Source organism: Adiantum capillus-veneris, chromosome 23, assembly GCF_014529385.1.
Source record: "Adiantum capillus-veneris isolate H3 chromosome 23, ASM1452938v2, whole genome shotgun sequence".
NCBI lineage: Eukaryota > Viridiplantae > Streptophyta > Polypodiopsida > Polypodiales > Pteridaceae > Adiantum > Adiantum capillus-veneris.
The window spans coordinates 15,955,946-16,028,034 of NC_140953.1; the positions used below are offsets into that span (position 1 = coordinate 15,955,946).

The following is a 72,089-nucleotide window of genomic DNA, read 5'->3' on the forward strand; positions in this document are numbered from 1 at the left end:
CATGTATCACATCTCCTTAAACCCTTTCAAATGCCAATTTTGGGTTAAACATGGAGTCATTTTAGGGCATATAGTGTCCAAAAATGGGACTTCCATAGATGAGAGAAAAATTAAAACCATTTCTAATTTTCCAGCACCTGCAAACTATAAAGGAGTTCAAAGATTTATGGGACATGTTGGTTATTACCGACGATTTGTTTTAAACTTTGCCAAGATAGCTTATTCTTTGTACAAGCTTCTTATTGAGTTCCACTAGACCGCAGAGTGTGACCATGCTTATGAGTCATTAAAAGACCTTAACCAGTGCTCCCATTCTACGAGTGCCCGATTGGAATGTAATTTTCTATGTGCATATTGATGCATTGAACTTTGCTTTGGGTGTGTTCTAGCTCAACTAGGAGAACATAAATTGGACTACCCCATTAGCTTTGCAAGTCATCAAATTAAATGATGCTAAGAGAAACTACACCACCATAGAGAGGGAAGGATTAGCTATGATTTATGCAGTGAAGAAATTTTGCTACTACCTTCTTGCTGACAAGTTTGTTTCCTATGTTGATCATAAAGCATTGTTGTATCTAGTAAATAAACCTTGTTCCACGGGAAGAATTACACGATGGCTGTTAATTCTTCTTGAGTTTGATTTTACCGTTGTGGTGAGACCCGGTAAAAGACATGTCATGGTAGATCATTTGTCTCGCATACCCAATGTGAAGCCCCTATTGGAATTGATGATGAGTTGACCGATACTTTCCTATTCCTAGTCGAGGCCATGCGTGAATGGAGTGAGAAGATTGTGAACTTTCTAGTCAATGGTTTGCCACCCAAAGAGCTTCATAAGGATATAGCTCAAAAACTATTAAAAGAATGTGAACCTTATTCTCTAATTGAAGGAACTCTCTACAAGCTAGGGAAGGACGATATTCTTAGACGTTGTGCCCGTGAGGATGAGTATTTATACATACTGCAAGAAGCCCACATGGGTATAGCCGGAGGACATTTCTCAAGGGAGTAACTACTAGAAAGGTGTTGCAATCAAGCTATTGGTAGCCTACCTTATTCAAAGATGCATCACTTTTTTTAAAAGGGTGTTATGAATGCCAACGTTACAAGATCACACAACGAAAGGATAAGATGTCCTTACATCCTGTTAAAGTGACTCAACCATTTGCAAAATGGGGTTTAGACTTTGTAGGCCCAATTAGTCCGGCAGCTCGTAACACTCAATCTCGATATATTATCGTTATCGCTGACTATGTGACAAAATGGGTGGAAGCCAGGGCAACACACAAGAATGATGCAAGGTCAACTGCCAAGTTTCTCTTTGAGAATGTTCTTACAAGATTTGGTTGTCCCTTTGAAATTGTGAGCGACAATGGTACTCATTTTATAAATGAAGTGATAAAGGAACTCACAAAAAACTTCATCATAGCTCACCATAAGTCTACACCGTACTACCCACAAGCAAATGGCCAAGCTGAGAGCACTAACAAGACCTTAATTTCTATCTTGACCAAAACAGTGAAAGCTCATTGCACAGATTGGGATTTGAAGCTAACATCAGTTCTATGGACTTATCGTACTTCTTACAAAGTGGTTGTTAATTTGTAGACCATTCCAAATGGTATATGGACAAGAAGTAGTTATCCCATGGGAGTTTGTATTTCCTAGTCTGCATGTAGCTTTGTAAGAATGTTGGGATGATAACCCTTTAGTTGAGCGTTTATATATCCTTACACGAAGAAAGGCAATTGGCTATGCAAATTGAACTTGTGGAGAAAGATAGGAGGAAGAAATGGTTTGACCGTCATCTAAAGAACAAAGATTCAATGCTCGTGATAAAGTCCTTATGTATGGAGTGCGTAATGAGAAGAAAAAGTTGAAATATGCCGGAAAAGGACCATAAAGAGTATGCAAAATCACCCGACAAGGTACCACTCGTGTAGAAACTGTTAATGGGGTTGAAAACATTGGATTATTCCTCAATGGGAGTAAATTTAAAAGATATTATGATCCTTTAAGCCAAGAGGATCTATGTGTAATCCATAAAAAAAGGAAGCCAAGGAATAAGCAAAATTAAAGAAGATACAAGCTCAAGCTGAGGCTAAGAAGCGATAACAACGTATAAGATGCCAACGAGAGGTTAACCTTGGAGTTACACATGCATTCACGTTGAATAGAGGATGATTGGTTGGACTCTGACACACCTCTACGATACCCTATTGAGCTAAATAGCACCTATGGAAGAGTTCTATATAACGCCTTATTGGACACAGGTGCTAAATATAATCTGTTGTCATATGGGGTGTGTGTTAGGAAATCCATCTCTATCTGAGAGTACTATCCAAGTCAAGGATGTCAACAAGAAAATTACCACAGTGTTTGGTATCTGACACACTTCTGTCAATTATGACAACAGGGTTGTAGCTCAAGACTTTTTGGTCATGCGTGTTGGAACTATGGAGCGTAATATAAACCTAGGACACAGGTGGATGATAGCCACCAAATGCACTATTGATTGGGGAACTGAGAGTGTCATAACGCAAAAACAAACTCTTAGGCCTGCCACTCAAGCGATAGTCCTTGAGATATTGTATCCTGAGGAAATAAAACCCAAAACATTGCATGTCCAAGAGTTGAATCATATGTCCCTATAGCCCAACTCTCTAGAGCTTCAACTTTTATAGTTGAAACAAAGCTTGAGACGCACAAGACCCATCGTAATATAATGAAGAAAACATACTAGTGGGTCCCTAAAGCTTCTTTAGCGACCATTGCTGATGCTAAAAAACATGAGCCTTGTAAGAAAGGCCCCACTCGCTCCCCAAAATGTAAGAAAAAATTACGTTTGTTTGGCGGCTAAGTCAACAATGGCCAAACGGACCGGTAAAAGATGCTAGTTACTATTTTTAGTAAATGCTAACGAGGCCAGATGATGCGGATGCGAAGTAAAGATGAAGATGAAGAAAATACAAGCAACAGATGCAAAGAAGAGTTGGAATTGATGACTATCTATGGAGTTACGGTCACCATTGACGGTCACTTAAGTTTTAGGATTTTCCATCAAATGACCGCAAATGCGGGTTGTAATTATATTTTGGGCTCATCAAGAGTTCCAAGTTGCAAACATTGGGCTATATTTAGATCCTAGGCAGTGCAGATAGCAGATTAAGTGAGTTTGGCCATTTGGGTGCCCGACCACTTCTAAAAAGCCTAGAGAGTATATAACTCAAAACACACAATGTGAAAGGGGATTCTTACTCACTTGAGATAAGCTTTGTGAAGAAGGAGATGGCTATGGAGTTCTTGAGCTTCCTACGCGCGTGCATGGACGATTCGGCCTCATGCCAATAGCTAAACTCTAACCTCTTCTCTCATTTGCTCATGGTGTAATCAATGCTTGATTAATCAAAGATTAGTGGCTGATTTGTTGATTAATATCTCTCTTTTTTTCATATTTCCCTTTTGTTTAAGCATGCTCCTAAGTGTGTGTAGGCTTGTGTAGAGTGTTGGTGCCCGGTGTGGTCATTCTATGCTATTCTATGCTCGTTGTGTGCTTGATTAGAGTTGGATTAGTGATTGATTAGAGATTAGTGCATGATTAAGCTTGTGTATGAGAGATTAGGCCGAATGGTAGAGTAAGTAGTGTGCTCACTCCTCGTAGCAACATCATACCCTCTCCGTAGCTTTCTTTGTGTGTAGGTTTCACCTTCTAATCCTCCATTTGGCACGCACAAGCCACTTGTGTGTTTCCATGCCGTAGCCGGATCCTACTCCTCGGATTGACATTATGTTGATGTCCTCCCTATGCTAGGACGACGTTCTAACATTGGCGCCGTTGCCGGGGAGGGATTGCCTAAGCTAGAGGTGCCATTGGTGTGATTAGGAGACACTAATTTCCCTAATTTTTTTGTTAATTTTGTTAGTTTTTAGATTAGGTGTTTTGATTAATTGAGTGGCTTTTAGTGTGATTAGTGCTTGAGTTAGCATTGATTATGCTTAGAACATCACAAAACAACCCACACACATCATTAGTTCTTGATTTTGATCACTAATTTTGACCATCAAATTCACTAATTTTCCCTAACTTTGATGCTAATTTCCCATTGATTGATAAGTGTTTTTTGTGCTACACACAAGTAGAAAGTGAGTTGGGTGTATGGACAACATGCCTATGTGATCCACACACTCATATCCTACTCCATTTGTGCGCAAATCGTAACCGAAATCACATATTATTCACTAATTTTTCACTAATTATTTGGGCATTTTGCAAAGTGCTGATTTGGATTGATTATTTGATGCATGTCCATGATGATTAGGTGTTTACATTCATGCTAAACGATGCTACACATTGATATTTTTGTTGGTTGTGTGTAGGTGATTTTACGGGATCGACACACACACACACACACACACACACACACACTAGTGTGTTGGGCACTAATCAAGTGCTTAATCGCTGAGTTTGGGGCCAATTAAGGTGCTGAAATTAATGTTGATTCTCTGATTTTAGGTGCAGGTTTGATTCATAAACCAAGTACATTCGTAAAATGCAAAACTAGGTGCGGTTTATGCCCGCTTGAGTGTAGGCGTAAGTGCCTAACTTGGGGTAATTTGGGGCTGTTTTGGAGTCAAATTTGCTTATGAGAAGCATGTGATTGCTTATGGTCGTCAATGAGCTATGGTAATGTTTTTCTAATTCCGTTGTGATGCCGAAATGCTGTCAAAATTCGGTCAAATTTGGTTATGTATGCTTATGTGCATGATTTGATGCAAAAAGCGTGTTAATGATTGATTAAATTTGAGATTTGGATGCCGAATTGATGTTTAATTGATGCAAAATGCTGTTTTGAGTGCGATTAGTCATCGTGCAAGAGTGGGTGATTTTTGTGTTCATTTACGCGCAATTTCGAGATGATTTGTGTGCTTAAGGAATGATGTTTTGTGCGATTTTGATTAAGTAAGTGATCAATTTCAGTGTTTTGATTGCTTGATTGCGAATGTTTAGGTCGGTGGGCTGATCTAGAATTTTTGAGAATTTTTGGCAATTTTTGCTAATTTTTACTCAAATGTGCTAATTATGCTCAGAAAATTGATAAATCGCCTAATTCGAGTGAATTGTGGAGTGCTGGGGCAATTTTTGTTTTGTTTTTGAGTGTTTTTGCGTGCTAGTTTAAATTTTTAAACATTTTTTAGGTTTTTTGTTTGTTAAGATTTGATTCTTTTTTAAATTTATATTTGTGTATTTATTTATTTTTCTGTGTTTCTATTTTTGTTTGTATTTTGTGATTGTTTTGTGTGTTTTTTTTAAAAGAATTATTTTTGTGTGTTTTTTATATTTTTTGTGTTTTTTTGTAATTTTGTGCATGTTTTGATTTTTTGAGTGTTTTTTAGATTTTTAAAGTGTTTTTTGATTATTTGTGTATTTTATAAATTTATTATTGTAAGTGTTTTTGAATTTTGGTGATTCTTTGAATTACTGTATGATTCTTGGAAATTTTTTAATGTGTTTTGTATTTTTGTGTGTTTTTGTATTTATGTTAAGATTTATGTGTGTTTTTTTTAATTTACTTGTGTGATTTTTATTATTTTTGGTTTTTTTTAATAAAAAAAACTCACTTGGACCTGGCCCGCCCGACTGCATTCTCGCCTTGAACTGCGCCGGCCCTTATCTACCATCCTACGCGTTCACTGCGCCCTGAGCTCCCGAGACCTCCTACGCTTTTGCTGCATTGACATCCTACGCGCGCATGCTCCTGGCCTAGTCATCCTACGCATGCTTGGCTTGACCTACGCTACGCGATAGCTGCCCGAGTCGGCCCCATAGCTCGTGACCCCACATGTTGGCGTGCATATATAGCTGGCGCCCCACCTGCCCACTGGCCCCTCTTGCATACTCATGCCATTTTTGCTTCGCTGAGTCCGCAACCTAGTTGCAAAATCTTGCTGGCTCCTGGCCGACCCTCTCTCGCTTGCTCTGCCAATGAATCCCTGCGCGGATTCTTTCCCACTTTTCTCGGATCCCCTAATCCCTCTCCCTCATTAGTAACCCTGGCACCCGCATGCTCGCCCACGCCGCCCTGGCCTGGCCTGAGCTGGCTTCACTTCATATGCACACACACACACACACTTTCTTGGCTCGCTCACCACCACGGCACCTACACACACATTCTGCTCATACGCCAGTAGACGCAACACATACACACAGAGTATCTTTAATTTAAAATATAAAAAAATAAAAATAAAAACAAAAAAATTAAGAGCACATTCACACACCCACACACTTCTCTTCTGCCTCGTTGGCCTGCAACCCTCAAACACACACACACACAGACATTGCTGACCCTACCTCGCATTGTTGATGCTAACATTCCCCTCCCGACTCTCGCCCTGGCTGATTGCTATGATCATAAGTGAGCACGTGGCCACAATTGAGACGAGGTGAAGCGTAGAGAGCATCACACTGAGAGTAATTGTGAGACCATATCTTGCAATTCTGTGACCTTCTACACTGAGCATACCCTCATTGCACATAGAGCAAGTGAGATAGCTTGATGAGTGGGATTGCCGATTATCCTAGAGATCTCATTGACACGTCCGAGATCATTTTGACTCACCATTTTGCGACATTGGATTTGATCCATTAGTTAGTGAGTGCCATTTGAGACATTGTTACCTAAGAAATTGAGTGCCTACAAGAAGGGCTAGCGAGTTATTTATTGACGAAATCATTAGCCGTATCTAGTTCTAGACTTGGTCTCGACTTCTAGATCCCTCATTCTAGATCTAAGTGGCATTCATAAGTGAACACACTTCAAAGTACACGATAGAAATTTGGCAGTTAGGCCACCGCTTAGACTCAACCCAGGCACTGAATTTGACCGCTTAAGTTGACCTAGAGATGGCACGAGTGCATGTGAGCTATTCATCATCGAAAATCTGAAAATTGGAATCGGATTCGGTCTTTAGGCCTTCTAATTGATCATTAAGGGCTGCTAATACTAGCAGATTGAAATTATAGATTGGGAAAACCACTGGTCACCCGTGGGAGAGGCTAGAAAAAGGGAATACAAGTGCTCAGCAGGTCAGTAATAGGGTTGAAAGATAAAATGGAGCAGCACATACAACAGCCACAGTCAATGGAAACATCAGCAAATCAAAGCAGTTATGATGCAAATTCAAGCTTATTAATAACAGTCAAAACAGTTGGCGTTAGGTTGGAGTTAATAGGTCATTTCAAAGACTTTCCATGCTACATGGATGATGCAGACAATCGCTATCTAAAGTCCAAGCAAAATGCTCTGAAAAGCCCGACAATACAGGTAGTGGAAGTAGAAGAAGCTACCAACATGGCTAATTCACAAAAGAACCTAATGGAAGATTGTTTAGGATCGGTGTACATGAAGCTCAAACCAGGTAGTAAGTTGGACATAATAAAATTGCGCAGGCAAGATCTTCCAGAGGTTAGCAGTTGCCGAGTCACTGTGCACTTGATAAAGTCAAATTACAAGGACAAAAACTGTAGCAGTCTCTATAGAGATATGGAGGGTAGATGGTACAAAGCAAAAACACCTCAACAAGCAACGGAAGAGCCAGATCAATGCTTCATAGCACATGAAGATGGTTCAAAGTTGGGTTACAAATACATGTCGACAAGTGGTAATATTTACCGCTTGATAATGAGCTTACCTTTAGCTTCCAATGCAGATACAGTGGTAGCTCAGAACAGAGAAATCACTCAAGAGACAAGGCCTACTATAATCAATCTGCCAAAAAATGAAGACACAGTCAGTAGGAAGGAATTCCTTGAAGCCATGTGTAAATGAAGGTTGCCTTCAACCACTTCAAAAGTCAACAAGCAATCTAAACCAATAGCCCTTCACTGGATCAACGAAACAAGATGGAAAGATCCAATTTATGTAGATTCTGATGGACAAAGATGGGTTCAAGTCACGGGGGTAAGGACATTTTGCGAGTCAGTTCCTAGGACACTATGGGCAACGCGCATTGGGGACAGGAGCTATGATATAGATGGAAGATGCTATGAATTAGATCTTATTGCAGATAAATTCTCGGAAAGAGCTGCAGCTTTCATCTTGTCACCTTCAACTCCACAAGACCAAATTGAGCAACGAACACATGATGAAATGATATCTAACCAGGTAAATATTGGTCACACTGCCACTATTGCACAAAGTCAATCACTAGAAGATAGGGAAGTGCACTTTAAAAGCTCTAGGCTTCCACTGAAACATGATCAGACTTTGAATTTGTATGAGCACAATTCAACTTATTTCATTACACATATGAGTGCCACAACACAACAGTCACGGGTACAGAACACTACACATACACCACAAAATGTACCAACACAAAAACACGTACAATCAATGGAAGAATCAGCTATTGAGATAGCACGACGTCACAAAGACCTAGCTCAATCAGTTGAGCTAGATGACAAAGCTAAAATATCCACATCTGGCATAAGGAAGATGCCTCTTACAGATAGGGAACACTCTCGGATGGGGGGAGTCCAATCTCCACCTCACTTACTGCAATCAGGAAAACCCTATCAACTGCAAACAGTAAAAGAGAGTCACAATACTCTCTTACAAATCAGCGGACAACAAAAGCCAAATACAGGATCGAAGCGTCAACAGAGTCCTAAGACTATACAGAAGCCACAGATAAAGGATCACATGTTCATAGCAGACATAGAATTAAAGTTGGTCACAGAAGCAGGGGCTGAAACGACCATCTACCAGGGTTACAATGGAAGCTATTACAAGCTTCTTGAGAATGCCACAGTCGGAAAAGATAAGGGCAGTCAGTCAAAGCCAGCGTCAGTGTTGGTTTTCAAGTATCTACATGTCATGCTGACGACATATTTGATCAAAGATACTATGGGCAACGAATACCAACAATATTATGAACAGATACCTCGACTGGGTATAGAACAAATAGGAATAGATGTGCATTGCTACGGATGTGGCATTAATCATCTAGTACCCAATTGCCCAGTAAAGATGCACTTAGATATGATGAAGAAGTAAAACCAAGACAGTATCAGACTGCAAGCAGCAGAATCATTAAAGCAGACGTCTCCAAGTCGAAAGTCAACAGAAAGAAAGCATATCTTGTCAAAGGATACCAGAGACAAACTGATGACTAAAATATTGGAGGTCAAAGGCGTCAATGATATTTTAATTGAAAATCAAGCTGCCAAAAAAGATCAGCTACAACAGATGGTCAGCTTGGAATTTTTCAAGCCTGAAGTCGAAAGATCCGACAAGGATGCAGCGAACTCAATGTCAGAGGAAGTGGATGAAGAAATTATCTGTGACCGAGAACCAGAGAAGGGATGGGCAATCAAGGACTTGCCACTGAAGATTTCAAGAAGCAGAAATGTGGAATCAAAGATTCTACATAATAATGCTAATAGCACAGATAGTTCATCGCTAAGGTATGTACCCAAGATTTCAACAGAGGCAGAGATCAAATATCAAAACCAAGAAAAAGACATCTCCATGTGTTCACATGATGGCAAGAATCAAAAAACAGAGCCAGTCATAAAGTCAGATCCTAATATTGTCTCGCCAGTGGAAAATGCCAAAGAGCCAAAGGTGACACAAATCATAATTAACTTGAACAATCAGAAGCAAATGGTGTATCAAGCACATGAAGCCTATCAAAAGATCTACAAAGAGATCAATAATGAGCAATGTGAACCAAAGGCTACGGTAAGCATTGCATCTGAAGAAAAGACTCAACTTACTTCTGTCCAGCTGGCAGAGGAAATTAAAGACTCAAACAGTTGTTCAAAAATAGAGGCACAGTTCAAGTCAGTTTAAAAGCAGAAATCGCCAAAGCATGTCATCAACAAGAAAAGGTACAAACATCCCAAGTAATTACATCTCGACGTTTATCATCAGAAGACAAGGGAAAAGCAAAAGTCCAAGGAGGCTTAACCTCTTCCTCTGAAGAACAAAAGTCCAACAAGGAGGTCACAAATGCAGTTAAACAATCAAAGCAAACAGCAGTGGCTTCAGCACCCCAGGGAAACCAAGACCAACAACCTCGACAAGAGTATAAAAAGGTCTTTCAGCCAAAATACCCAACTCAGTGTAAACAAAGACACAAGCAGCACATCAAAACCTATGTTGCAGCCAATGACATCAATGTCAAAGATCCAGTTTGGGTAAATGATCCTACTCTCAGCAATTCATGTAAACAAATGGGATGGATTGCCTCCCAGTACAGCTTAGAAGAGCAAGGCTACTACAGTGGTCAACCAAATGTTTGGTTACCCAAACCAAAGATATCAGGCTATACAGTAGCAAATAACTTCAAACCAAAACAACAAACAGGTAAATCAAGATTAAATTCAACTCAAAATAGGAGATCAAACAACAGGGCTAGAAACAGGTTCAAAAACGATTCTCAATCTAGAAGGCCTACATATCTTCAAGGAAATTTACCAACCGTGATTCCCAAAAATGGCACGGAATAGATACAGTTGAATACAAAATTACATACAAAAATATTTGTGCCATCAAATATACTTCAAGCAAAGGGATATTACAGAGGACAAAAACAAATCTGGCTACCCAAGGCACCAAGACCAGATTTTACACAACTTGAAGATAATTTCAGCTACAAACATCGACAGATAAAGGTTACAGGTCCAAAAAGTCAATATGTCATCTGCAAAAATAATCCAACAACAAATAGCAGATACGTATGGGTGCCAAAGCAGACAAACGAGTAGAAGAAGATTAAAGTCATCTCCCATTTCCAACAAAATGAAACTAGCCAATCTTCTCAGATAATAGACCAAAAGTTACAACAAGCAATTTTGACAACCAAGGTCACACAAGTATGGCAAAAAAAACCTACTTTGCCAATATGGCCCTTTAATAACCCTCTTTTTGAGGATCTGAGCTCTAAATGTCTAGATATATACTTTGTTGAGAGCTCAAGACAGTAGTCAAGTCAAGTCAAGTCACCAAAAAAAAAATCAAGAGTCAGGCAGTTGAGCCGATAAATGAGCAAAGCGTTAGACCTAAGCTTCGAGTCCTAATATTTTTCTGTGGTCTATGAGTCTAGCTAATTAGGCTACAGCTCTAGGCTACAGCTCAAGCTGGAAGAGTTTAGCATAATTATATCAAGTCGCTCATTCTGAATAGGTGAGCATAGTCAATGTATTATTTTAATCATGGTGGAGAGGCGAAGTGTTCAAAACAAAACACACACGAACTTGCGCACATTAGGAGAGTGGTAACCATTGCATCAAACGACCTTCTCGAGAGTAATGGAAGCTAGTAAAGTGAATTTAATTTACTTTTTTAGCTACATTAAACTCTGAAGAGCACCCATCAATACACTTCTCTCGCACAACATAATCTTACCCATGCATAAATCTGTGCAAGCATATCGATTGTCCCATAATTGGACATTTGCATTACGCACACTTTATTGTTCCACCCATGCACACACCTTGCAGGTACAGGCAACAGCAAAACAACTCCAGACTCAAGGCAGATCATCGACCCTTTTCAAGGGACAAAAGGCTTGAACAATTCACTTTCACATTATTTATATAAGCCCAATCAATTCAGTCCCTAAACACCCACCATTGTATATTCCCATAATAAGATCACATACCTTTGGACACTTTTTCCCATGAGGTTTTTCCCCATTGGTTATCCAGGGTTTCCAGAACCTAACGCACTATACATATCCTTTTATTTTTCTTTATTCCCATAATAAATCAAGCCAATTGCTTTTACGTGAACCCAAATCACTAATCTCATATTCACCAACAAGTCAACCCAACAGCTTAGAGCTCTTCAGAACAACATTACCACCAATTTTAAATCTCTCCAGTGCAAGCCAACCAGGCAGCGCACGAGGACGTGCACTGAAATCGGATGGGGGGAGTGTTTGGCGGCTAAGTCAACAATGGCCAAACGGACCGGTAAAAGATGCTAGTTACTATTTTTAGTAAATGCTAACGAGGCCATATGATGCGGATGCGAAGTAAAGATGAAGATGAAGCAAATACAAGCAACAGATGCAAAGAAGAGTTGGAATTGATGACTATCTATGGAGTTACGGTCACCATTGACGGTCACTTAAGTTTTAGGATTTTCCGTCAAATGACCGCAAATGCGGGTTGTAATTATGTTTTGGGCTCATCAAGAGTTCCAAGTTGCAAACATTGAGCTATATTTAGATCCTAGGCAGTGCAGATAGCAGATTAAGTGAGTTTGGCCATTTGGGTGCCCGACCACTTCTAAAAAGCCTAGAGAGTATATAACTCAAAACACACAATGTGAAAGGGGATTCTTACTCACTTGAGATAAGCTTTGTGAAGAAGGAGATGGCTATGGAGTTCTTGAGCTTCCTACGCGCGTGCATGGACGATTCGGCCTCATGCCAATAGCTAAACTCTAACCTCTTCTCTCATTTGCTCATGGTGTAATCAATGCTTGATTAATCAAAGATTAGTGGCTGATTTGTTGATTAATATCTCTCTTTTTTTCATATTTCCCTTTTGTTTAAGCATGCTCCTAAGTGTGTGTAGGCTTGTGTAGAGTGTTGGTGCCCGGTGTGGTCATTCTATGCTATTCTATGCTCGTTGTGTGCTTGATTAGATTTGGATTAGTGATTGATTAGAGAGTAGTGCATGATTAAGCTTGTGTATGAGAGATTAGGCCGAATGGTAGAGTAAGTAGTGTGCTCACTCCTCGTAGCAACATCATACCCTCTCCGTAGCTTTCTTTGTGTGTAGGTTTCACCTTCTAATCCTCCATTTGGCACGGACAAGCCACTTGTGTGTTTCCATGCCGTACCCGGATCCTACTCCTCGGATTGACATTATGTTGATGTTCTCCCTATGTTAGGATGACGTTCTAACAACGTTGGGTTCCTAAACAACTATTGGAGGCCCAAGGTTACTATGAAGGGAATGATCAAATGTGGGTGCCAAAATGTACATTGTGTTCTTACTTGTCACCTGACCCATGTGAGTCAAATCCGATGACGATAAAGCCGATTGAAGATCATGGGAAAGAAATGATGACAGAACACTATACACCTGATCCGGAGCTAGTTTGGGTACCCAAGCGGGAAAGGCTTGTTTTGCTCAGCTCAACCATAGAAAAAGCAAATGAAGCTTCTTTCTCTCCATGTAGTTTATATACGGAAATATAAGCTTTGATATAACCTCCACCCACCCTTGTATATATCCATATATACAAGAAAGAGTTTGCACCTCCCGTTGTAAGTTCACCACCTACAACAACGTTGCAAATAAAATCATGGAAGAGTAACTTATCACCCTTTCAACTAGATGAAATGCCTAGGGTAGTCAAAAACTATTGGTGAAATTCTTCACCCATAACAACTTGGAACAATTGGTTTCAAAAGGTGACAACATCATTCCAAAAGGTATGATCTACCCAAGGAAGGGAGGAGTGTTTGCTGACATCCATCATTCACTTGCTCCCCTCTTAACCTTCCTTCCTGACCTCTCAATCTCCCAATCTTAGGGAATGTATATATATAAAGTTTTATACTCACAAAAACAAAAATAAAAAAGTAAAAGAGCAAGAGCCACCAAACAGAAATTTGAAAACCTACAAGCTCTATATATGACGCAAAATCATAAAAACACATTATACACAAGGACACAATCTTTTGACACGACCCTTATAATATTTGCACTCTAACCATCATCTATCTGTGTGTACAGATATGGATAGTACTCCTACCTTGGACGAGAGGTACTTTTCACAAGTGTTTCACAAAGTCTACCCGATTCTTGCATGTGAATGGGATTTGGTAGATATGCTAGCGCGTGAGAGGAACTTTGAGGAATTAGAATGGTTGATACGTCTCTTGACAAAAACTGATCCATACTTAGTAGAGGACGTCTCTCCAACTGCACAAGCTTACCCTCTTGACCAAGATGACTATAGATGCGTAGTGAGACATTCTTAGTGAATATTTGTGCCTCTAATGAGATGAACAAGAGTTACATGATTACACGGATGGCACGTATGGTTTCACAGATGATGACTTTCTTTTTCTCGACGATGATAAGGATAGGGGTTTAGCCTTAGGGTTACCTCCCCATCTGTACAATTTTCTGTTCCCTTGACTCTCTAGGAGGGGGGTGCAAATAATTAGGTTAAGGTTCCTTATGTTGTTTGATTGTGTTCAATAAAGGTTGGTGCCTCTTCCCATTGATGTGCCTCCTAGAGGTATTCCTTGTGTTTTCTAGTGTGTACAGGAATGTGTTGCCGTTGTTAGGATTTTGGACTTCATGGAATCTTTCTCTCGTTCACTCTTCAAATCGAGCGCGATCATCAACACGAACAGGTGTTTCTTGTCCATTAGCATTGCCCCTTGTCTTTGTTTTTGCATCCATGTTTGTTTGCTTTAAATGTGATTGGTAGGACAATATTCAACACATTTGCTTACATTAAACATTAGATCCTATATAATTTTCCGTCATAATTCCTTGTCTAGGTTAAAGAATCAAGCAGTCTAACTAAGCTAGTTTGACCAAGTTAGGCGTTAGAAATCTTCTCTTAATACCATGGGAAATGCCTTCCAAATAATCAATGGTTACTTTAGGCTCTTGATCGGATTTAGGTAGCATTGTGTGCAATGTACTAGGGCTTTCTAGTGGGCTTAGTCCCTATTGACCTTTAGCTTAAGTATTATAAAAGGAGTTTACTAGTGTGATGAGACTGAGGAGAGTAACAGTGTTATATGACCCCCCAAAGTTACAAAATCAAAATGCTGAAAAAAAAAAAAGTGCCACAATGTAAAATCTTAAGCTGGAAGAGAAATCCAGCTTGATTTGATTATTCACTCACATGTATCACCTATGGTACTAGAGCCCTAGAGGTTTCCAGTGTAAGCGCTTTTTCTTGAAAAACAAAAAACCCAAGGCATACAAAATAATCACACACATCAAATTTGAATCAATGTGAAAAGATTTTGGGGGGTCAAAGAAAAGGGAATAAGTTAGGCGATGATTTCATGAGCGATTCCTTTTATCGTAGCTTAACTATAAGGTCTTCTAGGTATAGCCTTTAGTCAGCCCTCGGACATGAAATACTTGGCTCTTGCGATTAAAAAGCTTAATTGACCAGAGAAAATTGAGAAGCTTGCTTATGGTATTAATAGTTGACCTCTAGTGCCTTTCGATCGTTAAATTAGCGACCCCAAACTTGTTTAGTTTTTTACCTTTAAAATTTCTTATTCGTTTGATTATATTATAGTTTAATGTTTATTGCTGACAAATGGTTTAATATTCTGTTACCAATCAATTTGTGTGCCTACAACTGCATATGCTTTTTAATTGTATATGAGAATGCAATTACTGTGCCAATTTTGGTTGATTTTGCAGTGATTGAAGAAGTCTAAGGACATTCAATCTCGGATGCTCTTCCACCTCGACGAACGGGCTTCATCTCAATAGCTTTCGAGGACAGAATCTACATCAAGAAGGGGGGCATGTTAACCCTCACGGACACCCTATCACCTTTGACGGACGCATATTATTTATTTGATTGAGTCATGGACCAGGCTTGTCGATCCAATAGGTGTGTAGGTTATCGCGGATTAGAGACGCACCACTTATCTTATTTTTACAGTAGTTTTGCAACGACCAGCCACTGTGGACCGACCACTGTGGACGCCCATGTGTGAATGGGTGAAACTCTTATAAAAAGTCTATTTGACCTAAAAATCCTCATTCTTTGAGGTGTAAGCTAAGAAATGCGCTTGCTCCATCTCTGTCTCCTTCTCCTTTGTGTGCTCATACGTGTATGTGTGTGTGTATGCTTGAGAGAGAGAGAGAGAGAGAGAGAGAGAGAGAGAGAGAGAGAGAGAGAGAGAGAGAGAGAGAGAGAGAGAGAGAGAGAGAGAGCATTGCGGCGGCATCGGCGGTTGAGCGTGGCATCGGCGAAGACTCCTTCTTCTTTGCAACATAGGATTCTTCACGACGGAAGCATTGAGCAGTGAGACTGACACACCATTGTTTCTTTGAGCTTGCTAGGATTGTCTAGTTGTGTGCTTGCAGTCTTTTGAGGCTCGCACACAAGGCACATGCAAGTTTGCAGCCTTCGACACGTGCGGCAAAGCGAACAAGGTGCATTACCACTATGCTAGGAAGAGGCTCTCAACAGGAGAGATCAACTTGGCTTATGTACCAACATAGACACCCTTGTAGATCTTTTCACAAAGGCATTGTTTCATGAGAAGTTTGAAGCTTCCCGCAAAGCTCTGGGCTTGCTCCCCTTTGTGGATTGATCATGTCCTTAGGGCAGCATGGCACTTCCCTTTACTCTATGTGCCAGCTCTCGTTCACTGCATCACTCCAGGGGGGATTTATTACCATATACATGTGGTAGTGATGTGTGTGAGCACAATCAGGACCGGCGAGGCATTTTTTCCCTCACTTGGAGGTATTTTTTTCCCATGCATTGTATATATGTCCATCACTCTAGGGCTATCTATCTTTCCATTGCACGCGAAGTAATATACTCTTTGTTGTGTGCCTTGAGCTTCTTTCGTCTTCTCCAAGGTGTGTGTGTTTTCTTGCAACCCTAGTTCCAACACACATTGGGCTATTCACTTGAGATGATTTAGACTTTAACACCCTATCTGTAGCTCGTAATGAACATAAATGGTGAGACCAAGTCGATGCAGAAGCTACCATAAATACCCCAACAACTATCATGCTGTATACACCCTGAGAATAATGTCATCTTAAACACCAGATGCCTTTTAGAAAGTTGAACTATAGACCACACTACATCCAAGAATCCCCATTCATGGAGTGTGAACACATCTTGTCCAAATACTTCAAGATGATGAACTTTGAAACAAATCTTGTTCATTGTCCAACCAACAAGAATGGACTAGTGCACTCATATATAGTGTTTTTGTAAGATCCCCAATTTTTGGGTCTTTTTAAAAAATAAAAAAATTAGCTTTCAATATCCATTTTTGTTAAATTTTGATGGAAGATGCTTGATTGACATCATTGTAAGGTTCTAAAGTAAAAAGCAAGTTATTTCCATATTCCAGCAGGTCAGACGAATGTTTGGTTCAGTTTTGAAAAAATATGCTATTTTTAGCTTTTTCATGCTTTTTATGCCTTTAAGTGCTTTTTTGCAAAAAGCTGGGTCGGATCCTTAATCTTATAAAAATCAGCTTTTCTAGTGCTTTTTACACTATTTTTAGCTTTTCATGATTTTTGCTGCTTTTTAGTGAAAAGTGGGTCCGCTTTCTCATTCCAGTGGACAAGGGGAACTCTTGGTTTAATTATAGAAATTTTTGCTTTTTTGTGCTTTTTACGCTATTTTTAGCTTTTTGTGCTTTTCGACGTTTTTGAAAAGAAATATACCTTTTAGGATGACCTAAGTTAATTTTAGTCTCCGTCGGATTTAAAAATGATCATCCGGAGGAAAAATGAGACAAAACTTAATTTTTACTCGAATTATTTTTATAAAAAGCAATACCGTAAATATGCAGAACGGGCAGTACGTGAAAGTCATAATTATGTCAGGACATAGTCTAGTCAAGGTTCCATTAGTTGGTCGGATACTGTTCAATTGATCAATTTTACTGTAAAAATTGGATGATAATTAGGAGAGTTGACCACCAGAAGCAAAGGCATGTTTTTAGCAAAGTTCACAAAAAACTGCAGCTATTCTTGGGCCAAAAACTAGCGCTAGATTTTTCGTTGGGAGTCACTCTGATCTTGCACAGTGCCTATAAATTTACTTGTAGTGCTCAATTGTCACTGTTGTCTGTTGCGTCTACTACCGCAAAGCTCTTCTCTCTCATATACGAGAAGAAGAAGAAGAAGAAGAAGAAGAAGAAGAAGAAGGATATTCTCTCTCTACTTGCTTACTATCTCCTCTCGCGTGTACGCGCTCTCCAAAAGCTCTCACGGTAAATACCTCTATGTAGCTCTCATCACCGCTCTGTTGCGGCAAAGCAAGAAGCCTTTCAACAGTCCCTAATCAATTCCAAAGCACGGTGAGAAGCTCTAAACTCCATAGCCATCATTATCTCTCTCTCTCTCTCTCTCTCTCTCTCTCTCTCTCTCTCTCTCTCTCTCTCTCTCTCTCTATGTCGTTTTTCTCAGTAGTCACCCTGTCGGTGATTTTTTTTCATATACCAGTGCATGTATGGATTTGCCGAGTACATACAAAGTTGCCCCATGATTATTTCATCATGTTTAACACGCTGATTTATGCATACGATGTGTTTATGATCACATGTGTATAAAAAACGCTTTTCATTTCACGTCATATAAGCGGTAGGAACACTGTTTTGGTCATAACTCACAAACCGTTATGAATTAGCCCGAACCCTTTAAATTAGAGATGGAACACATTATTTAAAACATTGTCTCTCTTTGGTGTCATGTGAAAATCACGCACGAGCTATGGTAAAAAAATAGTTTGCTGTCCACTACACTTAGTCAAATTGTTTTTGACCCCAGGCTCCTTGGAGAATCACCATATAGTTCCACCGGATGGGAAAACCCACTTAGCCAATTGGAAGTCTTGACTTAACCTGAAGATAAATGTATTTAGGCCTCCGTTATTACCTTGGGTATGCGAGTTATTAATCATTCCATAACCGATTTTACCTACGCGAGTAAGGGTGCTACCAAGAGGGAGTACCATATGACGTCGTGAGTTAACCGAGCCGCTTATGTATGATTTATGGGTTGTTTTGATGAGTTGATTCAGTGATTAAATGCTCATAAACTTAAGTGAGGGTATATGGTTAGTCAACCCAAACCGCATAGGCAGATATGATTAAAGCGGCTTTCTTTTTGTGTTACTGTTTGTTATGTGAGTATCATATGGGCAAAGTGATGTGATGGAGTGTTAGTCTATATTGTGGAGCTGATCTTGATACATTGGTTTGAGGTCAAACACTTTCATTTGCATGTTATGAATGCTCCCAAAAATGGCAAAAAGTTGTTTTTTGCATATGTGTGAAGTTATAATTTATGGTTGACCTACGGTCGGAGATATTTTACATCATGTTTATGGTGATGGAATGTTACCATATGATGTATGGAGCCTTATGGGTTGACGTGGATGCCTCATGTGCATGGGTATGATTGCTTTCCACCTTTTTATGTCAAAACTAGCCCTATTGGTAGAGGGGTGAAGTGCAGATGAAAGGACAGTGGTAATGCGTGTGCTAGTCTCCACCCAACCGTGCTATCTTATAGCCTCCCCCTAGCGTACACACTGTCCGGCCGTGTAGGTGGCCTTCACCCGTGGTGCCCTGGTTTTGATCTACGTGCTCAAAATCAAACGTATGTGTAAGTGGGATATCCTCACTGGCCATGGTAAACACACACTAATGCAAAGAGAGAAAAAGAAACGACAACTTGTACCTTGAGAAATTGAAGTCTTTGTGTTTTGTATGCTCTGTGATTTGCGTTGCATGCGAACCTCGCCTTGCGAAAAGTTGAGCGCTCAACTTGTCGTTCCTTGTAAGAACACCGTTGATGATTCTTCACAAAAACTCATCATTTTTGTGAAGGCTTTTCTTCACTTTGAAGCTACCTCCTTGAGGAAAAAAGAATTTTTGGAGGAAAACTTGCCTTCCTCCAAGAAGTGAAAAGGAAGTGTAAAGCTACTTCCTTGAAGTTTGAAGCTTTCCCTTTCCTTCTAGTTTTCCTTTCAACACAAGTATACTATCTTTCCTTGTTATACACAACCAGGGCCAATAGCTTGATGGTAAAGTGTTGGCCTCTTACACTCATGGGGTGGGTTCAGCCCTCCTTCATGCAAGGGTTAAGCGGACCTTCTTACGCGTGCAGCCAACGGTGCCAACGGAAGCCTCGGAGCCTCGGTGCCGTCGCGTTGCCGGTCGAGTTTGCCCGCCTTGGTCGCCCGCTGTGGAGGGCATAGATGGGGTGGCCGCGATGGGCTGTCGCTGTCTGTCCACGCGTTGCTCGCACAGTAGACTATGTCTATCTTCTTTTTGCTGCACAGCAGAGACGTCGCTATCTGCGGAACGTGTGGGAGAAGCAGGGCATCGCACGCATATGCAAACCGCTTTAGCCTCCTCCCAAAAATAGCTCGGATACCAGTGAAAGGGCAGTGATAATGCGTGTGCTAGTCTCCACCCAACTGTGCTATCTTATAGCCTCTCCCTAGCGTACACACTGTCCGGCCGTGCCGGTGGCCTTGCCCATAGGACCCATGTCCTTACAGCAGATATGATGCATCAACTTTGCATGGTTAGATGTTGTCAAAATTGGATTTTAATATCATGTTTAGTTGTTGATCGGACTTATTTTATGCATGAAAAGCTCGTCTTAAGAGTCATATGTGTGTAGACTCCGATTGACTCTAGGGGGATATGTCAAACTATAAGTGTGGGAGTTGGTTCATTGTGAATATAATTTGTGGTTAAGGGTTGAGATCCCTCATGGATTATGGTTGTGATTTTATGGTGGAAGCCGATGTGGCTCTTGATTTTTTTTTTTTTTGGATATGGTTATGCTGCCAAATTTTTACAGCCATGTTATGTTCTAAAGTGGTTATGCAGGATTGGTTGTGCCTCACCCGAGTTGGGTGGAGTGCTCACCGTGTGAAGTGGTTGGATTATGGTTTATGCCAGTTTTGCAATTAGATCATGAAGTGGTTTGGATGGTTTATGGTAGACGTGTAAGGGTAGAGACCCTGTACAATTTAACTGCTTGGAAAAGATTGTTTGTGCATATGAAAGGTGCTATTGTCACTGGACTCATGTGTTATGTTTCTCATGGCAGCGTCGCTACAAGGCTAGGATCACCTACATTGCTTAGCCTTAGATTAAAGAGTCGTTGACCTGGGGGTGTTGCCTAGGTCTTCTTATTTTTGTTAGACTCATCTACACGGTTAGTGCGTCGGGGGTTGAACGACCTATACGGCTAACGCGTCAGGGATTTTATCTTGGCTTTGCATAAACACCCGATGCTGGACATCGAAGAGGTGTGATGCCTAAACTGGTATGGTTGGTGTTGATACCCTACCACCTACTGGTATTTGGGATCCTTTCAGAGCTTGGGTTCATGGAGGGAGGCGAAGCGGCCTCAGCTTATGTCTGGCTCAAGTAGGTTGGAGGTGTTCTGGCTTGCTCCCGACGGAGTGAAATTCTCTCAATCCATAGTAGAGGGGTGAAAGTATGTTAACCTGTCGCGCTTTTTGTGCTAGTTAGCAGTTTCAAGTTAGTACATCTTCGAAAAGTTGGGCGTCCGGTAAATTTTTTACAAATAATATCAAAATTTGTCGGAGGTTGTACATTTGGATTCCTTGTTTCAAGTGCTTTCTATTGATATATCATATGTCATAGATCTTGGAGATGTAGCTCAAGTTATTGTACTAGTTAGCATATGTCAAAATTGTGCTAGTTAGCATTGTCCAGGACATGAAAAATCATGACAGGTTAACATGCTTTCACCCAGAGGGGAAGTGGATGGGTTGACCGGTCGATCCTTACACAGGGCCCGGTGCTCTGCTAGTTATTTTGTCATAAACTTTTTGATGTTATGGTATACCAAAATTTTATCATTCCATTCATATATGGTTGCATGTTTCATTTAGATGGGGCATTTAAAGATTCTATGTTGTCATTCTCTCATGTCTCTGTGCACTCTATTTCATCCTCCACTACTCTCTCTCTCTCTCTCTCTCTCTCTCTCTCTCTCAGAGATGCGGTGTACACATATGTTCACCCTCCACAATGTTATATTATTCTTGAGTACGCTTTCATTCATAACACCCATTCATGGGTAACACTAGCTATGCGCCTCTGGATGCAGTCCGGCTCATGGCCTAAACTCCATGCTTGGTCGGGCGCTAAGAACTCCTCCCTTATGCAAACGCTTCCACAACTCTGATGTATATTGAAAATTGTATAAATGTGTAAATTGTATATTTTGTGCATAGACCCCTGGGGAGGGGTATCTTTCACTTTTAGATACGTGTAATTGGTTCCCTACCAATACACGTGCCTTGAATTATGACCAATGTGTTCAAACATCGATAACTTGAACTCCAACACAAGGGTTCAAACTGTTTATAGGATCACTGCTTGCTCTTCTCTACCACTCACACGCCTCTCTTTGGATGAAGCTAGTAGTGGAAATGGTATCCAATTGACTAAAAGGGGGGAGCCCTTTCCAGTATAGTGACCACACCAATAATCTCTTTGTTATGCTTCCCCGATTCACTATCACCGTTTTCCTCATTATGCTTGCATTTGCCTTTGTTTTTTGTAGAGCTTCTGGCTTTGCCTTTGGATATGCAATTTTAAGACAAATGACCACATCTCATTGACAGTCTTCAATATTTGTATGGTTGGAGAAATCTTCTCTTTGAGAGATTCCGTAATAGCCGGCATTGCCTTCGCATTACTCGCATCCCAACCGAAAAACTATTTTTGATACTCATCATCTTGAAGGTGGGTGTACCTATTGCAAGCTTGGAAATCAATTGATATGAAAATACAATGGGGGCTATGTGTGATTATATAGACACCTCATTAAATTGCCCTGCCAAGGCTTTGAAAAATAAGTAAAAATAAATACCTAAAGCAAAATAAATAATGGGATCACATTGGGCTATTCACTTGAGATGCTCCAAACTTTAACAATGAGAAGTTGCCTCCAGAGAAAGCGGTGTCAAACTATTGAATGAAAGAAAGAGCTCAATGATCATCCTTGAAGCTCAAAAAAATATGAAACTTTATAGACCGGGGCCCCCATTCTTGGACTCATTAGTATTCTTCTTCTTTGTTTCTAGGTTGTCGTTCCGAGTGGTTCACCATCTTGATTCTAAATGGAGTTGGTTTCACCTCTTGAATCCCCATCCTTGCACTCCTTAATCTTTTTCTTCTTTGTTTTTAGTTGTCATACTGAGCTTCCCATCTTGATTCTAAATGGAGTTGGTTTCATCTCTTGACATGCTCCCCAAGGATGTTCATGTTCTAGCCCTGTCATCGAGTATCACTCTCGACAGTGGCTCCCACTATTTTCTAAGTTTGTAATCGATCTGGCTGACTGGCACTTCATTATCCTTGATTTCAAATGAATTCATAACCATTGCATTTGATTCCTTTTTCTTTTGCTTTCTAACAAACTTAGGAGCCTTTGGTGAGGTCCATCTGATATCATCCAATTCAGAGTAAGCTTCTAAAGTTTTTCACCTACCTTTACATAGATTTGATCTTGTTCATTCCCAGAGATGTATGAACTAGAGGATCTCCCCTTTGGATAATTTTCCTCGCACTGCCATGCCTTCGTTGGCCTCCTATGTCTCATGGGGCTGATGGACCCCTTTGTGAGGAATCGGTTTTTTTTCTTGAACATATTCCATCCCTAAATCCCTTTTATTAGCCTCAGCCAAGTATTTTCGACTATCCTGCCAAACATCTTCTCCTAGGCACTCCTCCGAGGACTTCATTATTTTGTCAGTTTCTTTCTCAACTTGTACCTTACTAGATTCACTCTTAGGGAGTCCCCTCACCAGAATATCTGGAAGCTTTAGTGAAAGCCTTTGGATAATCCTGGTCTTTGGGCATTTAGGTTGCTTTGCCATAGTCTTTACTAGTTTCTTTGTGATCTGGGCTACCAAATTTCTCAGGTGCTACTACCATTTATCTACCTCCTTGGCCTTCCAGATGGCCCTTTGCTTCTCCCATCTCTAAGCCTCTTTGGTTTTTGTCCTTTCTTTAATAGGCTCATTTGGTAGTTGTTCAATGACAACCCCAATGCTCCTCATGATCATGCGCATAAGAACTGGGTCTACTTTTTTCCTTGAGGTACTTCAACTTTAACAATTTTCAGGACATTGAGTTGCAAAGTGTCAAGACTTTCCACATGTGTAGAAACTAAAATTATGCCTTGTAAATTCACCTCTACCTTGCCCCCTCCCAACCGAATTCTAACATCTATTCCTTCTCGGTATATTTCTAGCATAGGTTTCATTCTCCATAGACCTAATTGATATCCCTTCTTGTTTTGATGGTTTTGGATTTTTTAGTGCTATCACAAATATATACTTGCCTTCCTTAATATTACAGTTATTCCATAGATAACTGAATGCTTTGTAGTAAGTGCAGTAGCCGTGTTCTTTTGACTTACACTTTGTACACTAGGTCTCGACCTTCCCCACTCTAGTTTGGTCTTTGATATCTCAAATTTGCTTCGACATCGCTTCTATCTTCTTTGTCTAGGAGCCCTTCTTCTTAGTCTTTGCTTGATCTTTTGACTCTCTTAGACGTGACTCAATCTTAGACGAACTTGAGTTGATAGCACTCACATTCCTTCTTCCTTGATCAACTTTTTTTTTTTTTAGCCTACTGCTTGAATTTTAGAGCGATTTGTACCGGATCATTAAACTTCTTGGTCGATGCTGGTACGCTTTCGTGCATTGAAGAGTTTGCATTCTAAGGCAGACGATGCAACAAGAAAATCATATTTCCATGAACTACATTGAAGCACTGGTGCTTGCATGATCCCTCGATGCTCATGTATGCCTTATCTATGAAGGATGATGAGCTTTCCAAGTTTTTTCCAGCCTTACATCCCAAATACAATGAACCGTCGGATCAACACATGTACATCAAGATAGTATATCAAATACGAGAATGGTATGAGCAGAGCAAGGCTCTATGGGTAGCTTGGAAGAACGTGTTGAATGAAACATAACAGAAAACGGTTGTCTCAAAACTAAAAGATGAGATCATCAATTTCAAAGGAATGATAACACATTGGTAGAGCTGGATTAGCATGCTAATAAAGTATACTAATGAGTTGCTCCAAATTTTAGTAGAAGCCTCTAAGATTCCTGAGAAAGATTTGGTCGACAAAGCCAGTTTAGAGAGATGGTTGAGATAATCTTTGAAGATAAAGGCCAACCAACCAGATCTAGTTGGTTGGATTCACACTACATGTATATGTCACAAGCTAGCCAGAGCTAGGCTTACCAGAGGAAAAAAGACACTTTATGATCTTGATACAAAGGCCAAGAACACATTGACACCCTATGAAGTGGAGATGATCACTGAGCGCAAGGCGCAACTCGATCAAGAGGCCTCCGGCCATTTCTTGGAACTGGCCTTATACATGCACTTCTACATAGTAGGGTCTGGTAATTACCAATGGTAGTTACTCTAGTAACTATATCAGTGCACTCAGATGCCGGTACAAGCATCTATAAATAGGATCCACTTCTTTTATTTGTGATCGAGAGAAAAGTGTTGAGAGAGAGAAACTCCGAGATTGAGTTGTAATGTTTATGGGCAACAATAATTAGGGGCTAGTTGTGGGCTACCAAATGAGGGCGTGAGCCTGTGTTTAAGGCAATGCATGGCTTCGCTACTGTGTGTTGTTTTATGAGACTTCCATTTTAGAATACATTGTCAATAGTAAACCAACCAGCTTGGGTATCGATTAGTGTGTGTGTGCATAATAAGGTGTATATTATTTTCTTAATATTATATCGTTAGAAATAGAGAAAATAAAAGATGCTTACATAATTATATAAGTGTAGAAAAACAAGGCAGAAGCGATCATGCTGCTCAAATTGAATATCTTTTGACAACATGATTTCCTTACACAAGAAGTTTTGGACAAATTCTCACAATAATTCCCACATTGTACAATTGGGGGCAGGGGACTGCCGGCCCTAGGTATGCGGTGCCTCTCAAGCAGAAGCTCATGATGTTATTCATTGTATGAAAAACACTGGAGAAAGACTCCACTTTCCTACATGAGAAAATTTCTAAATCTTCTTGTGAATTAATCACAATATCTACAAAGTACAAAAGAATTTTCTCTAGCCTTGCCACAACAGAGGGGGATAATTGTACAACTGAAATTCAAGAGAAACTAACACTACATACCCTGCAATGCACCTCTATAACACGGTCACCACGCCTTTCATGAAGATGGTGACCCTTGCTGTTTTTGCCATGTTTCTGTTCTTGATCAAGAGTCCACATGATCTGACTAATTTTTACAAAGAGACCTTCTCTCTTAATCTCCTCAATGCTGAGGCTAGCAAATGATGCCTACCTGTCCGTTTACGGGTGTCTGGCTTCGTATCGGAAGCGGCGGACAGATCATACCTGCCTCATCTGCTAGCCCCAATTGCAAACAGTGCCCAGTCGAATTCGCCCGTGCCAAATGCGTTCCATACTGCCTCCTTGCGACATTTTGTCCACCACCATTCCCTGCAAACGTGTGCACGTTGCCCACTCGGTCTTGCACATTGCTCGAAGATTGCAAGGTCGAACAACCATCCTCACTATTAATCTCTCCGGCACACCGAGACCCAGCTGAAGATGCACTAGGTATCTCTGCTGAGAAACTTCGTCGAATGCTCATTACCGTCTCACTTCTGTTGCCCTGAATAAGTGACAATGTTCCGTGCTCTTCACTAGCAGGTGGTAAATTCTGTGCCGCACTATTCCCTCTGCTCAAAAATGGGATGAGACGGAAACTTCCTGATCCCCCCCACGACCGGAACGACAAAGACCCATTTGACACAGAAATATTCCGTCTACAAAGCGGACATGTCGAATGAGAGAACAGCCACATGTCAATGCAATTCTGATGAAAGACATGCTTGCATGCAGGTAGCTGCCGCAAGGGTTCCTGCTCTTTGAATTCTGTTAGACATACGACACACTCAACATTGGTGCTGCCTTTCTTCTTTGTACAAGAGTATGCAACTAGAGGGAGTGTGTGAAGGATATCGGGGTCTACGCCTTGATGGGGGTGATCATGATACAACTCTCCACCAGGGCGGAGTGAGTTGCGGCCTTCTGCGGAGTGACCATCAGCGCATCGTCGGACATAGAGAGAGAAAAAGCCCAACAGGAAGAAGGCACTGAGGAGGACCACCATGATGATGGCGACAGAGGGGTGGAAATGGTTTACATCGTCGCTGAACGCTGGCGGTGCCGATTGGCTGGGGATTCGATTTGGCGGGAATTGGTTCTGGATTTGCTGCATGGGAGGTAGCAACAGCAGCGGAGGTGCTGCAGTACCGTAAATTACCGTGTCCTGCAACAGGCGGCGTGCAGGATCTGCACGGATTGGCTGCGATTGGCGGTGTATAGACAGCATTTTGGGAATGAATGCAGGTGTAGCTGGCATACAATTGTGTATTTGTGTGCGTGTGCGCGCGGGGCGAGCTGCATGCAAGCTCCCTTTCTACAAGCAATTCATACTACAAACAGGTCAGCAATGGTGGTCGTGTGTGCGCGTCTCTCATACTACACACAACTGTTCAGCGATGGTGGTTGGGGTTGTGTGTGTGGATGTGGAGGCCGGGCTGCGCTCATAATATACAAAAGCGCAGCTATGGCGGTGTGTGTGTGTGTGTGTGTGTGGAGCGATACCTTGTATGCGGTCTCTGGCTAGCACAGCAGCTCAACGTCAAGCTGGAGACTTGAGAAGGGGGCACATCTAAGGGAGTTGGGTTATCGCGTCGACCTGATTGCTTCGTGGCCCGAATGCTGCCAGCTGTTTGTATTTCCATTTCGGCCGCCCTTTCACACTTGGACCCTGAATGGACGTCCCAGGTACTTCTCTTGAATTAGACAGTTTACAAATTTATCTGCATGCACGGTATGCACCCACCTGGCGGCTCCCCCCTGTGTCAAGATGCCAATCATCAACTTAGCGCCTTGTGGATCTCTTCTCGTATGACTTAAAACCTATGTGGGCCTCATTAGAACCCTCCCTGCTCCACACTATTGAAAGGTCAATCTAGACTTTCGAGGCCTCCTTGCTAGCCCGAAGGGGTCCTTTCATGCAGATCTAAGGGTGCAATCACATTGGGCATGGTCGCCAGTAACCAACATGGCTCTTCCAGCTTGTATCGTCCACACTACATTACCTAACAAATATATAAAGAAGTTGGATCTTAGCTTGTAACCAAGGCGCATCGCGTTGGTGGATACGTGTATGGATGTAGGTCTGCGGGGTCAAGGAGCGGGGTTCAAGACTTGCTTGCAAGTAGGGGTTGAAAAGTAGCAACACATTTTTTACTTTGGAGAGGGGCATGCCGTCCGTCCTTGTGGCAGGCCCAAAATTGGAGCTCTCGTTTATGTGTCAATCACCTTAGGCGAGTTGTGTAGCACCCTCCTGCATGAACGAGAGTTCCAAGCACTCTGAATGGCCCCTAAGGTTGTGATTAGGGGTGTCAAACTCGCACATTAGGCTCAAAATATTTGGAAAAGTGTGCCTCATCGTAGCCTGAGCCAGTTAGAAATTCAAGACAGTCCGTTATGAGGAGAGTGAAAAGGAAGAAGTTTGCTAGGATATAGTAAAAATATAGTTCAATTGGCAAAATTGCCCCTTAACAATCGGCTCAAAGGGATTTGTGTATGCTCAGGTTAAGGGTTTTTCCTAAATAGTCCATCTCAGCTTGTCATTCATTAACCTAGTGAATTTGTCCTTATGGGACACTATCACCTCTTGCTCCTCCATTAAACCCGTAGGTAGCCCACTAACAGTAGCTATGTCGTGTTCATGGTTTGAAATCCGAAAAGGGTTGCACATTCCTCTCAACTAGGATTTATCTTCTAATTTTTTGATGCAGGACTCAATATGGGTAGGTGCCATCCCCAACAGGACATGCAAGAAGTTATCCATTAAAGCATACAAATGATTTAAGTATGGCTACAGATCTTGTTGAACATCTATGTTTAAATGGGGAGTGGATGACACTAGACCATTTAACTGAAAACTCTAATCTGTCTATTGACTGCATTTTTGAACTGCTGTGCAGGTTAGCTAAGGTGAAGTTGATGCAAGAGGAGAGAGCAAGGGTTTGCCCACAACAAGCAGATGAAGGTTCAAGACTGGGCTTGGAAAGCTTACTCTAACTTTAATAAAACCCAAACCTTTTGATGATACTTTAAGGAAGAGCCTCAATAGAAAGTGGAATGTTAACTAGAATTCCAAACAATGGATATACAGATTCATGTATATGGAGTTTTTCATACCCTTCAAGCACAATTGCCTAGCTTTGTCTATCTTACATCAAGGTGTTTGGACTGGAGTGAGAGCTATGCAAGCCAGGATAGGTGATGGAAATTGTAAAAGATGCAATAAAAAAGAGGACCTGCAACATCTATTTCTAGGCTGCGAATTCAATGCCAAAAAGTTGGAGGTTCCTTACAATTGCTGCAAGAGTTTGCACCCTCATCCTTTCCAACAGCCCTATTCCACTCTTCAGAGTTAATCCGTTTTCCTACGGCGATAAATGCTTCCCTGTTTTCTTGTATAATCTCCGTAAACCTAGTTGTTTCCATGCCATTCTTGAAGATCCAACAATTCCCACACGTATTTGAAGTAGCAGAATCTAATCGCTTGTGTGCCAATAAGTCGAGCCATAAGTAGCACTGGACTCTTATACACCTTCCCACCCAGGAATAGATCACTCTTGAAAAACCCTATGTTCAAGGTCTTTTGAACCCATTTGCAGATCTTTCCTACCATTCAATAGATCGTCGTGCACTCCTTGAATAAGTAAGGGAGGGCCTCACTGATCCGTTCCGCATTAGGAGCATCTATCAAGACTAATACCTCTGGCTAGAACCTTCACACCACACTATAAGAGGAGTAATCTATAACTGCTAGCATTGGCGCGAAAAAACAAAGGAAAATAGAAAGAGAAAATATTGCATATGCAGCAATAACCGCGGCTCAAATCGCGGCAGCGGTTTGAAAGCAATAATCACGATTATAGCTACGGTAATATACTCGCAGCTACTGCCGCATCAATTTCCGCTCATATTTCCGCGCTAATTACCGCTAAACGCCTATTCAAAAATAAAGGTGCTCATTTGGGCCACCCAAAATTGGGTGGCCCAAATGAGCACCTTTATTTTTGACATGCATAAAACAATCAAACATCAATTTTTTTTTGAAAGAGTGTACAAAAAAAAACAAAGAATTGAATTTTGAATTTACTTTATCGTAACAATTTAATGTTCAGAAGATCAACTATTTTAAAAAGTTACAAATAAAATGAAAATAGTTGTATATACATTGTGCCACATTAGGACTTTACGAAAGTTTGGACAAATATTTTTCTATCTAATCCTCCTCATCCTCGTCGTCGTCCACAGGCAAGTACGTTTAATCACCTTGACTCTACATAAACCCAAACCAAATTGAACAAATATCAACAGCTCAAAATAATTGATACCGTCGAATTTCTCGCAAGAGATGTGGTTGTTCTCGAACAACCATCGCCAAGTATCAAATTCTGTATGCCGCTCTTGATACTTGACCATCTCTCTGGTTGATCGAGTAAGAGTGATATTTTTCAAAGTTAGCAATAACAATAACAAATCATCAACTATAATCTTTATAATCACCGATTTAAGTTGTAATTAAATCAATCTTACATATTTATCCTTCCAGGCTACTTTGCCTCCTGAGGCATAGTGCGTGGGGGTTTGTCTGGCGGGAGCTTCGTTTTGTTGTCTGTAGGAGGATGAGCCCGTTGCAGCTTGATCGCTCTTTTCTTGCATTTCCAACTCCAACTTCACATCTGCCATGTTGCCACTACGATAGCTCCTATTTGGATCTCTAACCTGGTTGGCTGTTGCACGCTATACACTAAACTGCTTGTTTTTCAAAAATGTATTTATGTAGCCCTGCAACCACTGTTATGAAAAACGTTGATTGGGGGCATTTGGAAATCTAGCATGCAGCACGTCCTCAATGTAACATGCATGATCAGACAGCTGGTCTCTAAAATTTACAAAACAATTCTTATACGTTGAATGTATAAGAATCTGAAGATGGCATCGAAACGCCCTGCCCTGTGCTGTACTGAAGTCCACCTCCTCACCATATTTTACCCTGTAGTAGCGCCAATGCGTGTCTGGCACGGGCACGTCAGTATCCTCGTCCTCTGCAGCAAGGGCGAAAAGATGTGAAATAGGGGACTCCATTCCCCCGCCACTACCAAAACAAGTGAAGCCATAAGATCCCCCACCGCTTCGTCTCTCTCGGCACTCGGTGCCTTGAGACGAGCTTCGACACGCGCCACTAGAAGAAGTGCGTCGACGGTGCTCTGGAAAAGCAAGAGCGGAATGGAATGGCATGGGATCCTGTGATGCCATGGGAGTCCCTGCGATGGAAGGGGAGTAGGACGATAAGAAGGGGCCGTAGACTGAGGTGCCGTTGGTGCGAGGCTCTGGATGTAAGGAGTCCCTCCCTGACTCCCCCATGGTGTCGACTACGCAGAAAGACCGTAGGTTGTAAGCTGTTTACATAGTGTTGCGGCCAAACAATCCCTACGTCGAACGGAGGTACTGGTCTCGTAAATAGATAGCCCGCTGTACTTCTGGATCTACGACCGGTGGAGAAACCTGAGTAGAGTAGGTGTAGGATGACCATGCTTGCAATTAACAAAAATAAACCTATGACACTCATGGTTTAGGGTTAACTAGCCAGAAATAATCTTTATTTCTTTGCTTGTTCTCACCGCCTCAAGACTCGGATCCACTGGAAGCGATGTCCACCCTGGGTGGGAGCCCACCTGGGATGTGAACCAACCAAAAGAAGAGCCACATGGCTGCTCCCCACCAGGTGGTCTCTCGTCTGACATGTACATTACAAAGAGCAATATGAGATTTAGCTTTCTCCCCTACTCACTCATCTATACATACATACACAAGTATATTAGCAGACAAGCATGAGATACATATACATACTAGTAGACCTAAGTAGAGGCTAGTAGTGCCAAAGATCAAGTGGCACCTCTTTAGATATCATCACAGTCTCAACCGTGGTAAAACCAAAGGTACACTATGGTAATCCATGCATGACTGGATCAATGACCGCAACGCCACGATTACAAAAGGACTATACCCAAGAGGAAGTGTTTAACCTTCGGGTGCTATGCTCCCATACTTAATGCGTGCATACATGCATAAACAAATATATATGTACACACAAATATATATACAATTACGTAAATGTAGCCATAGTTTTGAGTAGAGATAAAGAGCTATGGTTGTAAATGTAGCCATCGTTTGTGTTGTGCGCAGTGCGAGAGTGCTCTTACTTCGGTAGAGTGCTTTGAAGAAAAGCTTCTTTATTGTGCTTCTTGTGCAACATATCTTCACAGCAGCTCCTTGTTCGAGGGATTACTGTGCACATTGCATGCATGCCTGCCTCCATTTTGAGGTACGGTACCGCTTAAAGCAGTCCAACCTCATGCCGTGTCTGTGGGAAGAAAGAGATAGGAAGAGACAGAGAAAGATAGAGAAGGTAAGGAGAAGAGAGTAGAAAGTAATTTCTAAATTCCATCGGCTTCACATAAAGAAGGTCTTTTTCAAAGCACTCTACAGAAGCAGAAGCATATTCTCATTGTGCACACCACAAATTGGTTGCTTCGCCTACAACCATTGCTCTTTATCTTCCTCTCTCTCTCTCTCATTCTCTTTCCCTCTCTCTCTCTCTCTCTCTCTCTCTCTCTCTCTCTCTCTCTCTCTCCCTCTCTCTCTCTCTCTATTTCTTTCTTTCCCTCTATATCTCTCTTTCTCTATCTCTCTCTCCCTCTTTCCCTCTCTCTATGTATCTCCCTTTCCCTCCCCCCCCCCCCCCCCCCCCCCCCCCCCCCCCCTCTCTCTCTCTCTCTCTCTCTCTCTCTCTCTCTCTCTCTCTCTCTCTCTCTCTCTCTCTCTCTCTCTCTATTTGTATTGAAGAGTTTTTTACTATATACTTTGGCATGTCTGGAATCATGGCTTATGGTGCACATCGAGTTGGAAAACAAGGAGTCCCTTGCTCGGAAGAAAGACCTATTGTATGTACCATGGCTGATGAGGTAAAGAGAAAGATCCTCCTTGACAATAGTTGGATCTACCTCAAAGGAACCGGTTGTAATGTATATGAGTATCGCACTCTTATGCAACAAAATGCACGTCACAAAGCATATGAGGAAAGAAGCAAGAAGGTTAACATATCATCTCAAGACGAAAAGTCACTTGAAGAGGATGCAAGTCCACCCAACAAATAGGGACACATGATCTATGAGATCAACTAACGCTTGCGAATAAGCTTTTGGAATTGTAACAGATATCCATGGAATGCGGGAATTGGCATTGATGAGCTTACGAATGACTCCAATGTGATACTTGCTGTCGAAACATGGGAGCATGATGCGCAATGAATTCTTGGATTTAGCAAATATGATGTGCATTCTTTGATGTGGGCCAAAAATGCAAAGCAACGTAGAGGCCAATGTGACGTAGCATGTATGATCAAAAAGGGTTTGAAAGATGTTTCCATTGTCAAAGAAGATAAGTATATAAATGCTACTTATGGCTAAAAATTAGCCCACCAAATGGTCAACTCATGTTTGTGGATGGTTGCTACATTCCTCACTATGACTCCAACTTTTATGCTCGCTTGGATATGGATAGAAATGTAACATTTAATGGCTTAGTAACTTGTGTGTAGGAAAATAGCATGAACACAGTGAGAATTTCATTAGAATAGATTCCTAATGAGAATAACAAGAGTGCTTGGGTTGAGAGAGCAACAAAAAGTATAACACCTAGTTAGATAGCTATGAACAATACTTCAAAAGAGAGAGAAATTAAGCAATTGACAACATTTGAGAACCGGAATATGAAGCCAAATGATAGAATGCCATACCATAAAGAACTCCCATAAAAAGTTTGGAAGCAATTGAAGACATCATGGAGCTGATCCCCCCTCCAAAAGGCTTTGTATTATGGTTTCTCCCATCAAGAGAGACATTTTACAATACAATTCTTCGTGTTCCTTCAATACTAGCTAGTGCAATGAAGATGGAAACTTCAAGCACTAAGCAAAACACTTATCAAACACAACATCAATTCCCTCACGGTCTCAGACCCAAGACCTCACACACCTTCGAAGATGGTGAGAGCTAGCGGGGTATGAGAGTAGATTAAGAGGAAGAAGGAGTAGTCTTACGAGAAAGATGTACATCTCCTCACATAATCGCTCATATTAGCATAGCTTAGCTCATTAATTAGCATGGTAGAGGAGACGAGCATGCATTGAAGCTTGGCTCTTGGTTGGATTTGCTTCACAAAGCCAAGAGTTGTTGGTGTAGGCCTCCCTTCTCACAAGCTTGGAGTAGGTGATAAGGTTTCCATTAAAGCTTGAGAAGGAGAGAGAGAGAGAGAGTCTTCTCGCTTCACACCTAGATTGTGTGAGTGTGTAAGTCAATAATGCATTTGAAAAATCAGCCCCCTCTCTCTCTTGGTCGACCCCTCTTGCTATTTGCTCATGCAGACACTCCATTGGACCTCCCTAGGCTTATCCAATAGGATTTTAGGAGCATAAGTGCTAGCCTTCTGACATGTGTCCCCCTTTTCCCTTTTGTGAGAGATTTTGCTAATTAATTAATGCAACTAAACTCTCATTGGAACCCTTTGTCTCCTGGCCAATAGGAATCACGCAAGCCATTGGGCTATTGAATGCTCATTGGATCCCTAGGGAGACTGTCCAATAGTCTTCTAAAGAGCTTAATTCTTATTGGTTCTTTTCTTAAGTGTTTTTAATTGATTAAACTAGACGTTCTCTAGCCTAGTTCTCATTGGTCCACCTCCAAGGCCATCCAATAGAATTTGAGTACACCTTGTGGGCATCTAGGCTGGAGAGTTGATATGTGTCCCTCTTTCCCCTTGTGTACAAAGGAAGCTTGTGTGTGTGGTGTGTGTGTGTGTGTGTGTGTGTGAGAGAGAGAGAGAGAGAGAGAGAGAGAGAGAGTTTATCTCTCATCCACTACTTCTTGGGCTCGCCCCCTCCTTTGTAGGCCTTGAGAAAGACTTTTGGGACACACACAAAGCATCCAATTTCCCTAGGCTTTTGACCTTAGGACACAACCTTTGAATTTTGGAACCTTAGCATTTTGGAAGTCTTAATGGGCTGAACCTTAGGGTCTTTTAATCCCATTGTTGCACATTGCTCTTTTACAGATGGCCCCCCCTTTGGATCCCTATTGTCCCTCTTTTGAATCCCTACTATGGCCGATCTGCTAGCTTAACCAATATTCTAGCTATTTCTCCCCTGGCACTTCCCCATATTAAATGATCAGTTTAACATGAGAAAATCATTTAGGAGAATTAGATATTGATTATTATGACAAGAGATCAGCCCTTTGTTGAACTAGAGGAAGACATTTCTCATTACAAAGACCAGGGTGAAGTCATTGTCTTTGGAGATATGAATGCTCGCACAAATACGTTACAACACAACACACAACAAGTCGACATGCCGCATGTCTCAAGAAGAATGGATGACTCATACATGTATAATCAAAGTTCTAATGATGCAAAATAATTGGATCACTATGGAAAGTCACTTCTACATATATGCAACAGTACCGGAATGCTCATTGCAAATGGTGTATCTTTATGGCAAGGCACCAATGACTTTACATGTAGAAAGCACAATGGTGATAGCGTGATTGCCTATATGTTGTTTTTGGAAGCCACTCTAGAATGCATACAAAACTTTACACTTGGTGAATGGAATCTGGAGTCGGATCATAGGATGTTATGTATTGACCTCAAGTGTGGTAAAAGACCCGAGCAAGTAGCCTCCAATCATGATGTGAATCATTCGTACCTACGTCTAGACTTCAAACTTGCACTTATATATGTTGATATGGTGGACCAAATGTTAAGCATGACAGAGCATCAAGAGAGCCCAATATTAGAATGCAAGTGGAAAGTTTTCAAAGAAGTAATTCGCTCTTGTGCAAAGGAATGATTTTCGGTGAAACACATGTCTTGCAAAAGGTCTAAGAAGGGTAGCACCAAGAAGAAATGGTTTGACATGGAATGTAGTCAATCCCAAAAACACTTGCTAAGTTTTGGATGCAAGCAAAGATAAGGAAGTTTACTTGGAATGTTTACACACATAAAAAACACTTGTTCAAAAAACAAGGAGAAGGTGGGAGGTCAAAAACAACTTCTTTTAGCGCAAGAGAAAGCACATGCATGTGGCAAGTTTTGGGAAAATCTAAAAGGCAAGCGTGTTGAGAGCTTTGGTGACTTGACTCTTGAGGATATGTATACGCATTGAAAGAACCTCTATGAGCAACCCAATGTTGATAAGATGGAGTGTTGTAGCTCCCTTTCATTTATGCCTCCCTTATTTACCATTGAAGATGAATGCCGCGCGCTTGAAAAACTTGCTACTTGCGCAAGGCAGGGGACCTTCAAGGTGACAAGGCTGAAATGGTTAAATGGACAAGCAAGAAAACACAATATTGGATACGCAATATGTTTAACCTTGCACTTCAGCATGGCATGCCTCATGATTGGAGTACAAATTGACTCAAACCTTTGCACAAAGGAGGAGATGTAGACAATGTGAACAACTATCACACTATAATGGTTGGTTCTTTGATGGCAAAGTTGTTTGGATGTATCATGGAGATGAAGATAAGTGAATGGGATGAAAAGAACGGCAAACGTGCGCTTGGCCAAGCAGGTTTTTGAAAGCATCATAGCACGATTGATCACCTTATCACTCTTCGAGTTCTTATGGAAGCATCTTGATTGAAAGGAAAAAAGTTGTATTGTTGCTTTGTGGACTTCAAGAAAGTTTTTGACATGGTATCGCGGTGAAATCTTTAGAGATGTATGCAAAGCCTTCAATTGCCGAGAGAATTTATGCATGCAGTCTTTCGCATCTACCAAAAAGTGATATGCCGATTACGCATGGGAGATGAAATTTCAAAATTTTTTGCAAGCACCATTGGTGTCTAACAAGGATGCCCATTTTCCCCAACCCTCTTTTGCTACTCATTGATAAATTGGAATGCATGGTTCTTGATTTTATGCAGCAAGAAGGTATCGAAGAGGTTAAGATCGGAAATGCAGTGATCATGCTTTTGCTTTATGCCGATGATGTATGCTCTTGGCACATACTTATGCTTTTGTTTTATGCCGATGATGTAGTGCTCTTGGCACATACTTTAGAAGATGCTTTCTTGGAACACTTTTGCCTACATAGCGGGCTGATCGTGAATGGATCCAAAACCAAGGTTATGCTTGTAAAGACCCTCAATGACAAAAATCCATGCATCGTATACAACAATGAGCAACTTGAAGTGGTAGATAGCTTCAAGTACCTTGGCCTTGAGGTTCCATCCAAACATAAATGGAAGGATTGCACAATGCGTCGCTTGGCCGGAAAGAGGGCTTATTATGCATTTGAGAACATGTGCAATGCTGGAGAGCTCAAGTGTTGGGCTATGAAAAAGTACCTCTTTGACACGTTGGTCACACCAGTGCTTCTTTATGGAGTGGAGGTGTGGGGTGGTAGCATCGGGAATTCTACTTGGAAAGAGTTTGAGAATGTCCAAAAGCGTCTTCTCACCAACTTTCTCCAAGTCAAGACACAAACACCCTACATGCTCTTACTTCTTGAGTCCGGATCGCTTTCCACTAAGGTCTTGGCCATGCAAAGGGTTGTGGAGTACATGCTTAAGACACAACGTAGCCCTTTGTATCGACTTCCTAGAATCGCATATGAAGCAAGTCAAAAGGTCCAAAAGACATGCAAGTGCAAAATACTAAGTTCGGGGTGGATGCTTGACATCAAGAAGTGGTTTGGAAGATGGGATGCATGTCACTTGGTGAAGGATGTGTCCATCGACTCCCAAGTTAATGAGGCCTTCTTACAATGCCAATGTATCACGGCTTGGGAGAAATTTGGAGGTTCTCGCTTCAGCCATTACACCACACACGTTGCCCCAAATTACAAATCTCTCTTCTTCTCCGAGCGAGGTAACCGAATCCATCCCTACATCCTTGAGCTCATCCCATTGAGTGCGATCTATACCATTACCTCCATTCGTCTTAGTTCCCATTCTCTATGCTGCGAGACAGGACGTTGGGACACTGGTGAGGAGTCTCCTTACATACCCTCCTCTCCCAACCACGATGTGGACTCTCTATTGCGACGCTCATTTCAGCCATTTTTGAGCATCAAGAGTCACTTATGACCTCCACTCACACCACGTGACATATTCATTTGGTCCCATAGGTCATATTTGACCTCCGAGAACGATAATAGAACTCTCTCTCTCTCTCTCTCTCTCTCTCTCTCTCTCTCTCTCTCTCTCTCTCTACCTCTTTCTTTCTTTCTCTCTTTCTCTCTTTCTCTCCCTCTTTTTCTCTCTCTATCTATCTCCCTCTTTCTCTCTTCCCCTCCCTCCTCTCTCTCTCTCTATTTTTCTCTCTCCCTCTATATCTATCTTTCTCTCTCTCTCTCTCTCTCTCTCTCTCTCTCTCTCTCTCTCTCTCTCTCTCTCTCTCTCTCTCTCTCTCCAAAAAACGCAACCGTTTTTTAATCTAGTAGACAACAATTCACTCTTTTGATCATAACTTCTTCATCTGAACTCCGATTTGGGTGATCTATAGCCTCAATTGAAGAGCACAACACCCTCGACACATTGATGTAAAGACATTGATCTATAGACTCAATTGAAGACCACAACATCCTCTACACATTGATGTAAAGACATAAATTTTTAGAGTTATAGAAGGTGTTTTTGTAGCAGCATTTCTGAAGTAAACAGGATCAGGAAAGTTGACTCTCATCTCTTATTTTACATACAATGTCTTCCGGCACTTGCAGGGGTTCTTCTTCTTCAAGAAGTTCAACAACCATTGTGGAAAGTGATCCAAAATCTCCTAAGTGTGGAGATAGCAACACAACCACCCAATGAGTGACATCAAAAACCATGATAATGGCATACTTGGTATCGTTGCAAGAGATCGTAAACAAACAAGTCAAAGACTTGCAGGGGTTCTTCTTCTTCAAGAAGTTCAACAACCATTGTGGAAAGTGATCCAAAATCTCCTAAGTGTGGAGATAGCAACACAACCACCCAACGAGTGACATCAAAAACCATGATAATGGCATACTTGGTATCTTTGCAAGAGATCGTAAACAAACAAGTCAAAGACTTACGAGCACTTGCAATGGAGAATGGCACACTAAGGGTACTTGTGGTTGAGAATGAGAATCTCATGAGGACACTTGAGATGCAAACAACACGTTTGATGCAACTCGAAGAGGGAAGTCAAGGAAAGAAAATGCTCTCTTGAGGACTTGAATGCTTTGAAGGAGCACATGAAAAAACTAGAGCATGACCATGTATTGAAAGAGGAGAAATTTGACACCATGAGCCGGAATGTATGTGACATGAAAAATGTATACACAAACAAGTGTTGGGCTGATGTATGTGGTAACAATGTGGTGCGTAATTCCTTACTCATGGAAGCTATGGTTCAAACAAAGAATGTTGAGAATGTGGATGTGGAGGAGTTGAAGGAACGGGAGCGACGTTCCAAGAACATTGTTATTCGTGAAATTCCCGAAGAGAAGTTAGAGACACCTCCTTCTCTTTCCATTGTTATCGAAGATTTCTTTAAAACCCACTTTGGCATGTCCGGAGTTATGTTCTATGGAGCAGATAGAGTAGGGAAGCAAGGAGCTCCACGCTTGGGAGAACGGCCAATTGTATGTACCATACCGAATGAGACCAAACGAAAGATTATCCTTGATAATAGTTGGATCTATTTAAGAAATACAAAATGTTTTGTATGCGAAGATCACACTAGCAAGCAGCAAAATATGCGTCGCAAGGCATATGAGGAAAAGAATAAGAAAAACAAGGAGATCTCTCACGAAGAAAATGTGCCCAAGGAGGAGGCAAGTCCCTTGAGCAAATAGAGATGCGCAACCTATGAGACCGAGTTACAATTTACAATATGATTTTGTAATTGTAGTGGATACCCATGGAATGCGGGGGTTGGCATTGATGAACTAACAAGCAAAGCCGATGTTGTACTTCTTGTTGAAACTTGGGAGCATGATACACAAAGGATTAATGGCTTGGAGGATTACAATGTACATTCATTGATGTGGTCAAAGAATCTCAAGCAACGAAGAGGGCAAGGAGGGGTAGCATGTATGGTTAAGAAAGGATTGGAAGATTTTGTAACAATTGTGAAAGATGACAAGTACAAACGCTATGTATGGCTGAAAATTATGACACCAAAAAGAGCACCCAATTTTGTAGCTGGTTGCTACATTCCTCATCACGATTTCCCCTTTATGCTTGCATGGATAGAGATCAACCATTTTTTGATTTAGAAGAGGACATTGCTTATTTCAAAGGCGAAGGTGATGTTATTATATTTGGGGATATGAATGCTCGCACAAAAACATTGCAACATGATACTCAACAATTTGATATGTTGGAGAAAGTTCACTTGTATGATCGTACTTCAATGGATGAGAAAGAGCCGGATCACTATGGAAAGTTACTTTTACACATGTGTAATAGCACGGGTATGCTCATTACCAATGGTGTATCTTTGTGGAGTGAAACTAATGGATTTATGTGTAGGAAATATAATGGGAACAATGTGATTGACTATATGCTACTCTCCAAAGCCATCATGTATCTCATAAAGAGTTTTATATTTGGCAAATGGACCCCAAAATCCGACCATTGGACCTTATGTATTGACCTTTCATATGGAGAAGCAAATAAGCATGATAATCTCAACCAAAGGAAAGAAATTATCACTATGTATGTATTTCAAACGGGCACCACTGTACCTTGAAATGGTTGAGCAAAAGTTATGGATGACAAAGCTTAATATGACGCACCATTGAAAACTAAATGGAAAGTTTTCAAGAAAGTTTTTTGTTCTCGTGCCGAAGAATGCTTTGCCATAAAGCATCTCCATGGTATCAACAAATATAGATCAAGCAAAAGGTGGTTTGATAAAGAATGTCAAGATGCTCAAAAGTCTTTGATAAAGCTTGATGCAACTATGGACAAAGACAACTATCAAAGTCATTTGCATACATACAAGGCATTGATTCAAAAGAAGAGAAGAAGATGGGAAGTAAAGAAACAATTGTTTCAAGTCCAAGAAAAGGCGCATGCACGTGGAAGATTATGGAGTAACTTGTTGGTAACTTGAGTCTTGTGGATATGTAGACAAATTATAGGCAATTATATGAGCAAGCAAATGCTGAAAAAAATCCATTTTATGGTTCAGTTCCATGTATAACCTCTGTTTTTTAACTATTGAGGATGTATGCGGTGGGCTTGAAAAGTTGGCCACTCGCAAAGCGGGAGATCTTCAAGGTATCAAGTCGGAGATGATCAAATGGACGGGAGATTTTACCCATGAGTGGATGTGTGATATGTTCAACCTTGCACTTCAACATGGTATGCCTTATGATTGGAGTACTATTTGGGTTAAGCCTTTTCATAAAGGAGGGGATGTAAAGAATGTAAACAACTCCCGGACTATAATGATTGGGTCTCTTATGGAAAAGTTGTTTGGGTGCATAATGGAGATAAAATTGAGTGATTGGGCTGAAGAGAATGACAAGCGTGAAAAGAACAAGCGGGTTTTTGTCGATGCCATAGCACCATTGATCATCTTGTCACTCTTCATGTTCTCATGGAGGAAAGTCAATTGAAAGGCAAGCGATTGTATTGTTGTTTTGTGGACTTTAAGAAATCCTTTGATATGATTCCACATAACAATTTGTGGAGAAGGATGGAAGATCTCCAAGTGAGTTTATGCTTGTGGTTTCTCGAATCTATGAGATGGGAAGAGAAATTTTAGAAATTTTTGTAAGCACCATTGGGGTTAAACAAGATGTCCGTTGTCACCAACTCTCTTTGGTCTATGCATTGATCAATTGGAACAAATGGTACTTGACTTTATGCAAGAAGAAGGCATTGAAGAGGTCACTATTTGCAATGCGGTAATCATGCTTTTGTTGTATGCGGATGATGTAGTGCTTCTAACACACACTTTAGAAGATGCACAAAAGCCCGGGGGACTCACCATGGAAAACTTACCGCACCACGTAAGTGCAAGGGAGGGGGGTTTTTTTACAAGCTACATAAGCGTATAAGTTAGGGACAGGTCCCCAATAATTTATCTCCCAAGAGAAAAAATAAGGCAGGGGGTATCATATTTATAGGGGGGGGGGGGGGGGGGGGGGGGGGGGGGAGACCTGACCCGGGTTGATTACTTGTAGTGACTGGTCACCGGTGTGCACTAGAATTCAGATGAATTTAGGGAAAGTTTTTTATCAGGTCACACTTCAAATTTTGCATCAAGCCGGTCATAGATAAGGGCTGATTTGGAGCAGGTCAAGGGCTGATTTACACCAGATTTGGATGGGTCAAAATTGGACGAGTAGCCAGAGTGTAGGCTGATTGGGCACATAGTTTAAAAGTCAAAATAAAACACATTGAGGGTACATCTAGCTATCAACATAAGTGGTTCCTTAGTTCATTGCCAATCACTTTGCTACGCACTCTTTGACTAGTTTTACCTAGTTAGATCATGTGAGACCTAAATTTTATATGTAAGATAGGGGTATGAGAGTTTTCTTCATTGATTGTCGTATAAGCGTAGAAAGGGGGGTCATATTCCCTAATATGAGTCGTATATAGGGGTTTTATCAAAGTTATCCGCTCGCAAGTGGCATACGATTTTGTATATAGAGTGAATCCCCCGGGCACAAAAGCTTATGGTAGTCCTTGAGAACTTTTGCTTGCATAGTGGGCTGATTGTGAATGAATCCAAAACAAAGGTTATGCTTGTGAAAACCAACCATAAGGAGAAGCCATGCCTTGTGTACAACAATGAGACACTTGAAGTTGTTGAGAGCTTTAAGTACCTTGGCCTTGAGGTTCCGTCCAATCACAAGTGCCATGAATGTGCTATGCGTTGTTTGGAAGCGGGAAAGAGAGCATATTATGCATTTGAGAACATGTGTAGGTGGGAAACATCAAGTGTTGGGTTCTCACGAAATATCTTTTTGATGCATTGGTGACACCGATTCTTCTTTATGGAGTTGAAGTGTGGGGTAGGAGCATCACAAAGTCTACTTGGAAAGAGTTTGAGAATGTCCAAAAGCATTTTCTTACAAATTTTCTCCAAGTTAAGACACAAACACCATATACGTATTGGGTATTCAAGCCCAAATTTGTCTGATGTCAACTAGTGGGAACAGACCCTTGAGGCATGCAGGGAAGATCCAGTTATATTTAGAAATTTGCATGCCTAAAGCTATATGTAAAGGCTTTCTCCATAATTAATTAATAGCGTGTTTTTATTTTTTGGCTGTAGTGTCGATCTCTCTCTCTCTCTCTCTCTCTCTCTCTCTCTCTCTCTCTCTCTCTCTCTCTCCTCTCGCTCTCGTTTCTGCTGCATCTCCTCCACACTATGGCTCCCCACTGCCTGCATCCACCATAGGCTACACCAACAATTGGTAGCAGAGCACCCAGGTGAGGTTAACCTTGGGGCTGGTAGGTGAATTCGCAGTAGCATCTTGAAACGCAGTCAAGGCAACAACTTCTCAAAATGCTGTGGTGGTTGTGCCTAGGTGGGCAGAGGCCATAGGTGCAGTCATTGCATTTCAAAATGCTGTCTGTGGTGGGCAGTTTTGCAAGGAGGCTGGAATCCGCAGTTGGTAATTTTGCACAGCATCTCAAAACGCCCTCACAACAAAGGCAACTGCAAGGGGCAGTTTGAAGCATCTCAAAACGCTACCTGTTGTAGCCAGCCAACCAGGACAAGGAAAGCACTTAAGGGTGAGTTTTTTAGTAGCTTTTGCATGCTTCTCAAAAGGCACACCGTAAGGCTAGTAGATAGTGGATCAATTGCTAGCATATTGAAAAGCTCAAGGCTTGACAGTGGCAATATGTGCATATCTAAAGAGCTAGGTTACTAAGGCCAACAAGTAACTTCTCAAAAGCTTCAAGCAAAGGTGACTAGGTGATAACCAAAGCAAATTTGTAGTAGAGGCTCCTCCCTCACCTAGTTGAGCTTAGCATGATTTCAGCATTGCTCCGAGGCTTTTTGATCGATTACAGAACATGAAGATTTCCTTCAAGCAGTCTGAATATCAGCACAGAGTTCAACAACTATTTTTCTCGGTTAAGTATCATAGATTTGTTTATCTATTGTCAATGCAATCACACTTGCCTTTCAAAAGCCTTGTTTTAGCTTACAAGCTGTCAATTATTGCCATGCCAAAAACTTTGTATGGGTTATAGACACTGCCACATAAAAAGTGGTAAGATTACCCCTTTGTTGTTTGGTCGAGTTCTGGTATGTCTCACACTGATAGTTGTTTGAGGGAAGCACACACACACCTATGTTATAATCAAGGGGGGGACTTCTACTCATGGTTTCAGTTGATTGGACTCTTCCATGGTCTGTCTGTCTCGAGTCCATTGTTAGTGATTTGGGCTTGAGGGGGGGATTGTTGGGTATTCAAGCCCAAATTTCGTCTGATGTCAACTAGTGGGAACAGGCCCTTGAGGCATGCAGGGAAGATCCAATTATATTTAGAAATTTGCATGCCTAAAGCTATATGTAAAGGCTTTCTTCATAATTAATTAATAGCGTGTTTTTATTTTCTGGCTGTAGTGTCGATCTCTCTCTCTCTCTCTCCTCTCTCGCTCTCGTTTCTGCTGCATCTCCTCCACGCTATGGCTCCCCACCGCTTGCATCCACCATAGGCTGCACCAGCATACGCTCCTACTTCTTGAGTCGGGATCTCTTCCAATCCAGGTTATGGGCATGGAAAGGGTTGTGCAGTACATGATAAAGATGCGTCAAAACCCCTCACATCGACTTCCTACAATTGCATGGGAAGCAAGCAAAAAAGTTCAAAACACGCATAAAAGCAAGATCTTGAGCACGGGATGATGCAAGACATAAAGAAGTGGTTTGGGAGATGGGATGCATTACACTTGCTACATGATGCTTCAATTGACTCCCAAGTGAATGAAGCTTTTCTACAATGCCAATGTATTACGGCTTGGGAGAAATCCGGTGGGTCACGCTTCATACATTACACCACCTATATTGCCCCAACTACAAAACCATGTTCTTCACCAAAAGAGGAAACCGTACTCACAATTACATGCTTGAGCCTATCCCCTTGTCGGCGATATGCACTATCACAGCCATTTGGTTTAGCGCTCGTTTCCTTCGATGCGAGACAAGGCGTTGGGGCAATGGAGAAGAGTCAAATCGGCTGTGCACATTATCCTCACTGCAAGTTCAAGAGTCTGAGTACCACACACTATTTGAGTGCTTAGCTTTTGGTCACATCTGGACTTGCTTCTCTCACATTTTCAGCCATGACTTAGACCTACACACTTTCCTCTCCCAACCACCATGTGGGCTCTCCATTGCGACTCTCATCACCACAATTTTGGAGCATAGAGAGTCACTCATCAGCCATACACATACTACATCACATGCAACTTTGATCCCACATGCCATATTTGACCTTCGAGGATGATAATAAAATATCTCTATGATTATTTGTTACATTTTTCTATAAGGATAAGATTGTGTCAATCTATGTAAGATAATCAAAGATGTTGCCTTGCAATGTGAAGGTAAGACCTTCCTCATGAGCACCCCGTGTGAAATACATATTTTTATCTTGTTAGTGTCTCCATATGAAATGTATGTCTACACATTCATCTATAAGGATATAGTTGTGCCAATATATGTAAGATAATTAAACACTGCCTTTCAATGTCAAGGTAAAACCTTTCTCATGAGCACACACAACCACCACCACAAGCATTATAACTGAAATGTATGAAATGTATGTGTGCTTTCTACCATTAGCTTGGAAGGTTGTAGGCTCCAGGAGGGAAACATCAATTTTATTTTTTATTTTTTATTTTTTTTGGGGGGAGGGGAGGGGGGATTGTGTGTGTGTGGGATGTTTAACCCAGAATTTGAAAGTTTAAGCGCTACGTCTTACCACGAGAATAAAAATGGCAATAGTAGCGGCAATTATTGAAGTAATAATTGCAAAAATATTCGTGGTAATAATTTAAATACAAACTCCCTCCCCCCGTCCTCGTCTCTCTTCCCTCTTTAGCTAAATTTGGACCTTTTCACTACAAAACGCGATAAGAGACCGCGGTAAATTTGGACCTTCTCTCGACAAAACGCGATAAAAGACCATAGTAAACAATTAGAGATTTTCATTAAAAGGTAATAAAAGTGGTAATAGCCGCGGTAATACTCGCAATAATGCCTGATACCTAAAAAAGGAAGAAGGGCAGAGTATGCCACGTTTTTGTGGCATACTCTGCCTTTTTTCTCTCGCCATCGCACCTGCTTCAAGCTCCCTCCTCCCTACTCCACCTGCTTCAAGCTCCCTCCTCCCTACTCCACCTCCCAAACCCTCACTATCTATCTCCCTTGTCCATCTCTCTCCACCTTCTCCCTCACACAAACACAATAACACGCACACACAAACACACACACACACACACACACACATTCGGTTTGAGGAGGAGCTTTGGTTCGTTTGCGCAACAGAGTCATCGAAGGGGATTTACCGCGTTTGTCTTTGGACGCTCAACCTGGCGGACAACCTTTCTACAATCTTAGGTAATCACAAAACACCCCCTCCCCCCCCCCCCTCTTTCCTTATTGTATTCTACTCAAAACACACACACACACATTTACATGCATAAATGAAGAAACAAAGAGAGAGAAAGAGAGAGAGAGAGAGAGAGAGAGAGAGAGAGAGAGATACCTCATTCATTTGACGTAAGTTGCTTAGTGACGTAGATGCAATCTTTTTGCACGTTGTTGTAATATGTAAGCTTTGTTTGCAAATGAATGTGCGTGGTAAATTTGTTAAGAAATGGATTATGAGAGAGAGAGAGAGAGAGAGAGAGAGAGAGAGGGGGGGGGGGGGGGGGGGGGGGGGGGGGGGAATAGAGAGAGATAGATAGAGAGGGGAAAGAGAGACATACATTTCATATGGAGACACAAACAAGATAAAAGTATGTGTTTCACACGAGTCTTTTAGCTTTGATTGAAGTGCCTTGAAGCCAATGTGTGAAGTTGTTAGAAAGTCTTCGTTGAGGCCAAGACTTTCTCAATGCTTTGCATGAGAAAGCCTCCATAAGCTAAGGACTTATAAGCACTTTTAAAATGTTCTAGATTTGGCATTCGAAAGAAATTGAGGTTTTTGTGCATTGCCTAGAGCAAGCCCGTGGGTTGTGTGTACAAGTGCCTCAATGGAGCTCACTACCTATGGCGAAGAGGCATGGTGCGAGCAAGATTTAAACTAAAAATTTCAACTTTATAAAATTATGAATTTGACAAGTCAGCATTGAAACCTGTAACAAGCTGATGAAGTTTGCAAATGGCATGGGCTTGTTGTCTGCAAATGACATGGTCAATACAAGTTGCGTGCAAAGGTGATAATGACGGGTAGAATCTGATGAGATGAGCACAATGCAGTTGGCTGACGTCGAATTTGTGGCCTCAACAGACGTAGCAAGAAGCATTGATGTCAATTGTTACAGATGTGGGTGTAGCTGCAGGGATTGACGCTGCAAGCAAGTGTGGCTGCAAACCCAAATCGCGGGCTCACGAGGTGAAGCAAAGCCTGAGGTCCATTGGCAACATGTAGGTGCCAACGAGATGCTATATCTAGTTGTCGTGTGGGGCTGAGCTATTGACAACGATGATGATGATGAGTACATCAAGGTGGGAAGGCAGACTTGTGTACATGGCTTCCTTTGTTGAGGTTGAGATTTGCGTGTACACTGTGCAGGGCAGCGGGGTTCATATATCTCCAAATCTAATGGCGTATCGATTGATTATGTAAGGTGGCTTTGAGTACCTGGCAGGCGTAAACAATTGGGATCGGGGCTCAAAATTTTTCATTCTGTTTACACAAAAGGTGGCTCCCACCGCTTAGACACACACACACGCGCGCGCGTGCGCACACACCTAAATTTAGGAAAAATAGTTAGCTTGGGAAAGCAATTGATGGCTCTATGGAAAGGCACCAAAAAATGCTTTGCACACACACAAATTGCACCATCTTGCTATTGGACCATCTCATCATTCATCTTTCCTAGATGGCTAGAGAGCTTTCCCACAAGTTGGGCTTACCTCAACAATCATGGGTACCAGATGTTCTTGGCAATTGTTACCCACCTATAACCCGGCCATTGCTTGCTGCACTTCTCATTCAAGGGGGAGAACCAATCTATCAAGACCATGAGGGTGTTGTACACGTCCTTGGTTTTTTGTTTAAGGAATTGTATGTCCTTGGGCCACCGCCAAGCTTTCCACTCGAATCTAGACTTGCAGGGAGGGAGCCAACATAGCCGTTCTGAAGCTCTACTGACCAACCAAATTTCAATCCTAGTGAGGTGGAATTGAGAGGCCAATTGGTCTGATCCTTTCTAGCTGTTGCTACTGTCCCAAAACTAGCCCAGATGTCTTTGTTATTGATTTTTTTGGCAACATCCCTCCAGAATGGGTTCAAAAAGATGCCTCCCATCATAGAAAACCAAGGGTACCTATGAGAAATAGAGTTGTGAAAGTGTTAACCCTCACGGCTCACGGACACCCCATCACCTACGACGGACGTGTATTATGTATTTGGTAGAGTCAGGTACCGGGCTTGTCGGACCAATAGGAAAAGGGTAAGAGTGATCGCCGATGAGAGGCGCACTCTAACCGGGACATTCAAGGGATTAGTTGGCTAAGCATGGGTGCCCAAGTGTGAATGGAGTGAGCTCATATAAAAGCCAACTAAACCTAAAATTCACTCATTCTCTCATTTGTGCAATAGAAGAGTGCTCTTGCTCCATCTCCATCTCCATCTTCTTCTTCTTCACCTCCTCGTGTGTGTGTGTATGTGAGAGAGAGAGAGAGAGAGGGAGAGTGTGTGTGCGATCGAGCATTACGAAGGCACGACGGCGGTGAAGCGGTTAAGCGCGACGTAGCGACGTCTCCTTCTTCTTCGCGGCGAGGAATCCTCCACAGCAGGAGCATAGAGCGGTGAGTGACACACCATTGCCCTCTTTTGAGCTTACTAGTTAAGCTAGTTGTGTGCTTGGAGCCGTCTATGGCTCGCACCCAGTGTTAGGCAAGGCCCTTGCTTCGACAGTGCGGCAAGGAGCGCACATTTTTGGCGCCGTTGCCGGGGAATCGCCCTGCACTAAGACCAAGAGGCACTTTGTGCTTCTCCTATGAGTTGTTTGTAGTAGGAAAGAAGAGGAAGAGGAAGAGGAATGAGTTGTTTTTCTGTAAGTTGTTAATTTCTGTGTTGTCTGCAAGTTCTGTGATTTCTACATAATGTTGTGTTTTCTGTTTGCACACATTCTTTGCACAATTAGTAGTCGTTAGCTTGTTTGCAGTGAATGAATAAGTAGGAAGGCAGTTAGCAATTTCTGTTTGCACACAGTTTGTACACAGTTTTCTATCAAGGTTTGCCTGCACACAGTCTTTGCACAGTAAGGTAGTGAGAGGGGAAGTAGGTGGACAGTTAGCTCACTGTCAGTAAGCAGTTAACAGATTAGTTAGTAGATTAGTTAGTGGTTAGCAGCACTGTTAGTAAGTAGATAAGGTAGTGAGCTGTCACAGAGCTGTGAGCTGTTGACTGGGAGGTTAGGTAGGTGACAGTGTGTGTGGCCAAGAAAGGGTCACCAAAACCGCGCGGGGTCGTCGCCCCAAAAAAAAAAAAAAAAAAAAAAACCGAACATATTTAAGCGTGAGGGACTAGGGGGCCCAAGCCCAAGCCCAAGCCCAGGCCTCAGTCCTCAATCTTATGATATATACTAGACTCACTCTTATATATATACCCTACCCCCTCAAGAGGGAATGAGAGCATGTGGGGCAAGTCCTCCACTCTCCTCCCTTCTCTTCCCACTTGCACCCTTAGACTTTCTAATTTGGGCCTAGTTCCCTACTAGAAATTGACGGTTTTAGGGATTTCGAGGGCATAAAGTGACCAAACGGAGGGCTGTAAAGCACGGCACGTCCCTCTGACCGAGACGCTCGTTTTGAGCTATCATACGTTCTATTCTATAGCTGGGTCAGAAAAAAAGGACCAAAAAATCAAAAAATAAATAAATAAGAAAAGACTTGGGTTGCAAAACACCCAAAATTACTAGGTGAGCAGCCTTCACGGGCCCTCACTGACACTTCTAGGGGATCCAAGTCATATGAACCTACGCTCTGGACGAGTGTTAGAGCACGAGCATATTGGTAGTGCCTCCATTTACGCGGGCACCCATTATTCCTCCACCCTAGGTTCTAGACCTTCGGCCAGGACTCAAGGTAGCGCGACCCAAGATCCTCATATCGCGTCTAGTGATTCTTCCTCTGACTACGAAGTCGTGGAGGGGTATCCTACACCAAACCCTGATAGTTCAAGTCAAGACATGCATGCCATGGGCCCACGGCCCGGGTCCAGCGTGTTTAGCTGCTTAACAGAGACCCTTAGTAGAGCTACTCGTTCCGAACATGCGGTTAATGAAATAAATGAAGGGAGTGGGGAAGTAAATTCGTCATTCATGCCTAAAATAGACCCTATGCTTCTTGAGAGTGTGCATGTGAATGTTCCATCCACTGCACCTCCTGATCCTTTAGGACTATCTCCCTCTGAGGTTCTACTACCCGATGGTAGTAGTCTTGCCGAAGTACAAGAGATCGAACGCTATATGCAAGCAACAAGGGAGAGGAAAATTGAGAACCTACGAAGTCTAGAACAAAGTCAAACCCTGAAAGCAAAGGCTCCTATGACAACAATCATGCCAGCCGAGCAACCGAGTGCTCCCAAGGTAGCAGTCACGGAGGGGCAAGCGATGGGGAGCAATAATGCTTCCACCTTGAGGGAAACCTCCAGCACGCCAGGCCTAGATGGGATATTCCTAAACGAAAATTGGGAGTATGACCTACAAGTAGAAGCTTTATCTGATCGATACACAGGACACACCTATCATGTGGGTTGGTTAGATGTTATACAATCCACATCGGGTGCTACTAGCAGATGAGCAACAACAGAAAGTCTGTGATGTCCTCCATAGGATTGTCGAGTTAGAAAGACAGAACACAGGGATCAACATGCCTTCAACAGGCCTAATGATATTCTTGGATACGGGAAAGGCCAACCAACCAACCCTATCACAAATGGAGACTCCCTCAGTGAGCCCCATTGATCCTCCATATGTTGTTTCGCCAGGAGCCTCAGTACAATCTGAGCCCACAAGTTGCAGCTTTACCTTCCCAGATCTAGCTCATCTTTCTCTTAATGACACTACGGCTACCATGCATATCCCAGTGGTGAGCATGACAAGAAGTACATCATGGAGTTCATTTGTTAACACTACGCCGATGCCTAGTAGCACAGTGCCCCCAACTATACCTACATATATGTATCAATCATGTGCACCTGTCGTACCTCAGCCTCATGTAGCTCCTACACCTCCGATTATTCCAAGAGCTTACAATCCACAATGGAATTATCCAAGCTCTTATACAAGTGGAGCCATGCCATTTAATAATAACATGCCATATCAGGCACCCCCTATGCCTAGGGCCACGCCTGTAAACTTTGGACCGCCGTATGGTACACCACCATACGAAATTTGGGACCCAAGAGCCGCGTGTATGCCAAGGCCAAGGCCAAATCCCATCTCACATGTGGTTCCAGGAGCACATACACCCATTATACCTGCTCAAATAGGAGATTTGGCAGCATTTGCTCAAACTATCAGTCGCTCTATTGCGAAAAACATGGGTAGTGCACCTGATAGAGAGCCTAGGAGCAAGGCAGTTCAAGTAGCTAAGCTCACACAGAAATTCAGTGGAGACGGAGATGCTAGAAAGCATATGGAAATCTTTGAACATGTGTGCGATTCCTTGGAAGAGCAAAATGAGCTACATAAGTGTAAGGCTTTGAGTTTGACCCTAAGCGGAAAGGCTGGAGATTGGTATAGAACCTTAAGAGTAGAAGAGAAAATGATCTACTCTACTCTTAGGAGACTGTTCTTAAAAGAATACATACGAGAGGGAGTACTTTGGGGTGTAGCCTCTCAGCTCCAGAAAGCCCAACGAGAAGAAGGTGAATCCGTGAGAGACTTCATTAGTCGCCTAAAGAATTTGAATTCTCGATGCAATCCAAACGAGCGATTCAACAACAACCAATTGCTCGATAGATTCATTAGGGGACTACGACATGAAAGTATCTATAATGGCCTAGTCATTAGAGGTATCACTACTTGGGAAGCAGTCACCATGAATGCAATCCAATTGGAGGATAATTTAATGATTGCAGGAGAAAGAGTGTCTGCCGAGCCGAAGTCTAGTAGCTCGCAAGCATCAGGGCATGAGCCAATGAAGATAAAGCCAATCGTGAAAGAGCAAACGATATCTGAGATGACTTTGGCAGATCTCACAAAGGCCATCCAAGAAAGCCTTAGGGGTAATCGTGCTCCACAAAACACTCATATGTATCCAAGAAGGGAGCAACAATGGTGCTCAATTTGCTTGGGCCCACATACTACGAGTGAATGCCCTACTTTCAGAGTAAAGTTTAATGGGACTTGTAACGCGTGTGGTAGGTATGGCCATCAAGCGAAGGATTGCCTAATGCTTAAACGCATCATGGAAAATAGACCGCCTATAGCTTGGGCAAACTCACCTCGAGTTCCTGCATTGATGCCTACCCCACCCATGGAGCAACAGTTGCCATTACAGCACATGGTCCCTAGAACCCAAAATGTGGTCCAAACCACACCGTTGCCACCTTCAGTGCTAGGACCGCAACCCCCTCATCCAAGAGTTACACCTATGAACCAAATAGGTTGCGAGTCATCTAGTACTTATGTAGATTGCGAAGAAGACATAGACTCTAGTATCACCTATGGAGTCGACATGCTTGAGGAGTGTCCCATGTACTATATGCAAGACCATTGGGGACAAATCAAACCGGTATATCAAGCTACTACGCTAGCAGCAAGAGGCCAAAACATTAATAGTTTTGCTAGGAGACCACCTCTTCAGTGCTACGAATGTGGTGGACCACATCGAGTAGCTGAGTGCCCCATTAGAATACAAAAGAATGCCGCACTAATGCAAACAAGTCAAGGGAGTGCATTGGCAATGCCAATACTCACTTGTAATCGTTGTCGCATAGATCATTTGATCGCACAGTGTCCTAACAATCCAAACGCACCGAAAATCACACCATTGAACATAATAGAGATTGTTGATGGGACACCACCAACTATAAACATAGCACCAGTGAATGCACTCACACGGTCGATGCTCCAAAAGCAAAATTACATCCTCGAAGAGAGAGATGCTGCATCCATTGGCCGAGCGAGAAAGAAGAAAACACGAAGAAAGAAATCCCTTAATGCTTCTAGCTCAAAACCTAGTTCAAAGACTAACATAGGGACAGGAGAGGATCCCGTGTATATGAATGACCCTGAGGATGACTCAGATTTGATAGAGACCACGGAGACCAAAACTGTTACTACAAAGGAAAAAGCCAGTGAGGAGGATCACGAGAGGGAATTACGACGAACACCAAAAGAGTATTCAAAGTTAAACTACCCAGTTGGGAACCCCCAAGATAAGCCACGAGAGACAAAAAATGAGGATTGCAAGTGAAAGATTGGAACCTATCCAAACCCAGCAGTGGAAATTGAACGAGTCCAACAACTGAGGGGTTTGGTGGAAGAAACTCAACGAACATTAGAACTTGAACCCAAACACATCCAGATGTCGGACACAGTGTTTCCCACACAAGTTCAACCTCACAAGAACTACAGGCCGTTAGCTATACCCAGTATCATTCGGGAAGAGAGTGAGGGTAGGACATTTGAAAGTGGACACACACCTTTCCTACTAGAGAGAATGTTTGGTGAGGGAATACCCGACCCCCTAGAGGAAGTGAAGATTCCATCTTCACCATTCTCTTGTCAGGGTCCTACGTCCCACAAGATGCCATTAAGTGTTGCCAAATTGATGGATTTCATGTCTTCAGAAGTTAGAACCACCATCATGTCCAAACTATATAAAGACCCCGAGCTAGTCTCAGCTCTTCGAGCCTTCCTCAATGGAGAATTACAGGCCGGATTACCACAGTTTGCACATATGAACAAACCTGACTCGGTAATGAATGATGAGGAACATTTAGCACCACCATCTGACCTAGCGGGACATGAATCTGTAATTGAAGTACCCGTTAACAAGTTGGGGCAATACTTTGAAGGTGATGAATCTAATGCTACTCTACCAATCACTACTAAAGGATTAACTGTAAAGGGGGTCCTTGACGGTGGTGCGGGAGTCAGCATGGTGATAAAGAGTTGTTGGGAGTCTATGGGGCGACCTCACCTTGAAGCCACAAGCGTAGTGGTAAAAATGGCTAATGGATCTATTGTTACGCCTATTGGAATGCTAAAGGATCTCAGAATCAAGGTCTTGGGACACAAGGTAAGGCAAACTTTCATTGTTATGGATTTTTCCAAGCATCCTATGTCATTTGAGATGATCTTAGGGCGTCCATTCATGAGGGAAGCAAAAATGGTGCATGACTGGTCCAAAAACCACGTCTACTTACAGTTCCAAGACTCTGTCATTCGAGTTGATCTTTTAAGTGGTCGAACGCATCCTCTAGGAAATAAATTCATCATTGATAATCGATCAGACACAACAATTCACTCAGCTCCATTACAGTATTATTACACGTGTAACGAAGACACGGATATTGGGAAGAACTCTCCTTATATGGATATCCTACCCGGAATGGCTGAGTCAGACAATGTCGATTGGGTACACCTAGCGGCAACTATAGATACATGGGGAGCTAGAGAAACAACCTGGGTAACACCAGATGGGGAAGAGATACCACACATTGCACCAGTAAACATGTTAGGTGTAGCGCATGTAACATTCAATGATAAGAAAGAGGCACACCTACCTAAGAGTGAAACCGATGATTCCTCAAAGGCTTCACGCCAATACACATCAGAAACGGAATCTCACGGAGAAATGGATTCAGAACCTGAGGAAACATCGACTGAGCCAAGTATAGAAACTGAACACTCAAGGTCTAGTACGACCATCTATGATAATTTATATGAGAGTGAAGAAGATACAAGCGAAGACCTATCAAGCGAGTCGAGTTCAAACATTTACCAAAATCAAAACCTTAACAAGAAACAAAGGTCATATAAGAGACGACGATATCGAGCAAATGTGAGAGCTAGGATAAACAAGGAAAGATCTACTGTAGAATGGCTTAGCTATCTAGGGGCATGTGATGCTCATCGAAAGCTAGTAGACAATTGGGGTGAACATCTCCAGAGTGTCATGTGGTGCAGCCCGCGACCCATTGACCTCACTCAATTGGAGGTTACAGAGCCGAAATTGAGTTGAACTATAAGAAGACGTCAAAACCGAGAGTTAGCACAACAACAAAAGGAGGCAGAACTAAAAGAAAGGTCTCCGTCAGGACAAGAGCCTGCTGACTTACATACGGCTCCTGAACATTTTAAATCTTATACCACGGGGGAGAGAAAGGTTGTGTATGCCAAGGCCCAACGAATACCTACCAATGAAAGCAGTGGAGTCTATGATGGTCCAGTGGTAGTTAAAGAGATAGAATTAGCAGAACCAGGTGAGGAGTCTAAACCAGTCTTTATTGCTCAAGACCTTACCGAAACTGAAGAGGCTGTACTTAAGGAGCTCCTCAAGGAATACAAGGATATCTTTGCTTGGACATATCATGACATGAAGGGCGTTCCACCTTCTGTGGTGCAACATACAATTCCCATGATCAACACTGCTAAACCCATCCAGCAACGACCCTATCCAATGAATCCTAAGTACGCCAAAATTGTACAAGAGGAGATTGAAAAACTTATCCAATGTGGATTCATATACCCTATTGAGCACTCAGAATGGGTTTCTCCAATAGTCATTGTGCCAAAACAGAATGGGAAACTAAGAGTGTGCGTGGACCTCAAGAAAGTTAATGCAGCCACTAGGAGAGATCATTATCCCTTGCCATATTCAGAACATGTGCTTGAAAGAGTTGCAGGAAAGGAAGCTTATAGCTTTTTAGATGGGTACTCTGGTTACAATCAAATCACAATTGCATTAGAGGACCAAGCTAAAACTGCTTTTATCACAGAGTTTGGAGTGTTTGCATTTCGTGTTATGGCTTTTGGCTTAACAAATGCCCCTGCTACATTCCAACGATTAATAAACACTGCGTTTAAAGAATTTCTAAGGGAGTTTTGTGAAGCTTTCCTAGACGACCTTTGTGTTTATTCTTCTTGGGAGAAGCATTTGTTATATCTACGAAAAATATTTGAAAGGTGCAGATTTTATCGCATCTCATTGAACCCTTTCAAATGCCAATTTTGGGTTAAGCATGGAGTCATTCTAGGGCATATAGTGTCCAAGAACGGGATATCCACAGATGAGAGTAAGATTAAAGCCATTGCCGATTTTCCACCACCTACGAACTATAAAGGAGTTCAAAGATTTATGGGCCATGTTGGTTATTATCGAAGATTTATTTTAAACTTTGCCGAGATAGCGCGTCCATTGTACAAGCTTCTTATCGAGTTTCACTGGACGGAAGAATGTCATCAATCTTATGAGTTATTAAAGAAGGCCCTAACAAGTGCTCCAATCCTGCGAACACCTGATTGGAATGTACCTTTTCATGTGCATATTGATGCATCAAATTTTGCTATTGGGTGTGTTCTAACTCAACCGGGAGAACATAAATTGGACTACCCTATTAGCTTTGCAAGTCGCCAATTAAATGATGCCGAGATGAACTACACTACTACAGAGTGCGAAGGTCTAGCTATGATTTACGTAGTAAAGAAATTTCGCTATTACCTTCTTGCTACCAAGTTTGTGTTTTATGTTGATCATCAAGCATTGCTATATTTGGTAAACAAGCCGTGTTTCACAGGTCGAATTACACGATGGTTGTTAATTCTTCTTGAGTTTGACTTCACCGTTGTTGTGAGGCCTGGGAGGAAACATGTCATGGCAAATCATTTATCTCGTATCCATAATGGTGAAGCTCCTACGGGGGTTGATGATGAATTTCTTGATACTCCTTTGTTCATTGTTGAGACAATGCCTGAATGGAGTGAAAAGATTGTTAACTTCTTAGTTAATGGTTTTCCACCCAAAGAACTGCGAAAAGATATAGCTCAAAAATCAATCAAGGAATGCGAACCCTATAGCTTACTGGCTGGAACTCTCTATAAGAGAGGAAAAGATGATGTTCTTAGACGCTGTGCCCGCGAGGATGAGTATTTATATATTCTACAAGAGGCACACATGGGCGTAGCTGGTGGTCACTTTTCAGGAAACTTGACTGCCCGAAAGATCTTAAAGTCAGGCTATTGGTGGCCCACTCTGTTTAAGGATGCATCACTTTTTGCAAAGGGATGTGATGAATGCCAACGCTTCAAGAAGCCACAAAGAAGTGATAGGATGCCTCTACATCCCATCAAGGTAACCCAACCATTTGAAAAGTGGGGCTTAGACTTTGTAGGACCGATTAGTCCGGCTGCACGTAACACGCAATCACGATATATCATTGTGGCTACCGACTATGTAACCAAATGGGCTGAAGCGAAAGCAACACGGAAGGCGGATGCAGAAACAACAGCTAAGTTCCTCTTTGAGAACATTATCACACGTTTTGGATGCCCCTTTGAACTTGTGAGTGACAATGGAACTCATTTCATAAATGAAGTAATAAAAGAACTCACATCAAACTTCATAATATCACACCACAAGTCTACACCCTATTATCCCCAAGCAAATGGCCAAGCTGAGAGTACCAACAAAACTCTCATCTCCATTTTGACAAAGACAGTCGAGGCTCATCGCACTAATTGGGACCTAAAGCTTACATCAGCTTTATGGGCTTATCGTACTGCGTATAAAGTTGCTATTAATTGCACACCGTTTAAGATGGTGTATGGCCAAGAAGCAGTTATGCCATGGGAGTTTGTCATTCCTAGTCTTCGAGTAGCTTCTCAAGAAGGTTGGGATGGTAACCCCTTAGTGGAGTGATTATATATCCTAGAAAGGCTAGATGAAGAGAGGCAATTAGCTATGCGAAATGCTCTAGTGGAGAAGGATAGGAGAAAGAAGTGGTTTGATAGCCATTTAAAGGATAAAGACATCAAGGTTGGTGATAAAGTTCTTATGTACGGGGTACGTAATGAAAAGAAGAAATTGAAATACGCTGGTAAGGGACCATATCGAGTGTGTGAAATTACCCCGCAAGGTACCATTCGTGTGGAGACTCTAGATGGAGTTGAAACCATTGGATTCCTTAATGGGAGTAAATTCAAAAGATATTATGATCCTCTAAGCCAGGAAGAGTTGCAAGCCATCCATCAAAAGAAGGCTGCCAAGGAACAAGCAGAGCTTTAAAAAATCCAAGCAAGAGTTGAGGCTCGAGAACGACAACAACGTCTTAGACGCCAACGAGAGGCTTATCTGGGAATCACGCAAGCATTTTTCGAGGACACAGATGACGACTCATTAGAATCTGAGCCACCCTTACGATACCCAATTGAGCTAAATAGCACCTATAGGAAAGTACTATACAATGCCTTATTAGATACGGGAGCTAAACACAATTTGTTATCTTATGGAGTTTGGTGTCAATTAGGGAAACCGACCCTATCCCCGAGTACGATGCAAGTCAAGGGCATTAATAAAAAGAAAACTGCTATTCTTGGAGTCCTTCAGACCCCTGTTGTCTATGACAATGGAAGCATAGTGCAGAGGTTTCTAGTCATGCCCGCGGGAGCTATGGAAGGCAACGTAAACCTGGGACGCATGTGGATGTTGGCAACCAAATGCACTATTGATTGGGATACTGGTAGTGTCACGACGCGACCACCGACTCTTACCCCTATCATTCAAGCAAAGTCACCTATGTTGCAAACTCTAGCAAAGTTGAAGGATAGGCAACATTCACAAGCCAAGGTGGTTAACTCGTCTTTGCCAGCTACCCATGAACCTAGCACTTCAACACTTGTAGTTGCAGCAAGCAGTAATATTGCAAGTACTCAACCTGCACGACCTAAGAGTACATATCAATGGGTCCCCAAGGCCTTACTTCCAACTACCTCAACCCTCCCATCCATTCCAAGAAAAAATTTCCTGGGAAAACCAAGAAGACCAAATCACGATGGATTCCAAAACAACTATTAGAAGCCCAAGGCTACTATGATGGAAATAAGCAAATTTGGGTACCTAAACGTAAAATGTGTCCTTCCCTATCGACAACAAACCCATATGAGTCAAACAGTGTAACGCTAAAGCCAATGGCAAACCGTGGGAAGGGAAAGATCACAGAATGCTACACACCTAGTCCAGAGCTAGTTTGGGCTCCAAGGCAAAACCAATTTATTCCACCTAGCTCAGGAAGGGGGGAGTTCCATGAAGCTTCTAGCTCCTCATGTAATACATCCATAGAGGTAAAAGCTTCTACACAGCCTCAATCTATAGTAGTGGACCTCCATGAAGCTACAAAAGAATCCACACCTCCCAGTGTTCAAGAATCACCTGATGAACCACTTCAAGTTCGATCCTGGGAGAGTACCTTACCACCCTTGCAACTTGACGAGGCACCTAGGGTAATAGAAAACTACTGGCAAAAATCCTCACCTATTACCAACTGGAACAATTGGTTTCAAAGGGTGACGACATCATTTCAAACGGTATGATCTACCCAAGGAAGGGGGGAGTGCTTGTGGACATCCATCATTCACTTGCTTCCCTCTCAACCTTTCTCCCTGACCTCGTAATCTCCAATCTTAGGGAATGTATATATAAAGCCTTATACTCACAAAAACAAGATAAAAAAGTAAAAGAGCAAGAGCCATAATACAAATCATAACAACAAATTATGCACAAGAACACGACCCTTGTAATATTTGCACTCTAACCATCATCTATTTGCGTGTACAGATATGGCTAGTACGCTAGAGTCATCCACTTCTGCCTTGGGTGAGAGGTACCCTCGTTACTTTTCACAAATATTTCACATGGTCTTTCCAGTGCTTGCATGTGAATGGGATTTGATAGGTACGCTAGCATGTGAGAGGAATTTTGAGGAGTTAGAATGGCTGATACGTCTCTTGACCACGTCTGATCCATACTTAGTAGAGAGCGTTTCTCCCATTGCACAAGCCTACCCTTTTGACCAAGATGACTATAGGCGTCTAGTGACCTTCTTAGTAAACATGGGCACCTATGATGAAGAAGAAAATTTACACGACTACACGGATGGCACATATGGTCTCATGGATGATGACTTTGTTTATCTCGATGACGAGGATAGGGGTTTAGCCTTAGGGTTTCCCCCCAACCTCTACAATATCCTATTCCCTTGACTCTCTAGGGGGAGTGCAAATAACTAGGTTAGGGTTCCTTATGTTTTTTGTTGTGTTCAATAAGTGTTGGTACCTTTTTCCACTAATGTGCCTCCTGGAGGTATTCCTTTTGTTTCCTAGTGTGTACAGGAGCGTGTTGCTATTGGTAGAATTTGTACCTTCATGGAATATTTATCTCGACTCACTCTTCAAATCAAGCGCGACCATCGACACAAACAGGTGTTTCTTGTCCATTAGCATTGCCCCTTATCTTTTTTGCATCTATGATTGTCAGCTGATATTTGTGATTGGTAGCCTAATATTCACCGCATTTGCTTAGTATCAAACATTTAATTCAATGTGATTTTTTGTCATAATCACTTGTCTAGGTTTAAAAATCAAGCAGTCCGACAAACTAGTTTGACCAAGTTAGGTGTTGAAATTTTCTCTTAATACCATGGGGAATGCCTTCCTAATAATTAATGGTTACTTAGGTTCTTAATCCGATTTAGGCAGCATTGTGTGAAATGTACTAAGGCTTTCTAGTGGGATTGACCCTATTGACCTTTAGCTTAAGTATTATGAAGGGAGTTTACTAGTGTGATGAGCCTGGGGAGGTGTATCAGTGTTATATGACCCCCCAAAGTTACAAAATTAAAATGCTGAAAATGAACAAACAAAAAATCAAAGTGCCACACTGTAAAATCTTAAGCTGAAAGAGAAATCTCAGCTTGATTTGGTACTTCACTCACATGTATTGCCTATGGTACTAGAGCCCTAGAGGTTCCCAGTATGGGCGCTTTTACTTGAAAAGCAAAAAACCCAAGGCATACAAAATAAGCACACACATCAAAATTGAATCACTGTGAAAAGACTTTGGGGGGTCAAAGAAAAAGTAATCAGTCAGGCGATGATTTCATGAGAAATTCCTTTTATGGTAGCTTAACTACAAGGTCTTCTAGATATAGCCTCTAGTCAGCCCTCGAACATGAATACTTGGCTCTCGCGATTAAACAACTTAATTGACCACAGAAAATTAAGAAGCTTACCCATGATATTAATATTCGATCTCTAGTGCCTTTCGACTGTCAAATTAGCGACCCCAGACTTGTTTAATTTTTTTACCTTTACATCTGTTTATGCATTTGATTACATTGCAATTTAATGTTCATTGCTGACAAATTGTTTGAAATTCTTTTACCAATCAATTTGTCTACCTAAAACTGCATATGCTTTTAATCACTTATGAGAATGCAATTACTGTGCCAATGTTGTTTGATTTTGCAGTGACTGAAGAAGGCTAAGGACATTCATCTCAAATGCTCTTCCACCTCGACGAACGAGCTTCAACTCAAATAGCTTCCGAGGACGGAATCTACATCAGGAAGGGGGGCATGTTAACCCTCACGGCTCACGGACACCCCATCACCTACGACGGACGTGTATTATGTATTTGGTAGACTCAGGTACCAGGCTTGTCGGACCAATAGGAAAAGGGTAAGAGTGATCGCCGATGAGAGGCGCACTCTAACCGGGACATTCAAGGGATTAGTTGGCTAAGCATGGGCGCCCAAGTGTGAATGGGGTGAGCTCATATAAAAGCCAACTAAACCTAAAATTCACTCATTCTCTCATTTGTGCAATAGAAGAGTGCTCTTGCTCCATCTCCATCTCCATCTTCTTCTTCTTCACCTCCTCGTGTGTGTGTGTATGTGTGAGAGAGAGAGAGAGAGAGAGGGAGAGTGTGTGTGCGATCGAGCATTACGAAGGCACGACGGCGGTGAAGCGGTTGAGCGCGACGTAGCGACGTCTCCTTCTTCTTCGCGGCGAGGAATCCTCCACGGTAGGAGCATAGAGCGGTGAGTGACACACCATTGCCCTCTTTTGAGCTTACTAGTTAAGCTAGTTGTGTGCTTGGAGCCGTCTATGGCTCGCACCTAGTGTTAGGCAAGGCCCTTGCTTCGACAGTGCGGCAAGGAGCGCACAGAAAGTACCTTGTTGTCTCTCCTCATTCTAAGGCCTATGTTGCTCTTTTGCATTTCTGAAGTAGCTCGCCTGTTGTTCCCTCAAGTTTCAGGCTAGACCATTGACTCGAGGAAAGCAACTTGTTATACATCTCAAGACCTTTCCATTTGCCACCTTGCGAGCATATCTTGGCTTTTTCTATCATAGCCTTTGCCATGATAGCCCATGTTTGGTCATGCTTCGTGATTGCTACCATAAACTTGGCACATTGGGCCTCCACAGGAGTACTAGGGTTAAGGATCCCAATATTGCCTTGCTCTACCGGTCTCGCAACAGATTCCCATCGTGCCCAATGCTAGGGTGTTGAATCTTTAGTGCTATTTTTTTCCAAAAGAATCTTTTCACCGGTTTCAAGAACTTTTCCCTGTTGCATTTGGCTAACTTTAGCATCAAACCGTTCAATGCTATGTAAGGAGGCATAAACAAATTGATCACTTTCACTCTGGTCAGGAATGAAAGAAGCACATACTCCCACCTTCTTATCTTGCCCCTTACAGACCCATAGGAATCTATGTTTGTGGGTTACATCCACCCCAAGAGGGGCCCAAGGTGCCAGAATACCTTCCCTCTTGAAACTATCTCCTCGAACCATAATGACGGATCGAACGAGTCGTTTTTTGAGAGAGAGAGAGAGAGAGAGAGAGAGTGAGAGAGAGATCTTGATTTTTCAATACTACACTGTGACCTTGACGCAATGGCATACATTTTCCTCACATCATAGAAGTATAGGGGTTTTTAAAATACCCTTTGAACACATTTTGTATGTAGATGATTTCTTATAGGTGAGCCCCCCCTGAAATAATTACAATGCATTTGTTGTGTTGTTGTTTTTAGGTGTGAAAGAAAAATTTGCAATTGGAAAAACTACATGTTTTTGTCGTAGTTACTTATAATATTCCAAAATAATGTGTAACTTTTTGAAGAATACTATGAAATTTCAATAACCCAACTTTTCAAACTGCTTACAAAAGTGTTCTTTGGGAAGCCTAAATCACCCCTATGTCATTGGAGACATCGACCATAGTGACGCTTTTGCTTTTCAGTTGCAATAAGGTCTCAACTTCATAGTAGTGTAAACAAAAGAAGGTTTTGAGGAGGGAGGGGTAGCTGAAGGGAATCAAGCTTTTAGGTCTTCATGCCTTAGCTATACCTCCTGCATGCATAAGCTGGTGAGATATACGGTGGGAAGAGCAAGAACCATAGATCTCTCCCACCCAATCAAGAGTAATCTCGGGTACAAGGTAATGCCAAGCATCGGGCATCCGAGATTACATCGCATCCTGGTGCGCCCCATGGAAAATCCATGAAAAGGAATTGTGTATGGTTGCAAGAATGATTTCTCGAGAACATTGCTCGAACCCTCATAATCTAGACCCAATGGCATGAGTGCTACATTGTCCACACCTTGTTTCCATTGGCACTTGGAGGGTATACTGATGCTTCATGGTTGAAGGTATACTCATGCGGTTCTTTTGAGTTACACTCTCCATCCTTTTTTTTTTCTTTTTCTTTTTCTTTTGACTAGGACCTTGGTCCATTCCTTCAATTCTTCAATTAATAGGTGCTAGCCAATTAAAGCCAACAAGAAATCTTTTTGCTTTCTCTTTTTGGCCTGCTACATAAGGCCTCATAGAACTTTTGGCACCAATTGTTGACCTTCATATTAAACTTGTTCTTCAGGGCCACACGGTACATCATTGGCTCCAAGTGATTTCTTTTCTATCTACAATGCATTGTTGACGAGGGGCATTAACTAGGCGCGCCACACTCTCATCAAGGCTTATGGAGGCTCCGTGTGACTTTTCACCTTGTTTCCTTGGCTCTCATTTGACACGAGCAAGCCTCTTGGGATAGTCTCCTTTCTACTCGTGCTCTCATTGCTTTTTTTTTTTTTTTTTTTTTTTTTTGCAAAACTCACAATGGTGAGTAGATTATAGTGACAAAACCAAAAAATTACAAATTACTACCATGTTTGTGACGAGCCATGACATCTTTAAGAGATCATAGATACATCGGCTAACAAGGGAGCCACCCCACGATAATAGATGAGCCCTCACTTTTACCTATGCAAGTCTGTCATTGCGATGCCCATGGTCCTGTACCACTCCTCATAGTTCCTCTGTTTTCCAATGGCAATGATCGTCCCCCTACTTTCATGGACTATCTCCGTGAACTTAGCTATATCCATGGAGATCCGATAGTTCCTTACCTTCCAAACACGCTTGAACTAACAAAATCTCACAATTTATGTTGTGATGAGTAGTGTTTGGCTCTTGCTGACCTTCCCTCCCAAGAAGAGATTGTTCTGAAGTAGCCTGGAGATAGGTTTTTTAGCTCGCCAAAACTATCTATGAAAGAGCTGTGCTCTATGGAGGAGTGAGTTGAACACCTCAACAAGATTTGGTCCAAAAAGTGGGCAGCAAGCAAATGGAGTCAAGTAGTTGGAAACATCTAGAAGGCTAAATGTGACGAGCGAGACGAAGCCTTCCTTTGAAAATTACCTTTTGGTCTCATCCCAACTGGAGATAAAGCCAAAGCTAGAGATCTAGCCGAAGGTTCCAGTGTCAGATGCAAGCACCCTATTGAATCCCTCATGCACCTGTTATGGGGATGTCCAAAAATCGGAGTCTTCATGGGATCAAGGAGGGTCTTCACACATTTGGGAACTCCCTTCTTTAGACGGGACCTAGCTATGGGCTCCAAACACATCGATAATTTGGATCTTCTGAGTGGCATATGCATTGTAAGAGCTAGTGTATTAAGACCTATGTGGCATTCCAGAAATGCATTACTTTTTTTAGAAGAAGTGTGATTCTCTTGACACAAATGTTGTTTCGAAAACATGTTGGTGGAAACTTCATTATAATAGGAACCAAAACTGCAAGCTACACAAGTAAGGTTAGTCAGATGGGTTTAAAACAATAAAAAAGGGAGATTGTTCTATATCTCTCTCCTTTTTTTTTTGGGCGAAACTCACAACTGTAAGTGAATTATACTAGCATAACGGAAAAATTACAAATTCAAGTCACGCTCAAGCCGAGCCATGACGTCTTCCCACAATCGTAAGTACATTGGCCGACAAGGGAGCCGCCCCACAACACCTTGATGAAGGAACTCAACCAGAGCAAGGACCAAGAAATCTATCCAATCATTGCGGCATCAATAACCCAATTCCACTCATCAGAGTTCTTCCGTTTTCCTATGGCGAAATCTATCCAATCATTGAGGCATCAATAACCCAATTCCACTCATTAGAGTTCTTCCGTTTTCCTATGGCGACAGTTGCTTCCCTGCTTTCTTGTATAATTTCAATGAATCTAGCTCATGCTCTCATTGTTCTTTCGCTGTGCTTACATAAACCGCACCTAACTACACACCATGATTTGAAGTGCACTTTTTGAGGGCTTTTAGCTACCTTAAGCCTCGTATCAATAATAGCTCGTCTATGATGGATAGGATGGTTTTGGAGGTTTCATTAAATGCCTGCACGAAAAGTTTCATGACCTTTTTCATCATGTAAAGGGAAAAAGGGAGCCATTACATTTAGAAGAGGGGGTAGGGATGGTGTGCGTGCGCGCGCATGCGCGCGCACACACACACACACACACGTGAACGACAATACCTCTTTCTTGAATTCATACAATGATGAAAAAAAGATGTGAACATGTAAAACAAAATTATGGAAATCCAACCAGATTCTATGTAGAAGATGTGGAGGACACATATTTCCTCTTAAAAATACACTCTAAAAATCTTGTCGGTAATTGCATCAAGATAATGTTCAAACTCACGGCATAAAAAACATAATAAAACCTTATTAAGGTCAGTGTAAAAAAGCATCAATAAGTTATATATAGGACGGACATGCTTTTGCATGCCATGCAAATAGAAATACATATTCTGTAGCTATCAATTAATAATTAAATCACCAACTTTGACGTTGTTTGAATTCAAAACAATACCAAAAACCAATGTAAAAGATGTTATCTAGTTTTTTGGCAAGCATCATTGGAATGATGATGGGATGACAACTTAGAGGTGCTTGAGTAATGTAGAGCTCATGACAAATTGCTTGCCCCTCAGTGGGCCAGATTGAGAATTAGCGGCATAGCGAGTGAGTTGGTGCAAAAGTGCAACAAAGCTACGATTGGAGTGGGGGGAGTTAACCAGATACTTCAGGAACTCTATGACATTCTGGTCCCTATGGCTAGCCAGAGCTGCTGGTATACTTTTGGACCCATACTGGAGAGAGATTGCTAGGAAGGTGAATAAGAAAAGACTCTAGTGTCTAACCCACTTGTGGGATGACTTCATCCTGAACTGGAAAGAACGGACTTTGTGGCCACCCAATTTCACCTTATAGGTATGGAGAGGGTGCTCATTAATATAGCTTTGGAAAGGCTAGGCAACCTCCTAATTTCCTTAAGTATACTCAACTTTGAGTGGAAAGCCTGGTGATGGCCATAGAGTAGCCACTTCCTCAAACCACACACCAAGGGCATATACCTCTAGTTCTTATACACAAGGCAAACTGGTTCGCCCTCCTGAAAAAACGGTGGGGCGAGCCCAGAGGCTCGATAGTTGGCATCTACAAAGAACATATGGGACCCTTAGCTACCCTTGGAAATGAAGATTTTTCTATGAAAGGAGTTATGGGGGGGCCTTGCCAACGGGAGACAAGAATCAAGATCTTAGCTCGAGTTATAGGCTCTGATAGGTGTTTGGGTTGCAGAATTTTAGGGAGGATTTATCCCAATTATTCCTACTAGAATGCTCGAGGGTAAGAGACCTGGCAGGTAAGGTGTGCAAATGGATTCAAAGGACTCGGAAGATTGGGTTTTTTAAGAATGATATGCTTCTTGGAGGGAAAGGGATGATAAGCCAACCGATTTTTCTTTGTACTCAAGACGTTAGATTTTTCTTCTTCCACCATGTTTGGAAGGCCATGAATGGTCGAGTGTTCTTACAAGAGCTCTTGGTTGTTAGCTACGTAGAGATTATCCATGATAGAAGAGGATAATTATTTTTGGGATTGGAAAAAGCAAGACTTTTGAAGAGTGGAATTGGGTAACTCTTACCGCCAGATCTATGTCAATGTGATGTTTGCAGGGATGGAGCGGCCTTTTGAGTGTAAATGGCCATGGCTCGTATTGAGCATTGTGATGATGTAATGGTTTTATCTTATTAATAAACCTCTCACATATTGTGAGATTTGAAGAAAAAAACAATTAAGACACCCTACTTGGACACGGGTTGGTAATATTTGAACCTAAAATAATCCTAGATACTAATATGAAAATGACACTTGCTTTTCAATGCGTGTCACATGGACTCGGGTTGGTCATATTTGAACCTAAAATAATCCTTGACACTCTCCACCTCACAAGCCACCAAGCATGCCACATTGCCACCTCTCCAACTCATCATCTACCTTTTTGCCACCTAATCAATCCATGTCACCATTTTGACACGTCATCATATGACATGGCAGATGAGGGGATCCCATCCGATACGTCCATGTCACACACAACCTCGCTTCATAGAGGACCGTGTCATCCATACATGGCCATCTCAATAGCCACATCATTTATTTTTAACTTTAAAGTTTTATCTATATAAATAAAAAATCAAGATAATTCAATATAATTATTCAAGTCACTCAAAATAAATTATTTCTAAATTTTTATATAGTTGTTTATTTTATAATATTATAAATTAATATCAAATTTTTATTTATTTAAATTATTATTGGATTTCAAGTGAAACATTTATTTCTTTAAGATTTATTTTTTACTTATGTCATATAACTTAAGAGATAATTAATATTTTATGAAAATTAGGTTCTTATAATGGGATTGGTGTGATCTTATCAAGATTTACCCCTTTTTGGCATGCCCAAAGGGCAAAGGCTACATAGATGCCTTCTCTTTTTGCTAATTAAAATAGAAAAAAGATTGAGTTGTACTTTTAAGCATTTTTTGATAGGTTAAAAATGTTGATTGGTTGAAATAAGATAGTGGAAACTTATAGAGTGTGTAAATCTAATGATAGACATGTCTTTAGTTTTGAAATATGAAATGAATGCTCATTTATCAAAGAAAAGATTTTGGGTTACCTTTGAAAGCATGAAAAGTTTGACAACCTTAGAGGTTAAATGATAAAGCCTTAGAAGCTCCACAAATCCCAAGACTCACCTTTTCATTTTGAAAAGTTCTTTCATACGTTGAAACTTGAGATGGTAGACTAAAGTTGTTATTTTCGTTAGTTCAAACTTTAAGGAAGGCATCTATATCCTTTAGAGCTTTAATCTTTAGAGATTTTTTATTTTTATTTTTAGAGATTTTAAAGCTAAGTCTAGAACTTAACGATGTAGAATTTTTAAAGAAAGGTCTTCGTATGAGGATCTAAAGTTTTTTGGCTTTCTAAAAGAAGCTTTAGAGAGGGGTTGAGTTACTTTAGAGAGGGGTTGAGTTAGGCATTTCAATGTTTTCAGTGATGATTGAGAGTTACCTTAAATGTTATTTCTATTTTAAAATATCAAATGAATCTTTCTATTTCACCTTTCATTTCACATCTTTACATGGCTTGACTTCACTTGCATTCTATTCTTTTAGAATGCTAGAGTGAAACTTCACCTTCAATAATTCTAGTAAATTCCACACACACACACACACACACACACATATATATATATATATATATTAAATGAGCAAACCATGGTAAAAGGAAGAAAAACTGGTGAAATATGTGAGCACTTTAGTTCAAAAATCTTGCAAATTCAAAAATTTGACTATTATTACCGGTTTGCTTCTTTGCAAGGAGTAAACTCAGTCCTTTAATAAAAGAGATAGTTGCGAACAATGCTTCACCTTATATAATTCTAGTTAAACTCAACCTAATGATTTTATCACTTTCTTATTGTTTTAGAAAGCCACTGTAACCCTTTCACTTGTTTTTTTAAAGAAGGTAAAACTCTGAATTAAAGAAAGTGAAAAGGTTACATGGACCCACAGGTAGGGGGAGGGTCACCCAGAGACGCTAGAGTTTTATGGCTTAGAATTTAGAGCTTTTAAAGTGGGATTTACAGCTTAGGGATCTAGAGTTTTAAATTTGTAAAAGGGACTCTAGAGCTTAAACATGTAGAATTTTTAAAGTGGGCTCGAAAGTTTAGGGTGTAGAGTTTAAGGGTTCTTTTTTAATTCAATTATGTGTGCTTATATTTTTTTATAAAAAGCTTAGAGATATAGAGATTTTAAAGTGGGATCTAAATTCAGAACAAGGCCTAAAATTGACGCCTAATTTTTTTGTAAAGGACTGTTTTGCCTATCAAAACAAGTGCTTTATAAAAACCTCATGTCATTCGACATGCTAGAATCTAAAAATTGCTTGTCATTTTTTGTGTTTATACCCTTGAGTTAATGTTATGTATGGCAAATTATATAAGTTGATCGCATTACACAAAGCTTATGAAAGGGGGCTTGAAAAATTGCATGTCAAAAAAAAATTTCTACTATGCCCGGTAGACCTCTTGATTTTATCACTTATTAGATTCCAATAAGGAGAAAATGCATGTAAACCCTTTTTTTTAGTTTACTTCATTTGAGAGTGAGTGACTTTTGGAGCCTTTCATGGCTCCGCGATTCAATCACTAAGTATTCTAACACTCATTTCCCTAACTAAGCATTGGTTCACAGTCAAGAAGGTCTCAAAAGCATGAAAGGCATCCCAAGGGCCCCATCCAAAAGTTACAGATTGCTCTCGCGGAAGAAAATTGACGGAAAGCTCAAAAATGCAAGCAACGATCTAGAGCAAGACTACATACGGATGTGCCATAGGAGCCCATTACCCTCCCTATGATCAAGGATTGTACGGTTGTTTACATGCATGTATCACCTTATGAGGGTGACACTTCTTCTCTCCCTCTATCACCTAGCTATTCACATTCATCCCCTTACTCGGTCCTGGTACCATTGACCTCAGTATCTACAATCCCACCAACATATTTGATAGCCGTTGGCGAGCTCACACCCCCCACAGTGGGTGCCTTGGATATTTTCATATGGTATTGCCACCTAGAGAGCATTTTAGGAGTCCATCAATGCGGCACAGAGGCCTCAATTCTTCGACTGGATCTCCCTCGCTTGCTCTTGGAGCACCCTTTGGATTTGGCATGGAGATAAGTGTGGATCCTACTTTAGCTTCAGAGCCTACTCCTTTGCAGAGACGCACTTCAGTGACATCGTTCTTCCCTCTCCTACTTAGGTGCTTGAGCATTTGTCGTTTGCATGTTGAGGAGCTTTGGGAAAGCAGTGGACATGATCCACAATGCTCACGCATTCTAGATTCATGCATGAGGGAGCTCATAGGTTAGTTTTGAGAGGAGAATCGCTACGCCTTGCCAAATGGCCACAAGCAATATATAGAGCATGGTGCTATGATTCTAGAGATGACACAGAGTTAGCTCTTTCATGCATTCTAGGATGCCCACCAAAAGATCACCATTGGTCAGCGCTCCTTCAAGGCCTACAAGCCTTGGTACGTGCAATTTATGCGCAAGAGAGAGACATGTTGTTGCAGGTACCATGTGCAGTTCATATGAGTATGATATGTTCTGCACTCTTTCGGGTGTGTTGGAGAGGTCCAATGGAACTTCAATACTTCGTCCACTCTTTGTTGTGTGAGGTGTGGATGTGGCATCCTACGACCAGATGTTGTGTGTGGAGGGAAAGTTTACCCAATGTGGGGATCTTTTGCGAGGCTTACATAAAATCGGAGTTACCTTCTCTTCCTCAACCTCTCTCCCTCAAGCACTTACCCTCAACCATCTCCATCTCCAACTTCTTCTCCATCGTCGATGTGTTATCCCTCAAATTCTTGAGTTTTTCTTTCTCTCTTTTTCTCTTCTCTTTCGCGATACAATAGCCCCGAAGCGAGTGACTCAAAGCTCGAAGGATGCTCATGTCGTTCCACCTCCAAGGAAGGTGCAAAAGAAGGTATTATCTACTCCAATCATAACTCAAGCGGAGGTATTGACTCCACAAGAAGTTCAGGCCGTGCAACCTCCAACACAAGAGGTAATCGAACATGTCACTAATCCGGTAAATAATTGTGCATTGCTATTCATGTTGACCTTGAAAGTCAAGCATAGGGAATCCCTTAAACCGTCCAAGAAATGTGATTCTATCACAAGAAACAAGCATATGTTTTCATAGATTAGTGAAAGAACTGTTTGATAAATTGTCATTGTTTGTTAAATTGTTATAGCTTGATAAATTGTTATTGTTTGATAAGTTCATACTGGTTGATATGAAGAGTTGGTTGATTATGTTTGAAGAATCATGTAAAGAGAAGAATTATTGGAAGAATATCTTTTGTGTCTCGCGGTTAGCGAGATGATTCCGTAGTTAGTGGAGATTAAGTTGAGGTTATCGGCTCTCTTTTGTTCCTTGCAATTAGCGGGGATGTCTCGTGGGGTTAGCGGGACGCCTGGCGGTTAGCAAGATGTCCCGCGGGGTTAGCGAGAAGGGAAGGTTGCGTAATTCGTAGTTAGCGAATAAATCCTTTGCAAAGGCTCTGTTGGTTAGACAGACAAAGTCCGCGGGTAACGATAAACTCATAAGAAATTGGAAAAGTTCTTTTTGTTGAAATATAGGATTGTCCTCATTAAGCCTTGTT

The 72,089-nt window shown here is 41.7% G+C and overlaps 2 protein-coding genes and 1 pseudogene across 2 annotated transcripts; 2 read left to right on the top strand and 1 right to left on the bottom strand.

Annotated features, from left to right (window-relative positions):
- Window positions 1-7,112: 7,112 nt before the first annotated feature.
- LOC147427453 (uncharacterized) lies at window positions 7,113-7,829 on the top strand. Its single transcript, XM_086497743.1, has one exon. The coding sequence runs from the start codon at window positions 7,113-7,115 to the stop codon at window positions 7,827-7,829; it is 717 nt and encodes a 238-aa protein (XP_086353869.1).
- A 1,419-nt stretch (window positions 7,830-9,248) lies between these two features.
- Window positions 9,249-9,646, top strand: LOC147427454 (uncharacterized; annotated as a pseudogene).
- Window positions 9,647-25,677: 16,031 nt separating this feature from the next.
- On the bottom strand, window positions 25,678-27,538 carry LOC147427455 (uncharacterized). The gene has a single exon (XM_086496589.1). The coding sequence runs from the start codon at window positions 27,212-27,214 to the stop codon at window positions 26,111-26,113; it is 1,104 nt and encodes a 367-aa protein (XP_086352715.1). The 5' UTR covers window positions 27,215-27,538; the 3' UTR covers window positions 25,678-26,110.
- Window positions 27,539-72,089: the final 44,551 nt, after the last annotated feature.

What these genes read in the sequence shown, in the direction of transcription:
- LOC147427453 (XM_086497743.1), top strand. Translation starts at nt 7,113, where the DNA reads ATGGAGCAGCACATACAACAGCCACAGTCAATGGAAACATCAGCAAAT.
- LOC147427455 (XM_086496589.1), bottom strand. Translation starts at nt 27,214, where the DNA reads ATGCCAGCTACACCTGCATTCATTCCCAAAATGCTGTCTATACACCGC.